Source organism: Taudactylus pleione, unplaced genomic scaffold (genome assembly GCF_031769625.1).
Source record: "Taudactylus pleione unplaced genomic scaffold, aTauple2 ptg000043l, whole genome shotgun sequence".
Classification (NCBI taxonomy): domain Eukaryota; kingdom Metazoa; phylum Chordata; class Amphibia; order Anura; family Myobatrachidae; genus Taudactylus; species Taudactylus pleione.
In genome coordinates, this window is record NW_028284445.1 from 16,258,158 (window position 1) to 16,330,246 (window position 72,089).

General features: G+C 44.3%; 1 protein-coding gene across 1 annotated transcript; it reads right to left on the minus strand.

The window, feature by feature from the left end:
- Positions 1-7,268: 7,268 nt before the first annotated feature.
- GTF3A (general transcription factor IIIA) lies at positions 7,269-27,820 on the minus strand. Its single transcript, XM_088460274.1, has 9 exons — positions 27,610-27,820; positions 22,527-22,627; positions 14,529-14,625; positions 13,399-13,487; positions 12,285-12,358; positions 11,949-12,035; positions 11,303-11,532; positions 8,481-8,531; positions 7,269-7,984 (listed from the first exon to the last, which is right to left on the minus strand). Exons 1-9 carry the CDS (start codon positions 27,802-27,804, stop codon positions 7,814-7,816), a joined length of 1,095 nt encoding a protein of 364 aa, XP_088316400.1. The 5' UTR covers positions 27,805-27,820; the 3' UTR covers positions 7,269-7,813.
- Positions 27,821-72,089: the final 44,269 nt, after the last annotated feature.

Consider the following 72,089-nt stretch of genomic DNA (forward strand, 5'->3'; position numbering starts at 1 on the left):
GATTTGGAGTCGGTATAGAAAAGGACGTACTGCCGATTTTCACCCGACTGATCATGTTCCTGAATCCCAAAACATGATGTGCTGTGCGCAATGCTCCACATGATGCAAGCAGGTGCGTTAGTGTTGTATCTTATGTGAACGGAGTCTAACGTGAAATAGGCATTTCTGTGCGGCGAGTATCAAAACGCACGGAGCAGTTGTTTCTGCAGGGAGTGCTTTGGGAATTTCATCAGCGTGCTTCTGTTAAGTATTTGGACGCAGTTAGGCCGCATATTTCATAAAGATCTACTCACCCAGCATGGGGCTGGTGTAAGCCCAGATACTAATGACAGATGAAGCATGGACGCAACCAACAGTGGGCGTGGTGTCTCGGTATGCACATTGACTGACAGAGAGCTATATAGCATATCTTAGTCCATAAACTGCGGATGCAAATTCAGATGGGACCATAAGTAAAAACAAGGATTCAAATAGACAATAATTGTGCATTAATATAAACACAACACCATCCAAAATAAATCTAGGCCACCCCTCTGAGATCCCTAAATCCTGATCAAGATAAAACCTTCTCCTTAGGAGGGAATATTAGTGTAAACAGCCTCAACATCAATGTTGAAAAATCTGCATCCCTCAGTCAGTCATAACCATTGTTTTTGAAGTATATGACTGGTATCTTAATATGTGCTGCACCTTTTGTTATGGACCAGTAGTGCTTGACGTGGCCAAGCAGTGGGCTGTTGGGCAAAGGGGGGGTGGGCAGATTCCAGTGCACAAAGCTACAATGGTGATAATTTGCCTCATAGTAGGCATTATTGGTGTATTACATGTAGAGCAAATAAGCTTCTACAAAAGAAGAAACAGTTTTGATTTTAAGTATTTTCTGAAAACTGGCAAAAGTGCTTTGGGGCGGCCATGTAGTAGTGCACCTGATGCTGCCGATACAATTGGTCCTAGTATAGTCCCATAGGACCAATGTTGTGATGCAGGGTGACACCAGAGCCATAACTAGGGTGGTACGGTACAGCCACCGATTCCCAACCCAGGTGTTACCAGCACACCTCGAGTACCTTTGCCGGTGAGATCAGCTGCCGGCGCAGTGTACTGTACATACAAGGACCTCCTCACTGCTGTTGCATAGACACTACAACTAGCGGCTGTTCAGATGGACAAATCCTGCTGCAGGAGCAGCTTCACCAGCGCTCTCCTACCTCTAGAGCTAGTGTGTTATACTGCATAATCATTGTGTATCATCACTGCAGCCATTGGATTCACACTGTATTTGACAGTGACACCTGGATAACAGTGGTACAAAGGGAACGGTACCCCTTCATCATCCTACAGGACAAATTAGATTCGTCATTGCCCTTACCCATGAGGCCACAACCCTTTTTTGGGCCACACCCATATGTCCCTATTTTAAAAATGTATGGGGGGGGTGGGGGAGGAGAGGCGCCAATGCTCTTTCTGACCCAGGGCACCAAAGAGTCTAGTTACGGCTCTGGATGACACAGCCACATAGACAGTACGAACCAGCCGCCTGATGCCTGTCCAAAACAATGAATTAAATCTACCAACTGTGAATTCCGCCCTCCTTACAGAAGGGAATGATGGATGTGAAAAGGTTGCACACATGCCACCTGAAGATCACATTACCAAGAGTGTCTGTAGTAGGTTATAGCAGGACCCCATATGCGGTTTCCCAAAATGATCACAGCAAAGGTGTACTTTTTATAGCCCTGGGCAACTTTGAAGAAATCTATATAGGTCCTGAATGCGAGATACCGGCGGTTTTCATGAAAGAATTATTGCTAAATATTTGTCCTTTGCCCCTGGGTGCTGAGAACACAAAACCAATATTAAATGCCCGTCTAGCCGAGCTCCAGGAGTGGATGAATGCCCGTTGGCTGTGATTCAATCCTGATAAGACAGATGTTCTTATGATCGATTACTGGCAAAGATTAAAACTACAGCTTAGCCAACCAACTGGAATTATATTTAGGGGTCCAGATTTGCAATATACTGAACAAAGCAGCATCTTGGTGTTTTCCGGGGATTATGGCTTGTCACTTATACATCAGGCATCATCTATGCTCAAATCTTCAATGAAAAAACATAGCCAGTATCCTGTACAGAAAACCAGCCTACTCTCATACACACTTTTGTATCATTACACTTGGACTACTGCAATGCTCTCTCCCAGCAAAAGAATTGCATCGCTTGCAGCAGATACTTATTGCAGCAGCCAGGTTGTTAACCCCCATTCTCTACACTGGCTGCCTATATCAATTTGGCTTCTGACATTCAAAGCCCTACATCACCAGAGTCCATGGTTCCCAAAGCAGCTTCTGGTTCCTTACACCACCGTCACCACTCACTTACTTCGCTCTGCAGTATCTAGAATGTCCCTTCATTAGTGACTAGCTTTGCAGATCTGACTCACTTCCTTGCAGTTAAGAGAAATTTCCACTCTAGAACCTTTCCAATACAGACTTAACATTTGCCTGTTTACTCAAGCATTTCATTAATGCCCTATTAGTTAAAAAAAAAAAACTTGGGTGCCCTACTGGGTTAAATGTGTTATATAAAAAGAACGTTCAAATTACTAGAAAAAAAAAAAGTAATGTACATACTGTATAAATTCTATATTAGTGGTGCTTCTATATTTTCCTCATCAGTTACCACCCTAATACTAGGGAACGTATATACGTATGTAAGCTATATATTTACACAGTATTACTAAGTGTGGAAGCTTAGCAAGTGTAAGGAATGGAATTGAATAGTTCTAATATATATTTTCCCTGTCATATCTGTGCATATGCAGTCACATCCTCCCCACATGCCTGCTTGTGTGTTGTATGTGATCCACCTTTACCGTCCTACTATATTCCCCAAAAACCTGTTATGTTAACCCTGATGACTTCACCTCTGCACCCATTTCTTTGATGCAGATATTTATCTGGAAAGCAAAAAAAAAATAAAATATATTTTAGGGTGCTGCCATGATATGCAAATTTTACATAGTTCTGCCTTAAACATGGATAAAAGGATAGGATTATAACTAACCAATCTCAATTAGTCAGGGACTCTACCAATTCCCTACACCAATTGTGAAATAGTTATTTCTCCACAACACAATCTATGATATACAGAGGTTCCTCTGGACCAGGGATGGGGAACCTCCGGCCCAGGGGCCGTATAAGGCCCCCGGACTCATTTGGTCTGGCCCTTGAAGCTTTTTTTCTGCTAGCCTCATCTGGCTAGAAGGGTGCCTGGAATGGCACCCTGCAGCTAGAATCTATGCTGCAGTGCAGCCTGATGCATCCTTAGGATGCTTCAGACGGTCAAACAGCTGCCCTTACAGCTCCCTGGAACATCCTCAGCATGCTCCGAGCATTGCTGTAATCACCGGTGATTGTGGCCCTGTCTCCATGTGACATCATTCGGAGGGGCATATTGGCTCTCAGCAGAAAAAAGGTTCCCCACCCCTGCTATGAACCTTTAAGAATGGTTGTTCGGATGGTAGCTCCAGCTGCATGTTCATTCCATTCCTACACCAGGCTGAATCGGACAGTACATGCACCTGGCATACCTGAGAACCCATATCCTGCCTTATTTCTATTTATGAAGAAGCTTTAATACGATGACCTCAATTTTATTTCAGTCTTCAGAAATTACAAGACATACCTTTAAAAAAATACAAATTTACCTTGCACTTAATGGGACACCTGTATTTGATTAAATCAAGTATCTCTAGCAGCCGACCAGCACTAACACGTGGAGAATGCCTATCTCCACAATAGATAAAAACAATTGAAAAGTAGTGTAATGCTATGTGGCGCTCAAGATACTATAAGTACATGGTTCCAAATGATGTCAAAATAGTAATTTATGAATGTTTTAATTTAGTAATAAGAAATATTACACAATATAAATAATCAACTCCCGGGTGTATAAAAATAAATAAAAGCATTAATGCACATATCAATAAAAAATGAAAAACACAGACAGATCTTTCACATAAGAGATACACTGTTGAAAGATGAATGTTGATACTTTGAGAGGTATTCAATTAGATACGAAAAGTCGGAACAACTTCTCCTGTCCGACTTTTCACCTTATTCGCCTGTTTCAGAGGCGAAATCATTCCATGCGCGTCGCCGCTTTTCGCCTAATTTAATTGCAAAACAGGCGAAAACGGAATTAGGCGAATACGGAACAGGCAAAAAGTACTATAAGAATTGGGGAAATCAGTCTGTACCCCAGAAAAAGATGCACTAACATAGGAAATCAATATAGATGTGTACTAATAGCCCTAATAAAACTATTTTGCGTACTTAAGTTGTGTAAAATTGCTTGCTATTAGCATCTTTGTAAAAGTGGTGAAGAATGGCATAAAGCTGTATTTTTTGGTGAAAATAAGTAGTCCCATCAAATTTGGGGTACTTGAAAATGGGTGCTAGCATATTTTTCTGTCTCTAAAGTGAACTTTTCTGCAATTGACAAAACACCTGACCCATACTTGCAGCCCCCCCAAGAAGCCTATTTTGCTAGTTTTTATGCTTGTCCCCCCACTTTTTGCATTTTTACCCCAAAATTGACAATGTATTTTTTGGGGTGTTCTTAGGGGTTTTTTTTTTTTTTTTTTGCAGATTTGTCTTTTGGGGGGCTGTCCCAAGGGTTCTGAGTAGTTTCCCCACATTTGCACCCCAAAATAAAGATTTTGCACTTCTTTTCACCTGCTATTGATTGGAGAATCTTTTTTGGAGAATTCAATGCATCGAGTTTTCCCTTAGGCAAAATTGTCCTGGAACTGAATTTGGTGACATTTTTTTAGGAGCAATTTTCGCAAAAAAAAAAAAAAAAAAAAAAAAACAGGCAAAAAAGGCTTTTCACCTCTAATTGAATATGGCCCTTTGTTACTTTTGTTTATTTTTGCGATTCCCTACAATTTAGGGAATACTTATACTCACTATATGCATCTGCTTCTTGAAAAAGCCGTGGTAATACAGAGAAACGCATTTAAGGTACAGGTGCCGCTTCGTTGCACTGTGGACATTCAATCTCACTGCCCAGGACTGAGACCACGTGAACCGGTGTCTTTCAGAATTGGCAATTTCTTTCTGGAGCCGGATGCCGGCAGGAGTGCCGCTGCTGGGTGCCAGGGTCACTCACCTTTGGTCGGTCTGGACACCGGTCTTTACTACAGCGTGGATACTGGTCGGGGTTGCTGCCGGCCCTAACATCACGGGTGTGCTGCCCGGGGACACAAGACTGTTACTGCAGCAGCCTGGCCCACTGACCTATCACTGGATGTCAGATTGCTTTTCCAGTGAGACTACACGGTAGTAGGGGTCCCAGGACACATTCCTGCCTGCCACCAGTCTTACGCTCCCCACCCGGGTCCTGAGGATAGTGAGTATAATATATGTGCATTAATGCTTTTATTTTTATACTCCCAGGAGTTGATTTATATTGTGTAATATTTTTTATTAAAACTTAATAAATTATTTTGACATAATTTGGAACCATGTACTTCTAGTATTATGAGCACCACATAGCATTACACTACTTTTCAAATGACATACCTTTACTCTGATTCACTGCATCACTGACCTAGCTCTGCGAATGTAGAGAGCCAGCTCCAAATACAGAGAAGGGGACAGCAGCCAATTTGGGCACTTAATGAGTACCAGCAGTAGAGGGCACACAGTACTCACTCTGTGTTGTGAAGGGTTGGGGACCAGGGGAGTAGCTACCAGCATTGGAATGGTTAGTCCCAGCCAGCTAACATGCTGGAAACTTATTTATATTTAAAATGTGTCACTATACTTAAAAGTAAAAATTACACTTAGCTTTCCCTGGAGGTCTAGGAGAATCTGGAGCCCTCCATGGGTTGCATGTTTGCCCCAGTATCCCTCCCAGGGAACCAGAATGCATTCCTTGGCAGCCTCCTGCATCAGCATGATATGAAGAGATGCAGGGAGAGCTGGTCAGCACAGCCAACTAATTGTTTCACTGGGGCTGCAAAGAGCTCACACTCTGGACTGTTGGCTGGGGATCTCATCTACCTGCCTCTTCAGTCCAAATTCAGTAAGAGAAGGTGATAATGTACCCCAGCAGAATCCCGGCTATAAGTTCTTGGAGGAAACCATTCGCTACTCAAGACTTTCCAGCATCTGGTGTGTGGTTACCTGTCCAGGTGGTCTCAGGGACAACAGGATGACCACTCCCCATTAAGGAGATTAAATTTGCACATGTACATCGCTCAATTGCTTTAGAGACCCAAGGTGGACATTCCCCTTGTGGTATTGTGTGTAGGAACTGTATAAAAGGGGACCTGCAAGCCTTGTATGTATATTCTCTGATCAAGAAAGATTCTACATTCGTATGCTGTGATTGTCCCAAGCTCCTTCAGGAAGGGGGCCTTACCCATTTTAAAGACCTTAAGTAATAAGCATCTTGACTCAAACCACCCACATGTGCTTGTATCCTGTGACCACAAGAATAACACAAAATGCATTCCATTCAATGGCTGTTCTGGATTGGGCTCAATGTCTCTAAGCTGAAACCCTCTGCCTGGCTACTCTGTACAGACTGGTCCATAACAAGGGACCAGAGGGAATTAGCCAACACTACCCAGAAAGTGATTCAGCAACATGTCCATTCATACCCAGAAGTAGGCAGTTCCAGGAGCCTGGGAGGTATTGTTCTAGGTGCCAGTGTAGGAGCCTGGGTGGAACAAGCAATGCCAGGTGCCGGTGTAAGAACAAGTTACTTGCACACTATGCAGTGAGAGGGGGTCAGGAACAAGCAGTTACTAACAGAGGTAATCCCTAGAAGCCATGAAGTAAGCCCACGCACATTACTCAGATGAGTAACCACCCTCTAGTCGATCAGTAAATCTTAGCTGGCAGAGCAAGGTCATCTGGTCACAAAATGGCAGCACTTCGTGGAAATGAACAGCTAGACGAACACATTCGTACATCCATAATTGGAAGACACAGCCAGTCTGCAGTGTTAAAGCTTCTATGCCCCTTCAATACCACACTGGTATATTTGTACATGCCTAATACACCTCAGACTTCTCTTCATAAAAGTTTGTCCAGGGGCAGAGGGAACACGGACACTGAGTGATGCTTTATCTTCACCTTTCTTTCTCTGAAAGATGTCCCAGTCGAGTGGTCTACTTTGTAGAAAAGCTCAGCTGGAACCATCACCTATTGTCAAGGGTTGACATCAAAAGGTCTTGGGATAAAATTAGTCTAGCGTCTCAGAATGGCAGCTCTTTATTCCAAATAAAATACTGTAGTTATTACAACTTGTTTAGGATTTTGGATCACTAGTACACCCTTCACATCAGCTTGATATGCTTTTTAAACACTCCTGTGGGTGCAAAAAATCATTAGCAAAAAGGTTCATTACTGCAAACTAAAAAACTATAGTTTGCAGATAAATAAATTTTAACTATGCCAAGCCTAAACAAAAATTGTCAGAGAGCTTAGTGTCTGCTTTACCTCTTTAATACAGAATGTAGAAAAGGTATTTTGTCCAGTAACTCTGTGTGGCTGAATTACTCCTGAGTGAGCACACTGCTAGCAGGTGAAAAGAACCAAAAGGCAAAACAATTAAACAAAACGATTGAAAGCCAAAATAAAAAAACCTTACTCAGGAACAAAAACAAATAAAAACAAATAAAAAAAAGGCCCAAAACATATTGGAAGCCTCCATTACTAGACACCCACAGAAATGGGTTAATTCATTTGAGGCAGTTTTAACATAAAATATATAACTCTGCTTTACTATTGTAGTATAGTTATTTCAGGCTCAGCTTTTGCAGTATTAGAGCTTCATCTGAATTTGTGGCCTCTGGTGGCTTTTCAGTTACTGAATCGGGAAGAGATTTTTTGGAGGACCTCTTCTTTTTCTTAGGCTTGTACCCAGAAAGGCGAGAAGCCAGAGTTCTCTTCGGACGTGGCGGCTTTTCCTAGTAAAGGGGTAAGAATGTTAGTTTGACAGTAAAATTATGTTGAGTGTTGTGTACGTCAAAGACTCCTTTGAAGTCTACATAAAGATGTACTGCCTCCTAGGATTATATAAACACAGCCCTTCAGGAAGTGAACTAGCCATCCCAATTAGATTTCAAACCAATGTAGTTTTGCCATTGGTAATTAGATTAATAAATTGGTTTAGGCCCATTGCTAGCTTCCCTGGCCCTGACAAATCCAACACTCCCCCCACCCCTCAACCTCACCAGGGCATTAACTGAAACCAGCATTCCATTGGAGGTCAAATACAGACATGATTTGCTACTAAAGCAGATAAGGATGGTTATCCTTCGTAATTCATGTTACACAAGAGCAATTTAAAAGCTAATCTAAATAATTAACACGGAAAGAACTTTAAAGACACAAGAACATCCTCAAGTACTATACATATACTGTTTGACTGCGATCATATCAAATGCTTTGTACAATACGCACCATCTTTTTCTTCTCTGGGTCATGGGTATTCGCATGTCGCTCCAGACTTTGCTGCAACAGAATGGATATTCTTCAAGGACAGTTCCTGCACCTCCGAGACAGGTTTTGTAAACAAACTAAATCTCATAGGGCAGAGGTTCCCAAACTCCACCATTACAGTCCAGGTTTTAAGGCTATCCATGCTTGAGCACAGGTGACTTAATTAGTGCTTCAGTCAAATTGATTTAATCACCTGGACTCAAGCATGGATTTCTATAAAACATGGACTGTAATGTCAGAGTTTGGTAAACTGTCTAAGGGGGCAATGTAATAAGTTTGAGATAACTGAACCAGTGCGATTTCAGCAAGTTTGATGCTATATTTAAAGCTGCAGCCAGTTACAAGGCTGGTTATGTCTTATTTGCAGCTATAAATTTAGCACCAAACTTGCAAAAATGTCACCAGTTCCATAATCTTGGAACCCATTACAAATCCTACCATGGTGTTCTAAAATACACCGCCTGCTCATTGACCAGGTCCACACTATAATCTGTTTGAAGCAAAAAACCTACAATGATTAGATTCCACAACAGAATTGAGAACCTAGTATTTAGTTAAGCTTCATTACCCATCTCTACAGAGAATAGCAGTCAACAGGCGCTTTGCTACTGTACATTACAATTATTCATGAACAGCCAAATAAACTAATTCAGAAGAAATACCTGGCCTGGAACATTGAAGAACTAGGACTTCACTTGCATGTGCAAGTTACGCTCTAGAGCAGACGTTCCCAAACTGTCCTCAAGACAACAATCCAAGTTTCAGGCATACATGATTGAACACAGACTGACTAAATCATACCTCAAGTCATTTTGATTTTACCATCTGTGTTCAACTATGGATGTAGTCAAAACCAAGAGCTTTAGGTGTATATTTACTAATGTGTGGGTTTTTAGAAGAGGGGATGTTGACTATAGCAACCAGATTCTACTTAACATCTATCTAGCACCTTATAGACTACAGGTTCTCAAACTCGGTCCTCAGGACCCCACACAGTGCATGTTTTCCAGGTCTCTTCACAGAATCAAAAGTGAAATTATAACCACATGTGGATCTTTTAAAATGTGTCAGTGAGTAATGAATAAACCTGTGCACCTGCTGGGTGACTTGGAAAACATGAACTGTGTGGGGTCCTGAGGACAGTTTTGAGAATCACTGTTATAGACTATAGCTATACTCTGGTTGCTATGAGCAACATCTCCACTACTAAAAACCTGCACTTTAGTAAATTTACTCCTTAGGGTTCCTTTGAGGACAGTTTGTGATCAACCCAGCTGGTCACGTGTTGAGGATTTCTGTCTGAACATAGGCATGCTGCTTGTGCCATCTATTCGCAGCGCTGTGAATAAGTTGCACAAAGACGCTCGGCGCTACAGAGTCAAGCCACAGCATGGCGCAATTAGAAGGGCTGTTTAACACTCAAGGAGGCTAGAAGTATGAGGACACATCTGTAGACCATACACTTTTTTTGTACAACAGTACATACTTCCTTCCCATAAAGTGTTTTGGTACTGTATATCCCTGCATCACATTGGGACCCAACTAGCTTGGGCATTATTTGAATATATTATGTGTGTTCCTGAAGGGGTCACCGTAGCCCGAAACATTGAACACGCTGGTGGTTAACTAATCTTGCAAAGTCTCCTGGAGTGCCACCTGATTAGGATAGAGATATATATATATATGTTAAACACAGCCCGCAAAATGTAAGTTAGAAGCTGATTGGTTGGTGATCTATAACTCAATTTTATCTCACATCAAGCTTTGATACATATGCCCCTAAATTGTATATTGTGCATATTTGAGAAACAACCTTGTTGAACCAAAGTTACTTCCAGTAGGTCTAACAAACCTCTTACTGATAAGACTATTGTAAGTGTATGCTATAACTGATTATTGCAATTGTGATTGACTTAGGCCTTCTACCAGATTGCGGAACAAACAGAGTTACTCTTGTGCATCATATCTGTCACTATCTGCAGGGTACAGCAGGAAAAGGTCTTCCAGGAGAAGACCATCCCACATCAAGGTACCTCCATCTCTATATGAATAGCACCCGCTCACCAAACCAGAGTTATCACAGGTTCATGGATATGGCACTGTACAAGGTGCAGTTTGCACTTCTTGAGTTTCACAGTTAAAAACAGATTAATCGATAAACCGCTGTGCTGGATCGTGGTACCAAAGTTACATAATGTTTATATTTGTTAATCTTCGTTTATACCTGTTATTACCAAGCACATAAAACAGCTTGTTCCACCAACAATGTTAATCTATATTACGTGGTGGGAAACCGGTTATTGTCCTATATTAAACAAATCCAAGATACCCTTCACAACAAATCAGGGACAGAGGTCAGTGCTACTGGTGGGATGGTATAGGATGGCAGCAGTCAAAATTCAGACGCTGGCATCCAGTCAGGGTTAGGATACAGACATTTGTCGGTAGGTATCCTAATGCTCCCCGGTGCTGGGAAGCTAACCTCACCCTCCCCCATTAGTGCAAAACCCCCAATACTTATCTTCGGTAGCCCGGCACTGGGATTCTGACAGTTGTCGGGATTCCAGCACCAGTATTCTAAGCACCGGCATACCCTGTGCCGGGTTACTGAACATATTCCCCAAAACTGGTGATTCTCATTGGGTTGCTGGCTGCCCATCTTGTATGTCAGTGTTCACTGAGTGACCAATGATTAATAGCATGTTATATTTTTTTTCTAGCCTGGTTTTAAATATACAACTTTTTTTAGGACCAGCCAGTAAGACATATTGCTCAATACTTACCTTCATTGCAAATGTTTTACCACAGCCAGCATGCTCACAAGTAAAAGACCGTATATTTTCGTGGAAAGTAACAATGTGGCTTTGAAGATTGAATTTTGTAGTATAAGTCCGGGTACAGCCTTCTCGTGGACAGCGAAAGAACTCCCTCTCCTCTTCATGGCTTTTCTTGTGATCTTTCAGGTATGACTTGTTCTTAAACTTGCGGTTACACACGTCACAGATAGCTGGCTCTGAGGAACAAGAAAGCCTCAAAGAATAGGAATTCATTTCTAAATCACTAAAAACACCAAATAGTTCAGTTAACATGAACAGCCCCATCACCTTCTATAATTCCCATAGACATTCATTTGACTATGGTAATAAATAAAAGCCTGGCCAAGAAAAGACACTCCAAGAAACATTGTTGCTGATGAAGGAGAAACCGTGAGAAGAATGATGCGACATCCTGAGGTTAAAATTTGACCCTAACCACAGGCAAGAGGTGAAGCCTCTGAATCTAGAAAGTCTGCGGCATTGGAAACTTTTACAGAATCTTTAGTAGAGATCAATAAGGCAACTAGCTACAAAGTCATACAATTAGTGTACATTTTATTGTATTCATTGTCACCAGGACACCTTATGCCGATGGCTAAACCACAGAACTTACCCGAATGACTAACCACAACATGTTTCATGTAGTCTGTCCAGGTCTTTCCCACAAATGAACATGTCTCATCTTTTTGGCATGGGTAACCTACAAAACAAATTGTGTATTTAATTTTTTAATCCCTAGTTTATAGACTAAAGTGAGTGTGCTCAGAACAGATTAAAGTCAGCAGAAACCTTATGCTTTTGAGAGTTTACATTGATATAAGACAGGTTTATAGGCCTGCTATTCTCACCGCCCATACTGTAGATTTACCATTGCAATGTGTATGTTGTGCCACAAACCAGAAATTGGATAACAAGTTTCCTGAACCGATCATTGGAATAATTTAAGTACCTGCATGAACTTTTTCATGGCGTGCAAGTTTAGACGGTGTAGGGAAGTTTTGCTCACATCCTTCATGAGTGCATCTAGGAGCAATAAGAGTTATGATAAAAGTTCTATTAAAACGCAGAATATTCCAAAGTTAGACCAGAGCACTCAGTTTGTGTACATTGTTTTGTATTACAATTACCGATCTATTGCAAAACTGTTACTTTAGGGCCCTTAAACTAAAACTGCTGCATAGATTGCAAATATCCCATGTGTCTTGTGTAAAGATGGGTACACTGGCCAAATCGTAACAACTAATCGGGCATATCGTGCAGTGTGTATGCCCAATTTGCGAGCTTCTGTTGCATGCGATATGGTGTGGTTGGCCTGCTGCACGTTCAATCACACAATATTGCATGCGGCAATACACAATATTGTGTAGTGGCAATCATGCGATGTCCAGGGTGAAGGCAAGTCGCCCTGAATATCGGACAGATTGCCAGTTGTTCCAGTGTGTACCGGACTTGAGAAAATATCAGGCTACACCCCACTGTACATTAGACTTTCCTCTAGACTCCAAACCATCAAGCATTCCCTAAAAACACTCTTCAGGTATGCTTATCCATTTCCAGAACCACCCAGTTAACTTCTACAAGGTACTATACTGAATTATATCCCCTCTATCCAGTGCACACAACTTTACATATGTTCCCAGGCCAACACTGCTGTGTGACCGGATCACACAGCTGTACCAATATGCAATATGTAACACTTATTGTTAATCAAACGCCCTATAGATTGTTAGCGGGGACCCCTCAATCTCATTTTATTACAGTTTTCTTGCCAATTTTAAATCTAATCAGCAATATGCTGGCACTATAATAAAATGTTAAACAGAGGTGAGCAGCTCTTAAGAAACAATGAACTCCAGGTAATCTGTGCTATTGTACAAGGAAAAGTACTTTACAATATACTGTATAAAGATGGCCTAGTTTATACTATAAAACCATTAGCAGCTTTGGTTGTTGCATTTTACAGTCTAGTAAAAAAAAAAAGTAACCTCATGCTTTCTTCTACTTGGGATAATTCTACTTTTGTGACAATAGTTGGCTCACTGGTAAGGTAAAAGCAAACCTACTTGAAAGGATGCTGGTTTGTATGTATATACTGATGAACCTTTAATTGGTTATGTTTCTTGAACTCTCTGCCACAGTCTGCGAAATAACACTGAAGATGAAAGACAAAGTAATGGAAGTCATAAAAACCAGAATTTATAACAGAATGGCTATACTGGCAATGAGATATATGGGTCAGGTTTAGAGAAGCAAGGGGAGATATCACTGCCCTACAATATCCCCGCTTTACTGTTCAGGTGTTACTATGCTTCACACATTGCCCATACATGGTTTCAAGGTCACATCTTTGAAAGTAATTTGCCCATGCCATTAAAGAGTCAACTCTTGAAGTATAGGTGAAGTAGTTACATTTACCCAATGCTTCACATTGTATGCAGAAGCTACGGACTCTGGCAGAAGCCTTAACATTGGCAGGTGTGGTGCTGACCCAATATAGCTATGTGCTTAAGTCCCATATTTACATATATGGTAACTTATTTATTCAGCCATTTGATGTAGAACAGCAATTGGACGGTAAAGGGAACAGCATGGCTTCCCAGAAGATGAAAGCACTGGTAAAGCACCCATCAGGCTGACCGCTAGTTACTTAAAATAAATGGCTACTTTATTATAAGTAACTTAAAGTCAAGTTGGTACTATCAACTAAAAGGAGCTAGAGACAGTCAAGCACTTGACACAATGGGCAAATGACCTAATCCATATCTACACTCAATTATTACCAAGTACACAAGTTATAGGCAGGAAACCTTCGCCTGTGTATTTTGGTATCAAACCAGGCTGTAACTTGTGCCTACATAAAGCTACCACATAGTTGTATGGGTACACAGGTGCAATGCCATGGGCTCTGCATTACGTGCCACCTGTAAGTACATTAAGATAAAATGCTTACTGTACATTCTTTAAGGTACCAATCAAGCCGGCTCATGGCACTTCTGCTGCCTACACCATGAAGTTATTATGTGGGCTGAAAATTCAGAAGGCAGAAGCCGATCCATTGACTAGGAACCCATGCCATCACTGATGCATGGTATCACCGGCTCCTAAGGTACAGATGGGCTGGGTCCTCCGCACACAACAAATACAGTTCTGTTAGGTAGATTCATACAGCTGCCTGGCTGAACACGTTACATACCACATAGATCTGCTGTGGCATAGCATGAGCCCTCTTAAAGTGTTTCTTCATATTAGCAGGTGTAGTAAATCTTAAGTCACAGTCTTCTGACTCACACCTGAAATGCAAACAAAAATATGAGATATGGTAAGAACTTACCCTTGTTATCTCTATTTCTACGAAGTCCATAGGGTTCCACAGGATACCTTGGGTATAGGTGATGACGTCAGTCTTCAGGCACCACAGAGTTAAAGTTTTCAGCCTCCCAGGATGCATCTGGGTCCCTCTCCTATACCCCGCCCCCGGGCCAAGGCATCTCAGTTACGTCACAAGCCATAGGCCGGAGGAGGAGAAGAAAGAGAGAGAGAAGAAAAAAATCTGGACACTCACAAGAATCACATTCTCACCATAGGGAGACGGAAAAAACGGTGACCAGAATAAAGCCCATCTGCAGTACAGGTGCGACAGGGCGGGAGTCCTGTGGAACCCTATGGACTTCGTAGAAATAGAGATAACAAGGGTAAGTTCTTACCATATCTCATATTTTCTACTTCAGGGTCCATAGGGTATCCACAGGATACCTTGGGGATGTCCCAAAGCAGCATCCTTTAAGGGTGGGGACGCTCCTGTGCTGAGAGGAGAATCCGCCGCCCGAAGGAAGCATCCTGAGAGGCAAAGATGTCAAAAGCGTAATACCTCACAAAGGTATTGACAGAAGACTACGTAGCAGCCTTGCAGATCTGAACTGCAGAGGCACCACGTCTAGCTGCAAACGAAGGACCCACAGACCTAGTGGAATGAGCCCTCACCAAGGAGGGAACTGGAAGACCTTCATGAAGATAAGCTTCTGAAATTGCCATACGAATCCAGCCTGCCAAAGTCTACTTTGAAGCAGGCCAACCCTTTTTACGGAAGCCATAGAGGACAAACAAGGCGTCCGACTTCCTAAAAGAAGAAGTGCGATCAACATAAATTCTCAATGCCCGCACAACATCCCAAGTGGCGTCACCCACTGAAAGTCCAGGTGAATTGAAAGCCGGCACAACAATTTCTTCATTGATGTGAAAACTGGATACCACTTCGGGAAGGAATCCCGGACGAGTGCGAAGCACCGCCCTATTCCTATGAAAATTCAGAAAAGGGGGTCTACAAGAGAGAACCCCTAAATCCGACATCCGTCTGGCCGAGGCAATGGCCAGAAGGAATATGGTTTCAGCTGTAAGCCATTTAAAGTCCACTGAGTCCAGTGGTTCAAACGGCGGTCCCTAGAGAACTCTCAGGACCACAGCCCAATTCCAAGGCGCCACCGGTGGAACAAAAGGTGGCTGAATGCGAAGAACACCTCGCATAAAGGTGTGCACATCAGAGAGCGCAGCAATCCTACGATGAAACCAGACTGACAGGGCAGACACCTGCACTTTCAGAGAAGCCAGGCGAAGCCCATGATCCAGTCCAGCCTGTAGGAAAGCCAACACCCTAGACAGGCGGAACTCCCTAAGGGAATAACCTCTAGGTCTACATCACCGGAAGAAAGTATGCCACACACGATGGTAGATTCTTGCCGAGGAAGGTTTACAAGCTCTTAGTATGGTTTGCACCACGGAGCTAGAAAAACCCTCTGGACCTTAGCATGACCGTTTCAACAGCCACACCGAGTCAGGTCCGGGTGAAGACAAGGACCCTATGACAGCAGATTCGGTCGTAATGGTAACCTCAGAGGAACGTCTACTGACAGACTCTGGAGGTCGGAGAACCAGTGCCGTCTGGGCCACTCGGAAGCTATCAACAGTAGCGTACCTCCTTCTTGATTTGAATTTCCGTAATACCCGCGGAAGAAGGGAAAACGGAGGGAAAAGGTAGGCAAACTGGAACATCTACTAGACGGACAGGGCATACACCAGAGACGCCTTTTCGTCTCATGTTCGAGACCCGTACACCGGCAACTTGTTGTTGTGCCGGGACGCCATGAGGTCTATCTCTGGAAGACCCCACTTGTCCACCAGACTCCGAAAGACGTCCTGGTATAAAGACCACTCTCCCGGTTCCTCCTTGCTGGTTTAAATAGGCCACCGTGGTGGCGTTGTCCGACGGGACCTGCACAGGGTGACCCTGGAGAACCGGCTGTGCCCGCTGGAGAGCTCTTGACACCGCATGGAGCTCCAGAATGTTTATTGGAAGCTCCGCTACCGCCCGAGTCCACCTGCCCTGAAACAAGTGTGGACCCGTGACAGCTCCCCAGCACCGGAGACTGGCGTCCGTTGTTAACAGGACCCAGTTCGCCACCCAGAACGGGCGTCTGCAAACACCAGGTTAGAGACAGGCGAACATCCGGAGTGAGCCCCATCGTCTGGGACTTGAGACACTGAGGCAATCCATTCCATCTGGACCGGATCAATAGCAGCAGAGGTTTGGAGTGAAATTGGGCGTACTCCACCATGTCGAATACCGACACCATTGAGCCCAATAATCTCTTTGCCAAGTGTGTCGACACTCGACGACACTGCAGACAACTGCGCACCCTCAACTACAAAGCAAGGATCTTTTCCTCCGTCACAAAGATCCACTGCTGCCTGGAGTCCAATAAGGCCCCGAGGTGCAGGATCCTCTGAGACGGGGTGAGAGTGGACCTCTGCCAGTTTGTCAACCAGCCGTGACGTTGCAGTACCGCAATCGTCAGATCCAGATGGTGTAAAAGAAACTCTGGAGACCCCGCTATCAACAGGAGGTCGTCCAGATAAGGCAACAGTCGGACTCCCTGCGTCCGCAGGAGAGCCGCCATAACCGCCATGACCTTGGTGAATACCCGTGGAGCAGTCACCAGGCCAAAAGGCAGTGCCCGGAACTGGAAATGTTCGTTGCAGATTGCCAATCTGAGGAACTGCTGATGGCGCAAAAAAATAGGGACATGCAGGTAAGCGTCCTGGATGTCCAATGACACCATGTAGTCCCCAGAATAATGGACCGCAGGGTCTCCATCCGAAACAGAGACACCCTCAAGGACTTGCTGAGGGCCTTTAGGTTTAGTATTGAACGGTAAGACCCATTGGGTTTCTGCACCAAAAATAGAATGGAATAGAAACCCAGGCCCCTCTGGGAAATTGGAACATGCACTGCGACCAGCACCGGGCGAACTGAAGCAGGCGCCCCCCACTTTGGGGTCCCCCAAAAGGAGGCCTGGACCGTCAGGCCGCAGGTTTGTTATCTGACCTAGGAGCCGGACATCTGGTACTCCAGACCTGATTCTTGGGCTTGGACAATTTCTTGGCCCCAGCCTGCCGTGGACAGGACTGTACTTTAGGCCTACCTTGGGCCCTGTGAGGCCAAAAGGACGACCCACCAGCACTAGAAAGAATCGTAGCAGACAGAAGACATGCAGATTTTGCTGCTGCCAACGTAACTACAATTTTGTCCAGATCTGGACCAAATAGTACCTGTCCAGACCTTCTAATCCCTTTTTGGAATCCGCGTCCGCTTTCCAAGAACGCAACCATAAGGTGCGACGAGCAGCCACGGCTGCAGAGGAGATCCTAGAGGTGAGCATACAAATAGCTAAGGCCGCTTCATTAATGTAAGTGGCCGAGTCTCGGAGATTGCCCACCAACCTGGTCTGTTCAGCCGAACAGTCAGAGTCCAAAGACGCCTCCAAATTATCCGCCCAGCGCTCCATAGCTCTGGCTACCCAACACACGGCCAGAGCCGGTCTGGATGCTTCCCTGCAAGGGAATAAACGGCTTTGAGGCAGATCTCCACCTTGCGGTCAGTGACATCCTTCAAGGATGACATCGAAGGCATAGGCAATGTGGCACTTTTGACTAGGCGTGTGACATGTGAATCCACTTGCGTAGGGGATTCCCGCTTAGAAAAATAATTGACCGCAAACGGATAAGCCACGGCTAAGCGTCTCTGGGGCTGAACCGTTTACCTGGATTTTTCCACGCCTCCTCTAAATGATCCACTAATTGATCAGAAAGAGGGAACACCGTAGCCTCACCCTTAATATCCTTAAAAAGGCATATATGAATGTGGCCACCAAAGGATCAATATCCTCAATAACTAAAGCCGAGCGGACCGCTCGAATAAGACCAGGGATATACACCTTGGACTTAGCGTCCGGCTCTTTGGTACGGAGAGGTTCTTGGTCAGATAGATCCAGAATCTCCCCATTATCTGACGTCTCATCGTCATCCCCATAAGGAGCAGATAAAGACGCCACCGGCCGTTATGAGGCCGCAACACAGACTCCCCCTGTAAAACATCGGACAAATGCTGAACCGATGTAGTTAAGAGTATTAACCCACGCAGGCTCTGGAGAAACCTGGGAAGGGACAGGGAGACTGTGGGGTACCATCAATTGTCTCGGGAACTCCCGCATGGGTGACGACACCACTGACTGCTGGGACAAACCCGTCTGGGTAAACGCAGGTGGCGGAGCTAGCTGGCCCACAAGGGTTGTAAGCGCCTTAGCGAAACAAGCCCAGGGAGGTTCCTGTACTGGGACCGTGACCATAATCGGCCGTGACAGTGCCAGGCACTGGGGGCATAACCCCTCCGCGTTACCCTCTCCCTCCGCTATTGGTACCTTACATTTAGTACACATGAGCTGGAGAGGAAAATCAGTCTCAGACATGATGGTAAGTATGTGACACTCACACCTATACGTATTGGTATAGTGTGAATAACACCCTGCACACCGCAAGGGCTTTGAGCAGAGCAAGATCAGGGACAGTAATAAAGCTGACAGTAGAAAGTGAAAGTACAGACAGCAGGCTAGCAGTTCAGTCACATACAATGCAGAAGAAACAAATCCCTGCACTATTAGCGGTGATTCTCAACTACTCAGACCCTCAGGCTGGTAGGACTCAGCGCTGCATACACTGACCTGTGACAAACAGAGGAGAGGTATGCTGGGGGACCCAGACCGCAATGCCACCGCTCACAGGCTTCCAGCAGTGTTCACCATGCTTTAAAGATGGCCACCGAGGAGCAGAAGATGAAGGAGGCCGGCCTGGGGAGGACAGCTGACACACTGTGGCCAATCAGGCAGAGCAGAGAGGCTGTGTGCAGCAGGGGAGGCGCCGGTTGTGAGACAGGGAAAGCGCGCTCCCCTGGCATGCATTTAACCCCTGGGACGCCGCAGCGCATGCCGCTCAGCAGCGGCCCGCTGTCCCAGGGGGTAGTGGAAGCGCAGGTTGGTCGCCTGGCTCCACGCTGCAGCCAGTCCCCAGGGAGCCCCCTGCCTGGGGACTCAGGACCATGTGACCAGCAGGGACCCACCGCGGGACCCCGCTGCTTACCTGCATCCCCTTGGATCCGGCCATGGTCCAAAACATCTGGGGACACCGCTAGCCGTGACCCCATATGTCTACCAGCATCCCCGGATCAGTACCGGCGTTCTGGTACCGGCGGGGTGTAGGGGAGACGGCATGGACGTCAGTACTGACTGTCCATGCTGTACTCCCAGATGTGCAGCCAGCGCTGCCTTTAAAAGAAACTTCAGGGGCTCTTCATAGCCCCCCTCTGCACAGTGCCTCCGACTCCGGCCAGGCACCGACGAAACTGAGATGCCTTGGCCCGGGGGCGGGGTATAGGAGAGGGACCCAGATGCATCCTGGGAGGCTGAAAACTTTAACTCTGTGGTGCCTGAAGACTGACGTCATCACCTATACCCAAGGTATCCTGTGGATACCCTATGGACCCTGAAGTAGAAAATATGTTAAGTTTGGTAGCATCAGCTTTTTAAAGTTAATCAGGAATTAATATTGTAAGACCTTGTGTACCCCTCATATAACCAAACCCAAGCTCATAGTGTTCAACCAGGATGAGGAGCGGCAGAGGCTAGATCATTACAGCAAGGAGACGCAGCAAATAAATCACTGTCAGAAAACTTTGTATTTTGTGCTATAAAAAGCAAATTTAAAGCACCTTGAGTCCTTTAGGAGAAAAGTGCTATATTATATTCTGGCATAGACCAGATCACTGTCCTCAAATTAATGAGATGAATCCTTAAAAATAGGTCTTTAAACTCTTATTTGCTTTTTCCAGTCTAAAATGCATGTACTGTAATAAGATGTTAGTACATCGTAATTAAATAAAGTTAGTCACCAAGTTTCGTAGAGAGTCAACATTTGCCAGGATACAATAACCATTTATGGTACTAAAGCTGCATACACACTGTACGATCTGTACCCAACAATTTGAAAGATTAGATAGTTATACATGCGGGATTGCACATAGTTTGTTGTTCACTGCATAAAAGTGAACTATGAACGATACATCGTTGAACTATATAGTTATCCTTCATAGATATCGTACAGTGTGTATGCATCTTTAGGAAATAAACACAATTATATCATCCCAAGATGGAGGGGGGATACTCAAGATCGCATGTTCCCACATTTAAATACCAGCTTGTCTAAACTGATCTGCAAAGGGTAGTACATAGAACTCATAAGGGCCCAAGTATAGAGAGCAAGCAAACATTTTCCGTTTGTTCACCAAGCGTGAATGCCTCGGTCACATGTGACATACGTGTATTACTATATATTGCTGTAATCAGGGCAGTTTCTAGGGTCTGAGGATCCCAGTGCGAGCAGTCAAAATGCACCCCCCCCCCCTTCCCTCAAGAAGCAGTAATATTGTGAGCGTGGCCTCATCATGGGGGGTGTGGTACCACAGTAAGGGAGCGTTGTCTTGAAAGACCACAGAATGTCAGCTGCTGTGACTACTGAGCCCAGGGGTGACTAACCTGTCAGAGGCAAAGTGGTGAAAAATATATGTAGTTAAAAGACAAAAATTGGGGTGTGGCCTAGCTGTCACAAACCCACGTCGCACTTGTGTGTGCATGCCTTTGGTGTGACATTTGCAGAAGTATGACCTTGTATCACACCCTTTTTAGTAAGGTTGGGGGTTGAGCCCAGCACATTGAAGATACAAGATCCACGTAAAATATACTGTAATAAGCCAGGTCCACATAAAATACACTGAAAAGGCCACTTAGGGATTACACTGCAACAAACCACTTCCACATAAAATATATTGGAAAAGCCAGAACCACAAACTGTTTTAAAACCACACGTGCCCCCTGTATTTATGCCCCTTATGCAGTGCCCACAGTGGTAGTGCAGTGCACCCAGTAGTAGTGCCCCCCGGAGTGGTGCCCCCTATGCCATGACCCCATTAGTAGTGCCCCCTATAGTCTTGTGCCCCCTGTAGTCATGTCCACATCAGTAATGTCCCCAACAGTGATGGTCCCTGTTGTAGTGCCCCAGTAGTAGCGTCCCCAGTTGTATTGCCCCCAATAGTAATGCCCCCTGTAGTAGTTTCCCCTGTATAAATTCCCCAGTATTTATGCCCCCAATAGTAATACTCCCTCTGTAGTAGTGCCCCAAGTAGTAAAGCCCCAAGTAGTAGTGCCCCTGGGCCCTGAGTAATTCCCCCAGTAGTGGTGCCTCCTAAGCAATTACCCCAGTAGAAGTGCCCCCATTGTAATGTCCCTAGTAGCAGTGCCCGGGTGCCCCCAGTGGTAGTGTCTCCCCCAGCAGAAGTGCCCCCAGAGTAATGTCCCCAGTAGTAGTGCCCAGGTGCCCCCAGTAGTAGTGCCTCCCCCAGCAGACATGCCCCCCCCCCTCCAAGTATTGTCCCTAGTAAAAGCCGCGTGTACACACAAAAAAACCAAAACACTAATACTTACCATACTTACCATGAGTCATGACGTCTTTCCCATAGTGCACACTGGGGGAGCCGGAAGCCGGAGCTTCCGTCTCCGGCTGCTCTGCTCTGCCCTGCCGGGCGCCCGCTGGTAACTGAATCTCAGCAGGCGCCCGGCAGTTCACAGGCTGTTTCTACAGCAGGGGTCGGAGGAGGCGCGCCCCGTGCGATTGCACGGGTCGCCCGGCCCTAGAAACGGCCCTGGCTGTAATGCTGTATGTTCACACATACATACAGTACTCCTCTCTGAGAAAACCTTCTGATATAGGAAGAGTAGGAGCAATATTACAAGGAATAGTGGTGTATACCTACTTGCAGGGCTTCTCACCGCTGTGTGTCATAGCATGACGAGTCAGGTGATACAAACTTGTGAAGCCTTTATCACATCCTTCGTATTTGCATGGAAAAGGTTTCTGGAAGAAGAAAAACACAAAACCCCTTATTGCTGAAAGTATAACTGGTTACCCATCACATTTAGTTCTAGCCAAGTGAGTTATTAATGCATCTGCCAAATATTTTTCACCTTTTTGAAGTGTCTGGAAAATAACCTGCAAGTTTTCAGTATGCAGAGTAACATACAGTATGGGAAACCCTACCTGGAAGACTTAGTGAATCAAATTAGAGTGTTTGATTATGGAATATCTTGAGATGGATCATAAGATGAACAGTGGAATATAATGGGAACCACCAGTATCCCCCAACTCTGCTGATACTAAAGATCTCACAGGCAGCATTCCTGAGCTCTGTGCAGAGATAATGATTGTGGTCCTCCCACAGCATCTAGTCCCAACTCCTGGCTGGCATTGAGGAATGGCCGGGTGAGGGAAGTGGTAGTGCAGCTAAAGTGGGAGGAGAAGGGAGCATTCTAGCACCCTGTCTTAATTATGGCATAGTTCGGAGTTCATTACTACACAATTGCTAATGCTTTTTAGCATGTGGAAGGTTATCTGCAAGTAATTCCGGTTATGGTAAAATTACTTCAAAAGCCTACAGACTGTTTAAATTTGCAAAAGGCTGTAGTCATCTAAAGTGTCTGTGCCTTCTCCTATATGTAAATCTTATAGGGGCCTAGGATCTAGTATAGGAACTGTAGATAATCCAGTCACCTAAATTATATGGCACCCTACATATGCGGTGCCCTCCAAAGACAAAGACCAAGGACCTAATCCAGGTCATTCTCTTTATAAAGGAACAAATGGGCAAAGCAAATATTTCTTATAATCCATATCCAAAAGGACCGCTGGGTATACTCATAATCAGGAGAATGAGCCAGTTCAAAGAGACCCAATATTAGCCTGCTAGGGAACATCTTGAATTAACCTAAAATACACTTATATTTGATAATGCTGTCTTATAATCAAGTGTATGGAAAACAAGTTTTTAGAGGAAACATTTCATTTCTAAAATGTCCATAGTAGAGATGTATTTTGTAAGTCAACCTTCTGTCTTTACTTCTCGCCTGAATTTAGCTTCCACCCTGCTTCCCTTTATTTCATTTTATTTGGACTTTCCGTTGTACTTCATACATAACCTGAAGCTAGGTACACAATGGTGCGACCAAGCGATGTGGCGACTGATGTAATACATTGCATGACCGGGCATACGACGGCATAATGTATCATTACATGTTGCATGTAACAGCACCAAGTCATTTATTGCATCTACCCGTGTGGCGTGCAGGACAGCAGACGGGACGATGCAATGAAAGACACGGATCAGGCGTACACCATCATTCCAATCCGCGTCGGAATGCTATATCGTACGATACATTGTATAGTGTGTACCCAGCTTTACATTCATCTCCATCTCTTAGTTTTTGCATGGTTCATAACAGCACCCATCACCACAATACAAGTCTTCTTCCTCAAAGACCAAGCCATTACACTGCTGGATCACCATCGCAGGCATTTACAGGTCATAAAAGGCACTCCATGGCCTCATAAGAGGTTTATAGGTAATTCCCATAACACCTGCATAGCCCGCTAAACACAAGTTTGACTTGTTGTCAAACCACAAAGCCACAATCTTTCAAATGAAGCTGCAAAAATGCAAATGCAATTTCAAGACTTTAGCATATTATATATTTCATTTAATATTGCAACACTTCTGCAGAGCTGTATGTGGAATGTTTAAAGTCTAAGAGGTAAATAGTTGTACCAAGCCCTGGAGAGTGAAAGCGGAGAGAAAAAGTACCAATCAACTCGTCATTTTTTAAACAGCCTGTAAAGTGACAGTTAGGAGCTGATTGGTTGGTACTTTATGTCTAAGGTTTAGTACATCTGCCACTGGTCCAAGACAAACACAAAACCTCCTGTGGTTTATAATAACCAAATAGATGCCATATGTAATCAAAGCTTAGTCTTCAAGTGATTGCAGCACTATGGAGAGAGTTATGTTCACTCAGTCCATTGTGTTAAGGTGCCCCATACACAGTGCGATAAATCAACCGATCCGATAGATTAGTGCGATTTGGCTGCTCTATCGTACCATGTATGGGCAGGATATCGGATAGTGCGCACACCCGTGATCGACTGATCCTGCAGTAAGATCCGGGGACACGATGTGCGATTCCATGCAGCGCTATGCGGGCGGAGCCAGCATATCAGGTGGTCGGCCACCCGATCGCACAGTGTGTGGGGACCGCCCGATATGTTAGACGTCTGATGCCCCGTCACGTGGTGCATATCGCACAGTGTATGGCCAGCATTACACTAATGCTGGCCATACACCTACACGACCAGCATAAGATCCGATTCATCATAAGATTTCCCTTTGACTCCACGGAGCTCCCCGACAGTCCCAGCAGCATGTTTGTTGTTTTTCTTAGCACACGATCTGTTGGAAGATCGATCCTGTGTCTCACAGGCTCATCAGGGAAACAGTCACTGAAATGACTTGAATTGCTGCACGATGGATCGCATTAACCAAATAAACGGCACGATCTTCACACGATACAATGGAACATATGTGCTGCACATCTGATCATAAGATCCGATTATAGGAGCTGCAGGAGCGCACATCGGATCTTATCTTACTAAAATACATGATTTTCACAAGATCCATCTTATGACTCATTGAAAATCGGGCAATTTGCCCAAAATCATGCAGGTGTATGCCCAGCATAACTACATTCCATGTTGAAGAGTCCATTTTAGACCTGGTCATGGACAAAACCTCAGGGAAAACCACATCCACCACTACAATAACTTTATACTTAAGCCCAGAGCCAAAATCAAAAGCTTTGCATTGAGTGCGCTGGGATTAAAGCGGTGGAGAAAAATGCCGATTGGGAAAAGCAAATGTCGGTCACTAGGGTCTTCAAATATGTAGAGATTGAAGGATGTTCCTATTGGTCTGGTGCAAAAATGGATAATACCCCTTGCAGACAGAGAAAATGACTTAGCTGGGTCAACCCAGGTAATTTTTCTCTAGTGCTCTTGCTAGACTGTGGGCAGGGTATATGGGATGCTCTCAAGGAGTCTCACGCTCCCGAAAAGGGACAGTGGCTGGTGGGGGAGAGTGTTTCTCACACTCGCTCTCCCCTCAAGGTGAATACAGCACCTATTCACCCACAGTAATCGGTCACCAGAACTTTACCCATCCAGGGTGGGGAAGGCACAGGGCAGGCTCTTTTAGCAAGGCAAAACTAAAATGGCAGAGTGCATTTTACCCCTTCAAAAAAAAAAAAAAAAAAAAAGAGCAGTGTGTGGTGCCCCACTAAAACAGACTAGCAGGAACACTATTCTGTGTAAAGGAACCAAACAGGGTCAAAATTGCCAGGGCTTTGACACTAGTCGCTACCAGTGTTGTTCCCGGGTCAGACCAAGGTTGCCCGCTTTGTGAAAAGAATGACCAGGGTCATGCCTAAAAGGAGCTGAATGAAAGGCACAGTGGGCGCAAACTGAGACAAAAGACAGGTCGCCGGTAGACCCTGGTCCGCTGTGAATAGTGATGACCCAGGAGTAACCCAAGTCCATGTGTTGGTGTGAGGGGGTAGAGTAGTGAAACCCCGGCTTCAACCGGTGTTCAGTGTCCCAGGTCCAATTCATGTTAAAGCCGGGGTTTCTGTCTGAGGGTGGCATCATTAATACATTGTAAAATGCCAAGCAGGGTTTATAGTGTGAAATGCAAATCTAGGTTTTTAAAATATTCTGCTCAATAGATTAATTTACTAAAGTTATACGCCAGGGAATCTGATGGCAGACTTTCCCATTAAGCTCAGTTCTGTGGCGCTGCCATAGTTTACAAACAAGTTTTGACAGAAAAAAAGAAATTTACCTGTCAGTTACTACACTGGTGTCTGCAGGATAAGTGATTAGGAATACATTTTTACCCTACCAGTAATGCAGCTTTGATTTAACAGTATAAAAACAGATTTAAATCTGTACTTTGCTACTGAAAATTGTATCAGTGTTAACTTGCTGAAGAGAATTATAGACCACCAATGACCCAAACAACTGTTGTAGTAGGGTCCATGTAAGGCGCACAACATACATCACACAGTACTACATTTTAAGAGTTAAGTTATGTAGCCTATCCACAAGCATCAACTAAGGTGCCATTTGGATGCTCCAGAGTAAGGAGTGAAGAGGGTAATAATTGATTCAGACTGAATGCAGCAGTATAGAAACCAGCTACAGCCACATAACATTCTAATTAAAAAAAAAAAAAACGATTGTTCACACTGCACACAGAACTTAGCTAAAATACATGTCTGGACAAGCCCCACATAACTCTCCCTCCCCAACACTTTCAGGAAACCCATTCACCCCCTCCTATTTCACCGTATATAGTTATTTATGTTTAGCCAGCAGTGCACCTAAGGGGTCCTGTAATAACAGCTGTATTCCTATAATGCACAGAAAGGAGAAAGCAAAGTGCCCATTAATTACAAACTAAAAAAGCATGCCATTACCTGTCATAACTCACCCTATGTCAATATTAACCAGCCTTAGAAGGCATGCCAGGCATAGCGTACCACTCAGGGGTTTATTTATTAAGCCTTGGATGGAGATAAAGTGAACGGTTATAAAGTACCACCCAACCAGCTCCTAATTGTCATTTTTCAAACACCCTGTAACATGGCAGTAAGGAGTTGGTTGCTTGGTACTTCGTCTCAGTTCACTCCATCTCCATTCAAGGCTTAGTAAATAGACCCCCCCTCAATCACTACTAGCATTACTGGCACGCGTATACAGTAGGTTACAGAAGGGGCAGCGCCAGGCACAATGGGAGCTGTCAGCTACAGCACTCGGTCTAAGCTGATGTGCCTATAACAGGAAGATACAGTTGCGGAGAGAAGGGGCTGCAATGACGGGGTGAAGGGGGTACAGTACCCACCACATCAGTAGCATGTACCCAACCCGGACACAGAGCGGCCCCCCAGTGTCCTCACCTCCCCCGTGTGCTTGCACAGATGAGCCTGCAGCTTCCATTGCTTGTTATAGTTGGCGCTACAGTCGGGAAAGGAGCAGATATAGCGCTTAAACCGCGCTGCCGGCTCCTTCTCCCCCATTGTACCGCAGCTGTCACACTCAGCACTCTCCCGGAATGCTACCTGGCTGCACCAGGAGGACACGCACGCCGCCATGGCCCGGCTTTCAGCAGCTGGGCGGAACCACTGGTGCACACCAGGCAGGGGTGAGCTGACCCATTTTACTCGCATAGTCCGCGTGTAGCCTGACTGAACAATGTAACGCTATCATCCCTTTAGTTATTACCGATGTTTTACCGAGACGTTTCGCGTTTGCGGTACAATGCACTGTTTACTTTACTTTCTAATGGTGAAAGTATTACAGACCCCACCCCCCACAAAACCTCCCATGGTACTGGCCTGCTTCGGTCACGTGGGTAACTTTGAAGTGAAAGCGGGCGCGCCATGTTTGTCATGGGATAACGGAACTCTCCTGATAAATGTAGTGTAAGAAGTAGCTAGCAGATTGTAGACAGTAGGTAGTTAGGGCCTGATTCAGCAAGGATCGCAATTGCGCAGATCAGCCGATTGTTCCGTACTGTGCGGAAATCCCACTGCTATTACGGACACATTGCATTGCATGCATAAATTAGCCACTGCGATTGGCTACGCACCTTGAGCACTCACTGCGTGCGACGAGACTTGCAAACAATGAGACAGGTCAGACCGTTCTCCGATGTTACCGATGTATACGCAGGACTGCGCGGTATTACAGATGTGAGTAGGCAGCAGCGGGAGTCTATGCTGGCTGAGCGGTGGCAGACATTAGAATATTTTAGCAGATTCATTGCATGCGATTACGCAGCTGCGATCCGTGCTGAATCAGGACCTTAGTTTGTCGATATCCACAATGTTGACAGTCAGAATGTTAACAGTGTAATGTCGACACGGTAGTAATGTTATTTTAACTGTGCTGGCATTGTAGAAAAGAAGTAACCTGCGCTGTGCCAACTTGAAAATATAAAAATGTAACAAAACTCTAAAAGTATACTTTAGACAAATATATTAAATATAACAATAAATAAAATGCAAATAAAAATACATAGCCATATTATTCCTTCTACTCATTCTAAATTCCATATATCCGCATTTGTGTCCCAGTTGGTGCGTTGACAAATAACCCCTATTTCTCCAAAGTGCAGGTGTGTGTAAATCTGTTTTTGTCAGTTTAGGATCAAGTCAATGTAAATTAATGTTAAGCGGTCCAATATGTCTGACAAACTCATGTCGGCTGGTAACGGCCTCCCGTAGGTTTCTGAGTCCTAGCTGTTGATAGTAGGCTTATAAGCAAGGTCCTTGACTTCTCAATCCAAAATGTAGTTGCAACTGCAGTTATTAAATAGTTAAATCCCTGTCAGTAGGAGATTTAAGATGGCCGTCACTGGAATTCCAAATGCTGGGCGTATTTTAGTGGACAATATGAGGGGCAGGATTCCATGCTGTAGGCTCCTGTGTCAGAGTTGCTGTGTCAGAGATGCTTTTATCAAAGCATCAATATTGCTGATCATGGCTTGCTGATCCTTTGAGAAAGGTGTCTTTGATCTCTTGATCATAAGCTCTCACAAGTAGGACCCTCGCGTCTGTACCTTCTACAACCTCATCTGTACTTGTCCGATATGTAATTTGTGCGATCAGTAAAAATTATGTCTGTCTGGCACTGTGTAACTTTGTATATAGGTAGGTTTTGACAAGTGAGCAAAACAAGAAAGAAAAAAACTCTTTTTGGCGGCACTCTTATATAATTTTAGTTTAAAAATATTTATATTTATTAGATATACATTAAAAATGTATACATGGACACATAAAAGACACACAGAAAAAAACCTCAGAAAAAACGTCTTTTGTTGTCCTTAATTGATCAGTAAAAATTCTGTCTGTCTGGCACTATGTAACTTTGATCAACTCCACTGTCTCTGCTGCCATAAAATATTTTTCACTTGCTTCCTTCTCTCTCCTAGGATAACGGCAGAATGCCGGTCTAGGGATGTATGATAGGCTTCAAGATACCGACGCCTATCATAATCCCGACGCCGGAATCTGGAACGACGCGGGCCCGAAGAGGTGAATCCGGGGCATCTTCTTAGCCGTGTTTGGTTAGGGGTCTCTCGGGGGGACTTAGTGTTAGGCACCCCCCTGAGGGTTAGGGTTAGGCTAGGAGAAGGGGGGGATAGGGTTAGGCACCTCCAGGGGGAGGTTAGGGTTAGGCACCCCCCCCAGGAGAGTAAGTTTTAGGGAGCGGGGAGGGAGGGTTAGGTTTAGGCACCCCTGGGGAGAGGTTAGGGTTAGGCACTTGGGGTGGAGGTTAGGGTTAGGCACCCCTAAGGGAGGGTTAGAGGGGGGAGAGGGGAGGGTTAGCTTTACTTACCTCCGCTGTCGGCATTTCATCCTTTCGGGCTCACGTTGTCAGGATTAACGAGAATCCCATTCCTCTCTCCCAATGGACTACATCTCCCTTCCACTTTGATGGACAATCACTCGACATTATATTTTTCTACTTCTAATTCATCTTCTTGCTTTATGACCACAACCTCATTACCTTACGCTTCTCCCTCTGAGCCCAAATTCAATGTACCACTACTAGCCAATCAGAGCGGCGTTCTCAAACTCTTGACCAATCGGAACAAAGATGCTCTGTATTTGTTAGTTTGCATCAAGCCTCCCAGTTTGTCATTCGCGATTGAACGCCACAAGGACAACTACAAATTGTCTACATGTCGGTTTCAGTTTTCTTATAGCCTGATGGACAACTGGAAGACAGAAGAAGATACCCACCATGGGTTTATGTTTAAATGTATTCATTTTAACTTTTCTTTTTTTATTTAAACAAAAATTCCAATAATGATCAAGTTGGTGATGAAGAATGGCATCTTGAATATCGCATCATCATCATCATCATCACCCGATGGTTTGCATACATCTCTGATCGCCGGGGGACTGCGAAAAGCATCGGACCCGTTCTGCGCATATGCAAAGTAGGTCCTTCAAGAACGCTCACAGTGCCCCCTAAGCAACAGCCTGATTGACTGACTGTGGCCATTAGGGGGCGGGAAGGGGCGGCGCTGGGGACCGTTCTCAAAGGGAACATGTCTTCCCTTATTTCCAGAAGAGCCAAAGCCAGTGTCTGAGTCTTCCAACGCAGATTTACTGGCCTCGACAGCACAGATGAGGCAGCCATTTTGAGTAAGCTTAAGTTTACTCAGATGGCCGAAGCTACGAATATCGCAACCGATGGTCACGATGTTGATTCAATCTTGCATCTTCGGACGCAGGCATCGGATCTAAGAAGATGGCTCGAGGCTTGTTTTTCCTTTACACGCCTCTTGCAGTACTAGCATTTGTGCCAGCTGCGTTCAAAGACAGTGATTCCTGCCGCAAGCTGACTCAGCTGAATAAACTAGGTGACTGTCTCCCAGTGACACGAACCTTGGAACACGTGCTGGCGCCGAAGAGTCTGAAGAGTGTGGCGCCTCTTCCCAGCATTCCCCAGTGTATTCAGCCGAGTCAGCTTGCTGCAGAAATCGCTGTTAATAACCTGCTACAGTTGGGCTCCAGCAAGTGGAAGTACTTCTAGCATGGGTAATATAACCAATAAGAATGAGCTACTGTATACATATTCAGTGAACTTCTGAATCACTGTCTTTCTCTCTGGAATAAGGGAGACAGAAGGAGTAATTATTGGTCTGCCTCGGCAGTGTTAAGATGCATTCCATCAGTTAAATGCGGCTGCTGAATTTGTGGCACCCCACCAAGACCCTGTGTGCCTACCTATTCTGAGGTGCCCCAACAAATATTTACAGTAATAATGTGCAATTCTGCCACCCAGGGGAGAAGGGTGCGAGATGAGCTACCGTTGCTGGCATTTAAATGGCAATCTGCACCCTTCTCCAGGAATTGAATGTTTAATATATAGCTTTGGGCTAAGAACCCAGACATTATACCCAAAAGCTTCAACAGCTTTAGAGAGTGCACCAATGAGAAATATTCAGCTGAATTATACACTACACTATATGGGGCCCCAAGGTTAACGCAATTTATATGTTACTGTATTGATCTTTGTGGAATACTGTGGAAATAGTAATCTGTTATTGCATTTTGCTTTTAATTGTTCATAACATATAAATGGTTCTGTTATAGTTTTATGTTATCAAAAGGAAAGTGCAAGTGCATCGGCGTATTAGTACCAATAATTCATTGAAATGGGCAATTATCTATGCTGATTAACGAGAAGTTCTTACCGTGGTAAGAACTTCTTGGCTTCAGGTTTGAAAGCAGGAATGGCTAGACGTTTCCGGTCTGCAAATTTCTTGTAGCTGGAAGAGACTTTTTTGAGTGAAGAATGTACATTGCACCTGATTTTTGAAAAGGACTGAAGAGTATTGGCAGCTGCCGGAATGTCTACATCAGGTAGTGATTGGAATTCCGGGACACGAGGATAAGAGCCAAAGACTGTGAAGAATGCTGTAAAATTGAGCTGTATGATAAGTGGAGTTGTGGGCAAACTCTGCCCAAAGCAGCAAATCTACCCAGTTGACCTGGGAAGAAGGTTTCCAGGTCTTGGTTTACCCTTTCTATTTGAGGATGATAGGAAGAAGAACATTTTAATTTGACTTGAATAGGGAAACACTGTGCTATCCAAAATCTGGCCATGAACTGCACGCCTCTATCCGAGATTATTTCCTTTGGGAGGCCATAAAGTCGAAAGATCTCACGTATGAAAATAAGCGCCAGTTAAGGTGCAGATGGAAGACCCAACAGAGGTATGAAATGAGCCATTTTTGATAAGAGATCAACTACCACTCAGACTGTATTGCATCCTTTGGAAACAGATCTGTGATAATGTCCATTGACAAATGGGTCCACGGTTGCTTTGGAATAGACAAGGGCTGGAGAGGACCAAAAGATTTTTGATGCGGATTCTTGTGCTGCGCACATTTAGTACATGAGGCAATAAAGTCCCATCATCATATTTCATGGAAGGCCAATAGGAGTGAGAGAGAAATTCAAGGGTTTTATTCCAGCATGTCCAGCGAACAAAGATGTATGAGCCCAAGTTAATAATTTTTGTTGACGTTTCAGATGCACAAACATCTCACCTGGTGGTGGTATAGGAGCTAATTGAGTATTAGCAAAGGAAAGAGGATTAATTATAGAACAAGACTCTTGATGGGTAACCTCTTCTTCAGTAGACCAGGTACGGGATAAGGCATCTGCCTTCCAACTCTGAGCCCCAGGGCGGAAGGTGATTTTGTAGTTGAACCTTGAGAAGAATAATGCCCAACGAGTTTGCCGAGGGTTAATGCATTGTGTGGACTTTAAATACAGCAGATATTTATGGTCAGACAAAATAGTCACAGCATGTTTAGCCCCTTCTAAGAGGTATCACCACTCTTCCAGAGCTAATTTGATAGTTCCTGGTCACCAATATCATAATTTTTCTTGGCAGGAAAGAATCTTCAAGAGAATAATCTGCAGGGATCAAGTTTTCATCTTCCATGATCTGGGATAAAACAGCCCCCACACCCTTAGATGAGGCATCAACTTCAGGAAAAAAAGGTTTCTCTAAGTCAGGTTGTCTGGGGATTGAAGCCAAAATAAAGGCTTTTTTCATGTCATAAAAAGCAGAGATGGCTTCAAGTGACCAGTGTGAGGGATTAGTGTCCTTCTTGGTTAGAGCTATGATTGGAGCAACAACAGTGGAAATTGTTTTTATACATATTCTGTAATAACTCGCAAATCCCAGAAATCGCTGGACTGTCTTCAGTGTGGATGGTTGAGGCCAATAGCACTTAATTTTTCAGGATCCTTCTGAAATTTGTTCCCAGAGATATTGTAACCAAGAATTGGTACTTCAGGTACTTCAGTTCAAATATACATTTGGATAATTTACCATATAGGTGATTGACACAAAGTCGCTGCAAAACTTTCTTTACATGCTGCCAATGGGAATGTAAATCTTGAGAGAATATGAGAATGTTGTCTAAATAGACCACCACGTAGGTATTCAAAATGTCTCGAAAAATGTAATTTACAAAGTGGTGGAACACTGCGGGCGCGTTGCACAGACCAAACAGCATAACTAAATATTCATAATGTCCATATCAGGTATTAAAAGCCATCTTCCACTCATCACCTTCTTTTATTCTGATCAAGTTACACGCTCCTTTTATATCAAGCTTGGTGAAAACAAAAGTTCCCTTTACTCTGTCAAAGATATCAGTGATAAGAGGCAAAGGATATCGATTTTTGATGGTTAAGTCCACGATGAAGTTCAGGCACTGAATGCTACAGTATGAGGAGCGAGACTTTATACCCTGTGCATCACCAATATTGGTTGTTACCGTTAGGTGGCTGCTAACCTGGATACCCATTGGAGACTTAGCGGTCAGCTGACAAGAATCAACATGGTGGCGCCCAGTGAGTTGAGTATATGATCTTTTTTCCAGGTACTCCCATTGGATTTCTAGTTGGAGAAGCGGACCGATCATCGGGCAGCAGGTAAGTATGTGTGAGTGGTATAGGTAGGGGTATGTGATAAAGTTATACTTGACACGGTGTGAGTGTTGTGGTTATTTTACTATTTATTTTATAGTGGGGGAACGGGTGCCAGCCGCCTGCTGGCACTTGTAGTTTCACAAGTGCAAAGGGCAGGCATGCTGACATCTGTAGTTCCACTATAAAATACAATAGTTTCTCTATTTTTACACTACTATTATCCCCGTACCCACAGCTCATGGGTGCGGGGAAGAACCCTGGGCTTCAGACTAAGCCTGATGTACTCGGGAGAGGGGGACCCCTTTATTGGGTGGGTCCCCACCTCCCCTGAGATCCCTGGCTTGGGCTGACTGGTGATAGGGTCCCCTGGCTGTGCCATTACACCCCGGTCATTTTTTGGTCGAGTGCAGGTTTTAAATATAGGGGGACCCTTACACGTTTTTTTCCCTGTATTTTTAGGAACCAGGACTGGGTGAGCAGCCCGGGGCTGGTTATGTCTTTTGGGGGGGGGAATCCTACGTCTTTTTTATTTTTATTTTTAACCATTACATTACACTAACACACACAAGCAGCCTGCACATATTTCTCTTATATGTGCAGGCTGCTTGTTCGGGAGGGGAACTCGAGGATTAAACACGGACAAGAACAATCAAATACACCATCGGACGACACGATCCTGTCAGACACGGGAGCTTGGTAAATTCACGTTTTGTTTTTTTTGTAAAAAACACATCCGTTTTTGATGGATACTATCCGTGTTTAAAAACTGATCAAATCGGGACCAACACGAATCTTAGTAAATTTACCCCTCAATGTGAAAGGAATTTGGGCTATTGATGCTTGCTACACAGCTGACATTTATTCCATCAATGTGGGTATGTTCCACAGACAGAGATTGTGAAATTGCTGTGAATTTCAAGCTCATATATTAGGCTAGCGTTCCCGCTAGGCTGTTTTAGATGGGCGCTGCGCCCTGCCCTCTTTCTGGAGGGCAAAAAGCTCCCTGCCCTCACCGCACAGCGCACCGCTAAGATAGCCTGCGGGTGCCGCCTTCACCCACGGGTCGCAGTGTCCTGCGGGTGGAGAAATGTGCGGTGACCCGGACACTGCCGGTGTCATCATAGGTAACTGAAGTTGACTGTGACTGCAAAGTATTTCACCTCCTGTGCCTCCTTTATTAATTATAATCATAGGTAACTAGCTTATTCTTTACTGAATCCTTATGCTATAGTTTCTAATGCCTTATGATTTGAAATAGTTAAATTGTATTAAGGATTCTCTCGGTCTATTGACTAAATTGAATGCTTGATGTATTTGTAGCCTTAGATGTATGGTATGTGGTCATTGTTGACTTAAGCCATTTTTATTGCTAGCTTTCTCTGGCTGGCCAATTGGGGGTTTTCATTAATTAGTGTCCAGACTTGCTTGCATCCCTGTTTAAGTGTCAGTAGTTTGGCTGGTATAGCCTTGGCTGGGTGCAGCTTTTTTCTAAGTGCAGTGTTTTTAAGTGCATAACTAGCGTTAGACCTGCGTTAAACCGAGGAAAAACAGAAGGAGAAAAGGTCCATCAAGCAACAAACCTCAACAATCTAAAGACTGAGACTATAACTGGACTCCGTGTACATTCACGACAAGAACACTTCTATTGCTATTAATAATGCTGGCCTTCTGATTCTCACTTACAATTCAATGCTTATCGTACTTTTTCCCATGTCAGTTTACATCTATCTACTTTGAAACACTGTCCTTTATCCCAGCTCTCTTGCCTAGCCTCACATCCTCTATCTGCTTACAATCTACATTATTTTTAAAATTCTGCACACATTAGAAACCCACTTTTAATACTCCCTATAACAGTCTTGTTAATCTGCGCACATATTGATACACTGTTTTTTTCACTTGCATTCATACAAATCTCTTGCACTCATATCTCATTTACAATTCCAAATTTCATTCCTCTTGTTTACTTATAAACACCATGACAAGGTTTTCGTCAACTCCCTCCTTCACTCAGTCTCTACCTAATCCTCTATTCTGCCCCCTGCTTCCACCTTTATCCTTTCCCCCTTATCTCTTCCACCTCCTTCTCCCCTCTCCTCTGTCTGCCTGCCTACTCTTCCCTCCTCTCCCATTACTCCACTTTCTTCCTGTTCTACCCCCCCTCTGTCCTACTACCCCACCACCAAACCCTCCTCCTACACTCCTCTCCCTGTCACTTCACCCCACTGCCATCCACATCTCCCTCCCTGCCCACCTCCTATAGGTTTCCTTGCTAGCTCAGGTGCCCGCACCATCACTAAACTCGCTTCATATCGGTCCCCCAAATTAAGCTTACCTCCACGTTACAGCAACCCGGATAATCTTATTCACATCTCCCCCACAAATGCTATCTGTCTATCCTGTGCCCTCTGGAATGCCAGGTCAGTCTGTAATAAACTGGTCCCCACCCATGACCTTTTTATCTCCAACTCTCTGAATCTTCTAGCCATCACTGAAACTTGGATCTCACCCTCTGACACCACTTCTCCTGCTGCTCTATCCTCTGGGGGCCTCACCTTCTCCCACACCCCCCGGCCTGGGGGTTGCCATGGTGGTGGTGTTGGGGTCCTTCTATCCACCAGTTACTCCTACCAGCTAATACCCTCTGAACCATCCCTTACATTCCCCACATTTGAGGTTCATGCTATACGCCTCTTCCAACCAGTAAACCTCAGAGTAGCTGTCATTTACCGTCCCCCTGGCTCTCCCTCCAAATTCCTTGACAACTTCGCTTCCTGGCTCCCTCACTTTCTCTCCTCAGATCTTCCCTCCATTATCCTAGGTGATTTTAACATTCCTATTGACATTCCCATAGAATCCTCTGCAGGTAAACTCCATACCCTCACCTCTTCATTTGGTCTCGCCCAATGGACCTCCTCACCCTCCCATGTGAGTGGGCACTCACTTGACCTGGTCTTTACGCACCGTTGTGATATTTCTGATTACTCCAATTGCCCATTCCCCCTCTCTGACCATCACCTTCTCTCTTTTAACCTATCCCTCTCTCCTTCCCCTCCTCTAACTCCTAAGGCTACCATTACTAAGCGTAATATTGAGGCTATTGACACTGTTGCTTTTTCCTCCCTGCTGGACTCTCTTCTCTCCCCTATCATTTCTCTCTCCTGTCCTGAACAAGCTACTTCCCTGTACAATTCCTCCCTTGCTTCTGCTCTTGATTCTGTTGCTCCAGCAATAACCACTCACCCTCGCAGATCCACACCACAACCCTGGCATTCCAAATGCACCAGATACCTACAAAAGTGTTCAAGAATTGCAGAGCGTCAGTGGAGAAAGTCACGCTCTAAGGCTGACTTCCTCCATTTCAAATTTATTCTCTCTTCCTACAGTGCTGCCCTGTCTCTCTCCAAACAAACATATTTCAAGAACCTCATCTCCTCCCAGTCCTCAAACCCCCGGCGTCTCTTTGCCACTTTCAACTCCCTACTCTGCCCTTCCCCTCCTTCCCTTCCCTCCTCGCTCTCTGCCCTTGACTTTGCCACCTACTTTACATCTAAAATTGACTCCATACGTGAGGACATCATATCCCATCAGACCCTCAGCACTCCTCCCCCTCCTCGCCCTTACCACCCCTCCCCTTCTGTCTCACCAACTCTGACATCCTTCTCACCTGCTTCTGGAGAGGAAGTCATGGCCCTCATCCGGTCCTCCACTCCTTCCACCTCCCCTCTTGACACTATCCCTTCCCGTCTCCTCTCCCACCTGTCTCCTTCTGCCTGTTCCCATCTGGCTCACCTCATTAATCTCTCCCTATCATCTGGCACTGTCCCTTCTGCATTCAAACATGCTCTTGTCTCCCCCATTCTTAAAAAACCTACTCTTGATCCTAACATACTTTCCAACTATCGACCCATCTCTCTTCTCCCTTTTGCTTCCAAACTCCTTGAGCGTATTGTCTACAACCGCCTTACCACCTTTCTTTCCTCCCACTCCCTCCTTGACTCATTTCAATCTGGCTTCCGATCTCTCCACTCTACTGAAACTGCCCTCACGAAAGTCAGCAACGACCTCCTTGCTGCCAAATCCAAGGGCCACTACTCTCTGCTCATTCTCCTTGACCTCTCTGCTGCATTTGACACTGTAGACCACCCTCTCCTCCTGCAAATCCTTTACTCTCTCGGTCTATGTGACACTGCCCTCTCCTGGCTTTCCTCCTACCTCTCTGATCGTTCCTTCGCTGTGTCCTCTCATGACTCCTCTTCCCCTCCACTTCCACTAAAGGTAGGAGTTCCCCAAGGTTCTGTTCTTGGACCTCTCCTTTTCTCCCTATATACATCCTCTTTAGGTGAACTCATTAACTCCTTTGACCTCCAATATCATCTCTATGCAGATGATACTCAAATTTACCTTTCTACCCCTGAGCTCACCCCTGAGCTCCTTACCCGCATCTCCAACTGTCTCTCGGCTGTCTCTTCGTGGATGTCCCAGCGCTTTCTTAAACTTAACATGTCTAAGACTGAGCTGATCATCTTCCCACCCTGTTCCACTACATCAATTTCCACAATTTCATTATCTATTGATGGCACAACTATCTCCTCTAGCCCCAAAGTGCGCTGTCTTGGAGTTATCTTAGACTCCTCCCTCTCCTTTAAACCGCACATTCAGCACCTCTCGCAGTCCTGCCATTTTCACCTAAAAAATATCTCCAGGATTAGACCTTTCCTCACCCAGAATGCCACTAAAACCCTCATCCACTCACTGGTCATATCCAGATTGGACTACTGTAACCTTCTCCTAGCTGGCCTCCCAGTCTCTCACCTCTCTCCACTACAATCTGTTCTTAATGCTGCTGCTCGGCTCATCTTCCTCTCCAGACGTTCTACATCTGCTTCCCCTCTCCTTCAAGCCTTACACTGGCTCCCCTTCCCCTTCAGATGCCAATTCAAGGTTCTTACATTCGCCTACAAAGCCCTCACCAAATCCTCTCCCGCATACATTTCTGACCTTCTCTCCCTTCACACTCCCGCCCGCCCACTTCGCTCAACTAATGCATGCCGCCTCTCTTGCCAACTGATTACTTCCTCCCACTCCCGCATCCGAGATTTTGCCCATGCTGCTCCCTACTTTTGGAATGCTCTCCCTCTCCCCATCAGACTCTCCACCTCTCTACAAATCTTCAAATGGGCTCTCAAGACCCACTACTTCATCAAGGCCTTCCAGCACTCATCCTAACCCACCTCATGCTCTTTCCTTCCTATCTTCCCCTTCTGTGTCACGCCTGTCTGTCTGCCCCTCCCCTTAGAATGTAAGCTCTCATGAGCAGGGACCTCTTCCCTCATGTGCTTCTTTTTACAGTTTCTTCTACTCTCTACTCCCCATAGGGCACCTAACACGTGACTGCCAACTCCCGGCAGCTTATTGTGAGTGCTTTAATCACTCTTTCTGCAATGTATATAAGTTGTGTCCTTGTCCTGCACTGTAATGTACTGTAAGTTACTTGTTTCTTGTTCACCTATTAGGTCTATGTACTATGTAAGGCGCTGCGGAACACTTGTGGCACCATATAAATAAAGGATAATAATAATAATAATAGATGCAGGGCACATGCGGCTGGCATCTATTGTACCTGTTAGCAGCGCTTGGGGGCTGCCCGGCGTGTTTGTAAGTGCCGGGCATGCCCCAAAAAGTGACGAAAAGGTGACGCATCTTATAGACATGCCCCCTTTTCAATGGCCATTCCCCCTTTTCGGGTGCACGTGCGCAGAGGTGCCTTCTCTAGCTCCGGCACCCTGCCTGCCGCCAGAGGTAGAGTGAACACTATATTAGTCTGATTAGCTAGACTGTTTTTAAATACGCTTTTTGCAATTGGGGAGTAATTATTTATATAAAGAATATTTTTATTGACTCTAAAGCCCATATTCAATTAAAGGCGAAAATGCACGTTTTTCGACAGTTTCCAAAATATTGCCCTATTCAATTCCAGGACGTTTTCGTCTGAACGAAAACTACATAGGCAAAAACAGGCGGAAAAGTTTCTCCACCCCAAGGCAGGAGAAAAGATGTGCAATAGCCCTATTTTTGAGTAAAAATGTGGGACTTGGGGCTCGATTCAGACCCGCTCGCTAGATGCGTACGCTCGCTATATGTGTATGCAAATTTGGCTATGTGAAAGCAAGGCAGGCGATCGTATGGCAAGGCATAAGCACGCCCACTATGTCTTGACGTGTGATTGCTCTGTGTATGCAGACGCCCACTGACCTGTCTTAAGACGCCCACTTGCACAAATCATCTCCAGGATGTGTATACAACCATCGGTACCATCGGGTACCATCGGAAGCGAACGTAGCGCTTGTGGTTGAGCATACACTACCTCAAGCACTGCGAGCACTTCTGTGTAAAATCCAGCCAGGTGACGTGTACTATGACACTGCGTCTTAATTATACCCGCCTCTGAAATGGTGTTGACACGCTCAGGCACACCTGCATTCGCACCTCCACTCCCCCGTTTTCATAGACCAACCCCTGTCACCACCCACAAACGGCTTCTCCTGTCACTCACTCGGCTGGGCTGTCTATGCGCAGCGAGCGTACGCTTCCCATTCGCAATCGGCAGTTTGCATGCGAACGCTTCTGAATTGAGCCCTTGGTTCAGAACCCTTTGGGCACCCCCCTAATGACTAACTAGGCAAAAAAAATATAAAGTGTATCTTAATACCCCCTAAAAAGCATGTAATATTTGGGGTGAAAATTTAAAAAGTGTTTGAAAATGGGTTTTAAGTATTGGGTCAGGTATTTTGGGGTGCTGTATGGATGGGACATGTGTTTAGGATTGCAGGGGGCTGCAGCAGCTGTTTTTTATAATGTTTTTAAAATGCACTTTATTAACTCCAAAATATACTAGTACCCATTTACATGTACCCAAAATTTAACTACAGCAATTATTTTTCACCAAACAAATTGCTTTATATAATTTTTTCACACTAATTCAAAAGTGCATATAACAGGCAGTTGACTTAATTCAGGAACCCAAAATACTTTTATTACAACTTTTAATACTCTTTCTATATTGATTACCAGGGTCACTTACTCATTTGGGGTACAGACTGATTTCCCCCAAAAAAGAAGTCCTATTCACTAGTTTCGCCATTCGCGGCATTCGCACGTCCGCGTATTCGCCTGTTTTACAATTGAATAGGGCAAAAAGCAGTAGTGCGAATTGTGAAAGTACGCGATAACTTTGCCTCCAAACAGCTGAATGAGGAAAAAACATGGCGCATTTCGCAAATAATTGAATCCGGCCCTAAGACTTTGGCCAAAATTTACTAAGCGGTGGTTTGACTGCGGTTTCTATTCTATTCTAAACCCCGGGTGTTTGGTGGCGGTTTCTATTCAGTTCTAAACCCCGGGGGGTTTGGTGGCGGTTTCTATTCAGTTCTAAACCCTGGGGGTTTGGTGGCGGTTTTGTAGCAGTTTCTAAATGACAGCCCTGTTCTATTCTATTCTAAAATGTGTTTTGACTGTGGTTTGGCGGCGGTTTTGCTATCTGCAGATTTACTAAGGCCAAAACCGCTGCAAAACTGCCATCAAAACACATTTTAGAATAGAATAGTACAGGGCTGTCATTTAGAAACCACTGCAAAAACCGCCACCAAACCCCCGGGGTTTAGAACAGAATAGAACCCACCACCAAACTGCCGGGGTTTAGAATAGAATAGAAACCGCCATCAAACCGCCGCTTAGTAAATTTTGCCCTTTATCTTAAGTAGAAACCAGCTATGATCTGGAATTGTAAATTATTATTATTATTATTATTAACAGTTGCTTATATAGCGCAGCATATTCCGTTGCGCTTTACAATTGGAAACATTTATAGAACAAAACAGGGTAATAACAGACAGACATAGAGGTAAGAGGGCCCTGCTTGCAAGCTTACAATCTATAGGGAAATAGGCATTGATACACAAGGATAGGTGCTATATATTGCAATTTGGTCCGGCCAGAATGCAGAGTTTCTTGGTGGGCTGCATGATCCAGTCACACAGGAATGTCGGCCAAATGTCAGGAGTATGTGAAGGAAAGACAATATGTGAGGTTATGTGTGGACTGTGAGAGGGGATGTAATAAGACATGGAAGCTATGAAGGTTATGTGGTCGGTTCTGGAATCTGATAAGCTTGTCTGAAGAGGTGAGTTTTCAGGGAACGCTTGAAGGATTGAAGACTAGAGGTAAGTCTTATTGTGCATGGTAAGGCATTCCATTGAGTGGGTGCAGCCCAAAGAAAGTCCTGTAACTGTAAATGGGAGCAAGTAATTCGCGGGGATGAGAGACGCAGATCTTGTGCTGAGCGGAGAGGTCGGGTTATTTAAGACGCCACATATGCCTACTCCAACCCAGGGCTGGTGCAAGGTTTCTCAGCACCTTAGGCATATCTTCAGCGTAGCACCCCAACCCCCTTTCCCGTCCTTTCACCCCCCCTACTGCCAAACACGCACACTCCCACCTCTTTAGTCGTAAGGGTCCAAAGTGCCATGAACTGTGCACTGACGCTTTTGGGCATGCTCATTTTCTGGGCATACACAGTGTAAATTCTTACAACATATACTAGATAAACAGGTGTATATTCAACACTGCATCAGCACCATAGTTCATACTGAATATTAGATGGATCATGAAGTTATGACTGTAGTTTGAGCTAAATACCACAAATGTTTAAAATATACATCAGGTCATCTGTGTACTTTCAAAGAGAGGGAGAGGGGAAGAGGACGGACACGGCTACCGGCCTGCAATGCTGAACCAGCCAGGCACGTTATACATGAATAGAAGAGCAGGGGGAAAGTACAGGGGCAACAACTGTCTATATAATCCGCTTCTGCTGTCAGTACTAAGTAGCAAAAGGATGTCTCAGTCATCACAATGGCGCCTATCTGGAGTCGGCGCCTTTAGACCTAAGCTGCCTAAAGCTGCCTAATGGTAGTGCCAGCCCTGCTCCAACCCATTATACCAACATAGCCGAATATTATACATTTTATGTGCATGAGCTAACTATGGGCCTGATTCATTATGGATCGCAGCTGTGATTGCAATAGCGATTACACATGCAGTCTCACTGCAATATTAGTATGCTAATCCATTATGATCGCTTTACCTTACACACATCCGTAATCCTTAGGTAGGCTGCAAAACCATCGGTAACATCGAGTACCATCACAGCCTCATGCACACTTGCACAAGCTGTGACCTTACTCTGGAATTGCTAACTTCATCGAACACTATTATGAGTACTCAGGCTGTGTATGGCATCGCAGTGGATAATTTATGTACACCCATGTAACGGCGTTCAAATGCACTGGCACTCCTGCGTTCCGCCGACCACTGCCCGTCACTCCCACAAACGGCACTTACTGTCAATCACTCTGCAATGTGTCTGTGTGGTTATTGCGATCGCAGTGGCCGGTTAGCGCACGTACACTGCGATGCATAAGCATGCGCAGAACGCAACAATCGGCCGGATGTGTGCATAATCACAGTTGCGATCAGTAGTGAATCAGGCCCTATATTGTCTGTGGTAACAGAATTTATGTTACTAACCTGTGCTTGTTGATTATATCAGTAAGCCGGCTTCAGTGGCGTAACTTCATCCCAGTTGCCCGGAGGCAAGATAAATGTTGGTGCCCAAATGCCGACTCTTGGACTTTGTAAACCTGACATATGGTTATGCAAAAGGACTACTTGGTCCATCTAGTCTGCCCTGATATATATATACGGAGCCGTAGCTAGACTTTTTGGTGCCCTGTGCCAGAAAGCGCATTGGCGCCCCCTCATTTTTCAAAGAGAAATAATGCACCCAAAAACGGGCCATGGCTTCATGGGGAAGGGCCAGGGAAGAGACAACGCCCCCTGACCTGTGGTGCCCTGTGCGATGACACCGGCCGCACTACCCTAGCTACGGCCCTGTATACATACATATATATATATATATAATATTCCAAGGATGGCACTCCAAGTATAGGATATAATGGTGCTGGTGCCCTCCGTATTAGGACCTCAGCCGAGACCCAACAATGCAGTAACAGAGACGGCGGCACTCAGAAAATAATACAGATTACCAGCAGTTAAGCTTACCTGCTGGTAATCTGTATTATTTTCTGAGTGCCGCCGTCTCTGTTACTATATATATATATATATATATATATATATACACACACATATATATATATATATATATATATATGGTAGCACTGGAGGTGTATCTAATCTATATTAAATACATTAATGCACCATAATTACACTATCTTGCTCTTTAAATGTATAATGATGAGAGAGTGATATACCTTGCTCATTAACTATATCACTCTTCAAAAGTCTCTGCCCAGCCCACTGCTACTTATCTGCTGATCTTCCGCTGCACACCATGACAGCTGCGCCGTCCACCTCTCTGTATGCCCGCACGCACAGTCTCCTGGCACCTCCTTTCCACATAGTGACAGCCGCACTGTCCTCCCTGCACACTCGCCCAGTCTCCTGTGGTCCATTCCACACAGACTGTCAGTGACAGCCGCGCTGTCTTCCCTGCATGCCCACACTGTCTCCCGGCTCCCACGGGCCATTCCACTTTGTGATAGCAGCGCCATCCTACTCCCTGCACACCCACACCTCCCGGCTAAGTCAGGCTCAGGGTCGCAGACAGATTTTACGTGACGTCCCACGAGCAGAGCACAGAGCAGGGGAGGAGGTAAGCTTTGATACATCCCGCCCCTGGACTCCTTGGTTACACAGCAGGGAGGACACGGAACGAGACAATGGAGGAGGTGCCCCCTTCAGGGCTGGAGCCCGGTGGCAGCTGCCTCCATTGTCTCCCACAGTTCCGCCACTGGCCGGCTTCTGTAAGATATATATATATATATATAGTCAGGTGCATAAATATTGGGACATTGACAGAATTTTCATATTTTGGCCTCTATTCACCACCACAAAGGCTTTGAAATGAAACAAACAAGATGTGCTTTAACTGCAGATTTTCAGATTTCATTTGAGGGTAATTACATCCAAATCAGGTGAAAGATGTAGGAATTACAACGGTTTCTATGGGCCAAATGTAATAGGGTGAGAGTTTAGAAAAGTGAGAGTTTCTGATACTTTTTAAACTTTGCCAATGTAATAGAGTCCAAAAACAAAGTAACAGAGCGAACTTGCATGTTTTTTTAGACTTAGAAAACTCTCACGATTTAAAATCTCATCCAGATGTTTTCCCATTTTGAAGATAAATCTCGACCAATGTGAGAGTTTACTGCTAAACTCTCACATTTTCTAAACTCTCACCCTATTACATTTGGCCCTATATGTTCCTCCCACTTTTTAAGGGGCCAAAAGTAATGGGACAAACTAAACAATCCTAAATCTAACTTTCACTTTTTAATACTTTGTTGCAAATCCTGTGCAGGCAATTACAGCCTGAAGTCTGGAACGCATAGACATCACCAGATGCTGGGTTTCATCCCTGGTGATGCTCTGCCAGGCCTCTACTGCAAAAGTCTTCAGTTCCTGCTTGTTCTTGGGGCATTTTCCCTTCAGTTTTGTCTTCATCAAGTGAAATGCATGCTCAATCGGATTCAGGTTAGGGGATTGACTTGGCCATTGCATAACATTCCACTTTTTAGCCTTAAAAAACTCTTTGGTTGCTTTTGCAGTATGCTTCGGGTCATTGTCCATCTGCACTGTGAAGCGCCGTCCAATGAGTTCTGAAGCATTTGGCTGAATATGAGCATATAATATTGCCCGAAACACTTCAGAATTCATTCTGCTGCTTTTATCAGCAGTCACATCATCAATAAATACAAGGGAACCAGTTCCATTGGCAGCCATACATGCCCACACCATGACACTACCACCACCATGCTTCACTGATGAGGTGGTATGTTTTGGATCATGAGCAGTTCCTTTCCTTCTCCATACTCTTCTCTTCCCATCACTCTGGTACAAGTTGATCTTTGTCTCATCTGTCCATAGGATGTTGTTCCAGAACTGTAATGGCTTTTTTAGATGTTGTTTGGCAAACTCTAATCTGGTCTTCCTGTTTTTGTGGCTCACCAATGGTTTACATCTTGTGGTGAACCCTCTATATTCACTCTTGTGAAGTCTTCTCTTGATTGTTGACTTTGACACATATACATCTACCTCCTGGAGAGTGTTCTTGATTTGGCCAACTGCTGTGAAGGGGTTTTTCTTCACCAGGGAAATAATTCTTCTGTCATCCACCACAGTTGTTTTCCATGGTCTTCCGGGTCTTTTGGTGTTGCTGAGCTCTCCGGTGTGTTCTTTCTTTTTAAGAATGTTCCAAACAGTTGATTTGCCCACACCTAATGTTTTTGCTTTCTCTCTGATGGGTTTGTTTTGATTTTTCAGCCTAGTGATGGCTTGCTTCACTGATAGTGACAGCTCTTTGGATCTCATATTGAGAGTCGACAGCAACTGATTCCAAATGCAAATGTCACACCTAGAATCAACTCCAGACCTTTTACCTGCTTAATTGATAATGAAATAACAAGGGAATAGCCCACACCTGTCCATGAAATAGCTTTTGAGTTGATAGTCCCATTACTATTGGCCCCTTAAAAAGTGGGAGGCACATATAGAAATCGTTGTAATTCCTACACCGTTCACCTGATTTGGATGTAATTACCCTGAAATTAAATCTGAAAGTCTGCAGTTAAAGCACATTAAGCCATAGTGGTGGTGAATAGAGGTCAAAATATGAAAATTGTGTCAATGTCCCAATATTTATGCACCTGACTGTATATATATATATATATTTATATATATATTGTTGAATCATAAATAAACCTTTAGTACATTCCTGCCTATAAACCTCTAAGATTCACCTGCCTAGAACCTCTAAGACAAAACCTGCATATACCTTCTAAAACCACTAGATGTCGCTAATTTGTGTTTTTTAATTATACCATTAATAAAACTCTAAGACAGTTGAATAGCGGTCCAACGCGCTAAAGATTATTATTCAGGTAAAAGTACAGATGTTACCACGCTATGATCTAACAATGAGCGCAAAATAAATTGTACAAATATTAGGTCATAAGGTACAGTCAATACATACGCGTGCGCTCTGGGACCAGATACCGGCATCAATAATGAGACCTTCGTCGAACAGCATAACAGGAACACCGCAGACTGGCATCTTGTTTCAGAGCACTCACATATATACCCGTACTGGGATAAGCAATACAATAGAATACGTTGGCAGGTTCTCATTGGTTCCTCTTCTTGCTTCTTCCGTTACTGTACAATTCATAGGTCAGTGCAAAGACTCAACCCAGCCTCTAACAGCCTGATTGTGTTCACCTTCCCGCTGCATAATAAATCTAATCTAACTATGGCATACAACATTTCAAGAAGTTATTCTCTCTAACATTCATATTTCATAGCCGCATGTTCTGATCTTCTCACCGGTGCTACCGGAATGCTGTGGGAACAGAGTAGATCAGTATGGCACCAAGCAAAGTCCAATTGTCATTTACTAAGCCATAGTTACAGAAAACATTCATTTCGTTATATGCTGACATTGCGATTAAACCAAGTAATAATCATTCCTTTCGTGCTGCGGGACCATTGCTTTTAAATGTGTATGCGGGGAGAAATGACTCAAAATTGTTATGTATTTGAGGCTCTGTGGGGCACTTAGCGACCTGCACTAAGTTGGAAAGGCTTCTGTGTATGTGTGTGAGCATGCCTGTATGGGTTTGGGAAAGGTCACTAAAAAGCTGGCTGTGCGTCTAAATAGCTATTTTGCGTTGTCCTATGTTTAACATGAAGTGCAGGGAAAACACCACTAATTTGCTACTTTTTGCTACATTGCGTATGTGTTAATGTGAATGCAGGGGAAAACACCACTACTTTGCTACTGCTCAAATATGTCTGTGGTGATTTTAATGTGTTGCAAAGTTATTTTATGTCTGCTAAACACCATCGGTAGGTGTTAGGGGAAGATTGCTAAAAAGCTGTTCGTGCTACTTTTTAGCAACTTTGCGTTGTGAGTAGCAAAATTGCTACTTTTATCAATTTTGCACTGTGGATTGTGTACTATGCATTTTTGACAAAATGGCGCTTGTGTAAGCTTTCTTTTCTAAAATGGAGTCTTGCTGACATTCACAAGATGGCGTCGTGCATGTTTTCCTGATTGGCAAACAGATTCTGTCTTACCCAATTATTCGGTTTCGACAATATATATATATATATATATATATATATCTATATATATATCTATTTATATATATATATAAAACATTTTAATATTATTATTTTGCACACAGCAATTCATTAGCAGTGCTCTTATTTTTTCCATAGAGCTGCTGTTTTTTAGCAGGATTCCAGGTCCTACTATGTAAGTGCTGATTTATTGATAAACAATTATTTTTACATATAGTCCACGTTTCTATTCTCTTATAGCATGGTTTGAGTTTAGACTGCCAATATTGGAGCAAGAAACCATTGCAGTGTTGGTGGGAGTTAAGTTCTTCTATACTGTAGGATTCCTTAGCATAGCAGTGCCTTGGCCACTGGCATCACTAGTGGGGTGCGGGAGGTACGGGCTGCACTGGGTGACACCATACGAGTGGGTGAAACTAAAATAGCAGAGCTGCTCTGCTATTTAAGTGTTACCTTGTCAGATGGTGCCACCGAGTAGCTGCAACTCAGAGAGGCAGGGGAGAGGCTGTGGGCTGCCCCAGCAGCTGTTGGAGCAGTGGGTAAGCCCATTGTGTGCCGAGAACGAGAGGTGTGACATTCGGTCACACCCCCAAGATAGGCACACATAAGGTGGTGGGTTGACGCCTCACTCCCTTGTGCGTGCACGCACCTTTGGCATGCGAAAGAAGTGCTGCCTGTCGCACTAGTTGTTACCCAAGTAAGTGACGCCACTGCCCTTGGTTATGCCATTTCATTGCATGCGGTTACATTTTAATTTTGGGCACAGTCAGTATTTTATTAGTATCCACGCTGATCATTTGTAATTAAAATGAACATCTGTGCCATGCCATGAAAAATAGAAAAATGAAGGCTTTAATGGCGTTTTCAGCTAAAAGCAAAAGTGATTCCTCCAAGAAATTAGAGAGCCTATGGAGGAGGTGATTGACCAGGTTCCTGAGTGTGGCCGTTTTTTTCTTACTTTGTTTGGGTGGCATCTTCTATTTTCACCTTCATCCACTAGGGAACACTGGAGTCTCAGTACAGTGGGGTATAGATGTGGGATAACCGGGAGCTGGCACTTGAATAAATTTGAGTAGTAGCTTTCTCCTCCCCTTCTATATCCCCCTACAGGTCAGTCTAAATTTTGTGCCAAGGGAGCTTGTCACATACAAGAGCTCTCTGGTAAAAATCAATGGATCCTTGATCAGCATGAGGATCAGACAGGCAGCTCACTGCCCCTACCTGTCTGCTTCGTTGGTGCTGCCGAGAGACCTCACCACCGCTGGTTGCAGCGCGTGCTAGAGACCTTCGGCTGAGACCCCTGCATCTCCCCTTGTGCTTTTGTCATCACGGCTTGCTGAGTTGCCGGCCGCCTCTGTCAGTGGAATCCAGAGATGGGCCTATGCCTGAAGGTGGTTGCCTGCATCCCCGCTGTTTGCTAGGTGTCCCAGCCGCACTTCCTTGTACTTCCTGCACTTCAGCGTGTCAGACCTCCGGATCATGGGCGCGGCCATCTTGGATCAAGTCAGGTGGTCCTGACCCATCCAGTCAGCAGCGCTCTCCTGTTGTTGCAGCCAATCACCATCCGACCAGCGATATAAAAGCCCTTCCCTGACTCTGTCTCATTGCCAGTACAATAGTGCACTTTGCCACAGCAAGACCTATGTTCCTGTGCTCCGCTGTTCCTGCTCCAGCTTGTTTGTTCCTAGTTCCTGTATACTCCAGTCGGGAGAACTCCTGCTCCCAATCCAGCACACTCCATCCCGGAGTCCTATTCAAAGTGCTTCACCCAATCCAGCCACTCCATCCCGGAGTGCTTCACCATCCAGTATACTCCATCCCAGAGTCTGACTCACGTTCATTTCCCAGTCCTGCATACTCCATCCAGGAGTCATATTCAATTACCCTCCAGTGTTCAACGTATCTTTAAGTTCTACAGCATTCAACCTTACAGTTCTTCTCCGCAGTACCCCCTGAACCTCAGAGACTTTTTACCTTTTGTTTTACAGTGTCTACAGATGTGCATCCCTGCACTAAGGACTATATTTACCATCTCTCATTAGTTCTCATTTAACTGTATGCAACTAAATTATATTAAACCATCTAAATTCCAACTCTCTCCTGGTCCTGGTGTCTCTGTACCACAGCCCAGTTCGGGTCCACCCCTTCCAATACCTCGAGCCGTGACAGGGGTCTTCAGCTACAGAGACCACTGTCTCTGGGGGGTAGCCAGACACACTGCTTGCGGCGTTTGTCGTGCTCCCCCATTAGTAAGCCCACCGCCGGCAGCATTTGGCAGCAAAAGGTTAGTGACTTCTGGCACTCTGAGTAGCAGGGTGACCAGGAGGAAATGACAGGCGGGCAATAAAAACACTAAGCAGCAAGAATGGAGGGAGCGGAGCCTAACACACAGTTCTGCTTCTGCCTCCCAGCAGCCCCAGTGCTTCCAGAGGAGGCTGGTGGCACACAGAGAAAAAGATCTGTCTGCCCAGATTGTGCCTGCACAGTGGGGGTAGACTTGTGAAGATCAGGTTGGACTGTGTTTACACAGTGATTACAGCATTATATTGTGTTAACAGCACTGGTCTCTGAAGCAGAGCTGGTTGGGTGGGGTTGATAGCATAATCTCCCTCTATGCCCCTATCTCTTCTTCAAACAGTCTCTGTGTGTGTGCGGGCTACGAAGCTCGCTGAGGGCCTTAATACTGGGGCTCCGACAGAGGATCTGGTTGCTCTAGCAGAACAGATTGCAGAGTCTGCTGCTTTTCTTGGAGAGACTTCTAAGGATATTTGTAGTCTTCCCTCTAGATCCTCGGCCTTGGCTGTCTCAGCCCGCAAAACCCTGTGGCTGCGACAAGGGCAGACAGATGCAGAATCCAAGAGAACCGTGGAAGCGCTTCCATTCACAGGAGAAGCTCTGTTTGGAATGGAACTGGATAAGTGGATATCTCAAGCCACAGGTGGTAAGTCCACTTATCTCACATCTGCTGCTCCTCCCCCCTGGAAGCCCTTTGCCGGTCTGTCCTTTCGGTCCTTTCGTATTCCAGGGAGATTCAGGGGCCGTGGCAGAGGTGCTCCTGCTATCTCCTGTGGTCCAAGAGGCAGGTGTAGAGCCACTGCATCCTCCTCCCAGCAGGATAAGGCTTCAGATAAGCCTCCAGCATGACGTGCTCCCTTCTTTCCTGGGGGACCCCAGGGTGGGAGCTCGCCTTGGCAACTTCAAGGAAGTTTGGATCAAGTCTTGCCCGGACGCATGGGTCTGGGACATCATTATTCAGGGGTTGAAGCTGGATTTTCAGATCCAACCTCCTCCTTGTTTTTTCACAACTGGTTTGCTGGCATCTGCGGACAAACGGGTTGTTATACAGGAGGCTATACCAAAGCTACTGTTTTCTCGAGTAATAGTGCATGTCCCTATCCACCAGCAGGGTCAAGGTTTTTATTCCAGCTTGTTTGTGGTTCCCAAGCCAGACGGCTCGATGAGACCCATTCTGAACTTGTACATTTCAATCCTTATTTGCAGACTTTCAAGTTCAAGATGGAATCCCTGCAATCTGTCATTGCAGGTCTAGAGAGGGGTGAGTTTCTCATATCCTTAGACATAAAGGATGCTTATCTCCACATTCCCATTTGGCCTCCTCATCAGGCCTCTCATTTTCAATTCCAGGCCTTACCTTTCGGACTTTCATCAGCACCAAGAGTGTTCACGAAGGTCATGGCAATAATGATGGCCCTTCTTCGGATACAAGGGGTTACTATTGTCCCTTACTTTGATTGATGACCTACTCCTCAAGGCTCCATCAGTCTCTCAATTACTGCAGGACATCCGGGTAACACAGTCTGCTGTTGCAACACGGATGGATCCTGAATTACCAAAAATCAAAAAATCTCATCTGCAGCCTACACAGCATCTGCCTTTCCTAAGGACGATTTTGGACACAGTGGAGCAGAAGGTATTTCTTCCACAGGAAAAAGTCACCTCCATCCAACACATGGTGTGATTGATACTGCGTCATCACAGGGTGTCAGTGCACCTGTGTATTCACCTTCTGGGAAAGATGGTTGCGTCTTTTGATTCCATCCAATACGGGAGGTTCCATGCCCATCCATTCCAACTGGACCTCCTCTGTCAGGGGTCAGGGTCCCACCTCTTCCTTCCCCAGCAAGTTCAACTGTCACCCAGGACTCGGACATCTCTCCTTTGGTGGCTGAATTCTTCTCACCTATTGGCAGGCAAGAGGTTTGCATTGTGGGAATGGATTCTCCTCACCACAGAGAGGATGGGGGGCAGTGACTCAGGGAAGACACTTTCAAGGCCGCTGGGCTAGGCTGGAGGCAGTACTGCCCATAAACATTCTGGAGCTAAGGACCGTGTTCTATGCTCTTCAGGTGGCACATCCTCTGTTGGCCAGGCCATCAGAGTGCAATCCAACAATGCCACGGTTGTGGCGTACATCAACAAACACGGTGGTACCAAGAGTCGGTCCGCCATGAGGGAGGTAAGCCGCATTCTTCTCTGGCCGATTACCTCAGTCGACAGGACATTCATCCGGGAGAGTGGATGCTCAATCCACAGGTCTTCCAACAACTGATTCAGTGGTGGGGTCTTCCTCAGGTAGATATTATGGTGTCAAGACTGAACCATCAACTGCCACGTTACTGCTCCAGGACAAGAGATCCACAGGCAGTGGTGGTGGATGCTCTAACAGCTCCTTGGCAGTTTCCATTTGTCTACCTGTTTCCACCACTCCAACTCCTTCCTCTGCTGCAAAGAATCAAACGAGAAGGGGTAAAGGTTCTGTTGGTGGCTCCAGACTGGCCCAGAAGGGTGTGGTATTTCAACATACATCTTCTACTGATAGACGACCCGTGGCCTCTTCCTCTGCAAGAAGATCTACTGCAACAGGGTCCGTTTATTTATCAAGACTTGAAGCGGCTTCGTTTGACAGTGTGGCTGTTGAAAGGGCTATCTTAAGAAAGAAGGGTATCCCTTCCAGGGTGATTCCTACTATTTTAAGGGCTAGAAAGGAAGTTACCTCTAAGCACTATCATCGCATATGGAAGGCATATGTGGCTTGGTGTGAATGCAAGGGTGTGCCAAGTCAGAATTCAACTTATCCAGGCTGCTTGTTTTTCTTCGGGCTGGTTTATCAGCAGGTCTTTGTCTGGTATCTTTAAATGTTCAAGTACCGGCTTTGTCAATTTTCTTTCAAAAGCGACAAGCATTATTACCGGATGTCCAGACTTTTCTACAAGGGGTTGTCAGATTACAACCTCCATTTGTACCTCCTATGGCCCCATGGGATTTGGATTTGGTCCTCTCTTTTCTCCAATCTTCCTTATTTGAACCTTTACAAACAGTGGAATTAAAATTTTTATCATGGAAAGTGGTTCTCCTGTTGGCGCTCGCCTCTGCTAGGCATGTGTCTGAGCTAGGGGTGCTTTCTTGTCATCTGCCTTACCTCATTTTTCAAGAGGATAGGGCTGAGCTACGTATGCAGTTATCCTTTTTGGCTAAGGTAGTGTCTGCGTTTCACATCAACCAACCGATCGTAGTTCCGGTGTTTAAAGAGGATTCTTCGGCTTCCAGATCCCTAGATGTTGTCCGGGCGCTTCGGATTTATGTTGATAGGACAGCATCCCTCTGGAAGTCGGATACGCTGTTTGATCTATATGATATGGCGCGGCCAGGCTGGCTGGCTTCTAAGGCTACTATGTCTAGATGGATTCGTCTGACAATTACACAAGCCTATCTGGCTGCATCAAAGCAACCACCTACTTCAATCACAGTGCATTCTACGTGCTCGGTGGGTCATTCATGGGCGGCTGCCCGCGGGGTTTCCCTGACCCAGCTTTGTCGAGCGGCCACCTGGTCGGGCCTGCATACTTTTACAAAGTTTTACTGTTTTGACATATTTGCGGCTTCTGCTTCATAGTATGGCCATGCTGTTTTGCAGGGTTCTCAATGTTCTCCCGCCCAGGATGTGAGCTCTGGGACGTCCCCACTGTACTGAGAGTCCTGTGTCCCCTAGTGGATGAAGGAGAAAAAAGGTTTTTGGTACTTACCTTTAAATCCCTTTCTCCGACTCCACAGGAGACACTGGATGCCCACCCGGTGCTGTTCCACCTGCATTTGTTATTTTTCTGCCAGGTTTGGACAGTCAAGTTATTCTTCAAGGTCTGCTTGATTTTTTGGGATATTTGCTTGTTGTTTTTGTATGTTCTAGCTTCTCTTCTCCTCTGTTATTTTATTTCCAGCTCTCCTCGGGCACAGTTTATTTAGACTGACCTGTAGGGGGGTATAGAGGGGGAGGAGCTAGCTACTATTCAAATTTATTAAAGTGCCAGCTCCCGGTTATCCCTCATCTATACCCCACTGTACTGAGACTCCAGTGTCCCCTGTGGAATCGGAGAAAGGGATTTAACAATAAGTACCAACATCCTGTTTTTGGGAATGTAGTGCTGGGATGTTACATCATACTACATTACCAGGCCATTTTAAAAATGGGGGAACAGCAGTCAGCAGCTTTAGAGGTAAGAAGCTGTCAGCTGCTGACCCACCTTGTCAGCATCGGGCATTCACGGTGGGGGCTCCGCAGTGACAATCAAGACCTGGAATTATTCATCCTGTGTTCTAGGCTCTCCTATACTGTGGCACTCTAACCAATTCCCTAGGTTCCCTAGTTGCAGCCTTGGTCTTGGGAAGATCAGCACAGGAACTATTTAGTAGTATTTATAGGGAGTGTAAAGCAGTGTGCCGTCATTCCTATGCCATCTGCCGCTCCCACAGGGAGCAGAAACTAAAGATTAAAGTGACACAGAAAGTCCAAATTTACTATGGCAGACAGAGATTTACTGGTGCTACATTTTTTTACCCTCCCCATCCTCTGAAACCATGCCTCTGCCATTGATGTGCAGTTAGGGGAGGCAGAGCCTCACCTGTCATACTCCAGAGTTTTGACTATAAAAATGAACAGAATAATACAAAGAAGATATCTATAACTTATAAAGGTGTGCTTGGTGACTGTCTCACATTTAAAAGCAAAGTTGCTGTGAGCTTTAAACCTTGATAGCATACCCTGAGTTTAACACTAATGTGATGGCTATGTCCATGTTATGGTTCTGAGCAATAGAGTAGTGACTTGCAGTAAAGTGGGGTCCCGTGACGATGGGCTGCAAGCTTAAATGCATTGATCAATTCATGAACCAAAACCCCACTGTTTATTATGTTTATTATTATTATTAGTTATTATGGTGAGTGCAGAGCCCCTGTGATTTCTATTTAAACAATGTGGTCACATACCATGTTGCACCCCAAAACTAGGAATGGTGAGTGCCGTGGATTATTGCTTTTTGTTTATTATGATTAATTTTTATAATTAATCATTTTTGTGATCACATTTTCTCATGCACCCCTATTAACTAGTTATCTAACTTGTGTCAGCTGTTTTCCTAGGTGCTTTGCAACAGGTGTGCTTGGTGACTGTCTCACATTTAAAAGCAAAGTTTCTGTGAGCTTTAAACCTTGATAGCATACCCTGAGTTTAACACTAATGTGATGGCTATGTCCATGTTATGGTTCTGAGCAATAGAGTAGGGACTTGCAGTAAAGTGGGGTCCCGTGACGATGGGCTGCAAGCTTAAATGCATTGATCAATTCATGAACCAAAACCCCACTGTTTATTATGTTTATTATTATTAGTTATTATGGTGAGTGCAGAGCCCCTGTGATTTCGATTTATAACTTATAAAGAGATACGGTCATAATACTGACAGTCGAGATGCCAGTGCTTAGAATGCCGACACCTGTCAGAACCTTGGTGCTGGCATCCCAACTGCCGGCATCCCAATGGTAATTACTGGGGTTAGGGGGAGGGTTAGGTTTAGGCACTAGGGGGACGATTAGGGTTAGGCATTAAAGTGGGAGAGTTAGGGTACAGGGGGGAGTTAGGTTTGGGTAGGGAGAGGGGGAGGGTTAGGATACTAACCTAACCCTGTCTGGATGCTAGCATTGGGTTTCTGACCCCCGGGATCCTGAGTGTCGGCATCCCATCCCCAACACCTTATACATATTGTTTTTATATTAGTTGAATCATTTTTATAGTCAAAACTTGCTGTATTTGCAGCTCTCCACTATAAATACAGGGAGAGATGACAAGTGAGGTAGCGATGAGCTCAGACTCCTCTGATGGTCAGAAACTGCATGGCTGGAGTGCGGGCCCATGCCACGCTGCAGCCAATAATACTGCAGAGAAAAAGGAGCAGGGGAGGCAGCTATAACATCTGCCTCACTGAGGAGGGCATACTGTACCTTGAGCAAGCGCTGATCAGAAGCCAGCCCTGGAGCACATGTCAAGTAAAGAGATGGACTGAGGCTCTGCCTCCAGTTCTCACAACTCTCACTGATGGTGGCTGGCTGAGCACAACAACACCAGTCTCCTCCCACCGACCGAGTCGCACTGCACAAGGGTCCCAACCCACCTTGCTCCTGAGGGCTTCCCAGGCAGTGATCGCTGGCAGCCACCTCTTCCGGACACACCAGATCTCAGCAGCAGCAGTAAAAGCAGAGAAATAGAGATTGAGGGGCTGCTCAGGAGGCATGCTGTCTACTTGAACAGCAGCAACACCAGGTCAGGGTTCCCATCCCCCCTCTCCCCACAGCAGAGTGCCCCCCATCTTACTTACCTTCCCCAGTGTCTCCCCCTTCTCCAGCCCATTGTCCCCTACTATCTCACTGACCCCCCATTCTAGTGTCTCCCACCCAGGCTGTCCAGTGTCTCCCCCCTTTCCATCCTAACCAGCCCACTACCCCATCTTCCTGCCCGTACATCCCCCATCTAGAACTCCCCAACCAGCTTAGTCACAATGTTCCCCTTTTTCCAGCCTAGTGTCCCTCCTTCCCATCCAGCCCAGTGCCTCCACAGCCATTGCCTCACCACACGTCACTGGCCTCTGCCCTCTTGTCTTCTTATACCCTTTCCATTTGAGCCCTCTCTCCTGGGTTCCTGTCCCATGGCCCCTCTCATACTGTGTCTCCACTGGCACCTTTCCTCACTTCACTGGTTTCATTAAAATATAAACAAGATAAACACATAATAATGGAGTTTTAAATGTTATGGTATATTTATTTCACTAACACTGATTTTTTTTTGTATAAAAAAAACGTATACATATTAAACGTAGGATAAACACTGAAAATTGGAAACCCTAATTATGGTATACCGCACGAAGCTTCAAATTATTTCAATTCGGTACACAATTTCATTTTTCTACTATTTTATTATGATGAATAAAGTAAAAGTACAACGTTAAATTGCATCTTTCTGAGCTGTTGAAATGAGAAATGTTATACCGTATGATCATTTTATACTGTGTCTGGCGGCAGTAATGAAAGTTTAACAATCTGTTCAGCTTCACTGTATGCCTCAGTACCTCACTCAAGGCCAAAAGTCACCTTCATCTTTGTACCTGCCTGTGAAATATACTTGTTCCATTACAGCAGAGCTTTTCATTTAGGTAACAGCAAAGACAATCAAAGAACCATAAAGTAATCTCTTTAGGCAGAGTTCCCAGAACAATTCTTCAACTTTGTGTCAGAATACAGGAACAAGCTCACTATTCTGTAAAGAGAGACACTGTATATGCCATTAATTCTGGACTAAGAAGAGACATGGAAGACCATCAATAGTATCTCAGATGTCCTATATCCTAGTAGAAGTGTATGAATGTCTGGAGGAAACAGAATAAGATACTGGCAGAAATTTATTAAGACAACTAACATTTTTGTAGATCAGAGAAGATGATATATAGATGTTTAGTGATTTAGAGAACATTGCTTTACTCTACAACAGGACTTTGCATTAGAGCAGTTTTGGTTTCTCCAAGTTTTAGTCTTGTTAACGTTGTGCCTCATTTAAAACCCTGTTACCCAGTCAGTGCTTTGGGGCTAAAAGTCACCTTGAATGGACTGTACTTTGGGCCTGATTCAGAGATGGACGTTAATACGATCGCAGCTGCGATTTCGTACGGAATGCAACTGTAAAATATGTGCTAATAGTTGCAAAGATCACCTGAGCATAGGGACGCCCACTGCTGCCTTCTCATGTGTGAACAGGGGCGTATCTATAATGGGTGCAGGGTGTGCGGTGCACACGGGCCCCTGCACCCAGGGGGGCCCACACGCAACACAACTGCACCCATTAACTCTTTATACTTACCTGTCAGTTGTCTCCAGTAGTGCTGCTCCACACCGCCGGTCCGGCGCTGCAGAGCAGCAAAAGTTACTGGGAAAATGGCAGCGGCCATTTTCCCGGTGACTCGCGCATGCACAGTACTGCTGTCCCTGGGAAAATGGCACCCGTGCATGTGTAGTAGATTCTTGCACTAAGCCAGAATTTACTGCCGCACCACCCGCTGTGGCACCACAAGAAAGAGGAGGGGGCTTGCACTGAGTCTGCACACGGGCCCCCTCCTCTCTTAAAATGCCCCTGTGTGTGAACTATGGCCCTCATTCAGACCCACTCGCAAGCGGGCGCACGTACGTTAGGCGTACGTACAAAATTATTTAAATTCAATGGCTCGCTCGTATTTTCGTTCGCATCTAAAATTCCTCCCTAAACTCAGGCGACCCCTCCTCTAACTAACGAGCGTGCGAAATAGCGAGCGTACATCCCCGAAATGGCTTGAAGGGAACGCATGCACAAGTGAAACCGGAAGTGGCCTTGTCAGATGTCGATTACCTGCTCCTTTATTCTGCCTACCTCCCTCAATCGTATCATGCCAATCAATGTATCAAACTATCAATTAGCTCATTTTTTTTTTTTTTCAACACAATGCAAGAAACTTTACTCTTGTCCGTGTTTGTGTTTACCCGCAGAATACGTACGGATGGAACATTCGCTTTTATTGTTCAAAAAACATGTGAACCACAATTAAACAATTGTTCTATTGCTGTGGATCCCCGCATATTTTCCGGGGTTCATTTCTTTATTTAAATTTGCAAACGCATGTCACTGCATCAAGCCTATCATAACTCTCCAGAGATTTCTGGCCCTGTTGAACACATGACTCATACACTAACCAATAAAATTGCTCCTGTTAATTTACAAAATACATTAGCCAATCAGAAATTTGGGCCACACTTTATCAAAATTGTTTTGTATGAAAAACTCCATTGCCATCATGAGAGCCTCCGCATTCACCAGGCGCGAGCTGCTGGTGCTTACGGAGGTGATGGATAGGCGGATCACCAGCCAGCCTCCACCCATCACCAACCGGCAGAAGCGCTCCGCGTATGCGGAGGCACGGTCCCGCCTGCGGTCGATGGGTTCACGCCGCAACATCGGGCAGCTTGAGCGCAGGTGGTCAGACCTGCAACGGCGAACGCCCCGCTTGCTGGCATGCTTTCGCATGCAGATCCTGGAAAGTAAGTGTTATGTATTGTGGTTTTCATGTTTGTGTTTGTGGGGCAAACTGCGTGTGCATGTTTTCCTGTCTGTCCTATTAATTATTTGTCCTCATATCTGCGTGTGCATGTTTTCCTGTCTGTCCTATTAATTATTTGTCCTCATATCTGCGTGTGCATGTTTTCCTGTCTGTCCTATTAATTATTTGTCCTCATATCTGCGTGTGCATGTTTTCCTGTCTGTCCTATTAATTATTTGTCCTCATATCTGCGTGTGCATGTTTTCCTGTCTGTCCTATTAATTATTTGTCCTCATATCTGCGTGTGCATGTTTTCCTGTCTGTCCTATTAATTATTTGTCCACATATCTGCGTGTGCATGTTTTCCTGTCTGTCCTATTAATTATTTGTCCTCATATCTGCGTGTGCATGTTTTCCTGTCTGTCCTATTAATTATTTGTCCTCATATCTGCGTGTGCATGTTTTCCCTCTATTTCTGTCTTTTTCATTCTACTCCTTTTTGCATGTTTTTTGTTGCTGGTTTTTTTTTTTAAATTTGGGCCCCGGATTTGCCCAGAAACTAACCTCAATTTGTATTACATATTTTAGGAGGACAGCCAAGACTACGCCATCACCGTCCGGCCAGACGGCGTTCCCGGCCACTATCCCCAACCCCCAGCCAACACTCCACCCCAAATATTTCCCCTATACCCCACTCCTCCACAGCCTTCCCAGACCCTCTCCCGGAACTGTCGGGCCTCCTTCCCCTCCGTCCCACTTCCCCCTCTCCTCCACCCACCCCTCTTCCAATTACCCCCTCCCCGGAGTCCATCATTACCCCTCCCCGTTCTTTGTGGAATGAAGGCTCCTCCGAGGAGGAACATGGATGGACTTCCGGAGCTCACGTTTTGGCTCCCGGTATGTTTTTCTTTCTCATTTTTTTTAACCACAAACTGTTTGTATGTAATCATGTGTCGTGCCTTTATTCGTGCTTGTTTGGTTTACTTTTGTTGATTTAGCAGTTTGCCTTTACCTCTTCCTGCTGATTTCAACATACACATATCACACCTGTGTGAATTTGTACATAGGCCTTGTATTTTTGCCAGCACCCCCTTTTTGTTTTGGATTTTATTTTTTCGGTTTAGGAGTGATTTCGTTGTGTTTTTGTTTTGTTAATGTGGATTCCCTATTGTTTTATTAATCCACACACTTTTCTCACCCACAGAGGAACAGAGGCGTCGTCAAGAGGTGGAGGCTTGTGTTGGCCAGATGCGGCAACATGTAATTGGCCTTCTTGTGGCCCTTGACCGGCTGTCTGGCATCCTTCGCCAGTAGTTTTTTTTTTTTGGATTCGTTTTGTAAATAAATTTTGTAGTTCTAATATACGTTCTGGCTCATTCTTTTTTTCGAAAACCCAAATAGTTTTCCCTGACATAAGTAGACTGTTCCTGCACGGATTTCCATTTTTTAAAAGTTAGATTGTATTTTGTATTTGTATGTTAAACAGCCACAAGAAACACATAACAGTAACAATGTCATTTCCCTTTTTGGGTGTAGTGTCAATTAGATCTTTCGACATTTTACAGGTTCCTAGTTGGTGTGCAAGCTGCTTAGGCCAATCTTCAAAATCCAAAGGTTTGGACAGGCTTCCTTTTGGTGTGGGTTGGGAACCTGCAAACATATTTCAGTTTACATCAACTGGTGTCAGTACTGGATTACCCCTTAGTCAATTGTAAGGTGTGTTAACCTGGTTACACTTGCTGTTAACGTCCAAAAAAAGGAAGACCATTTCACTCTCCAAACATTTATTCACAACTTAAATGAGAAATCAAAGTGGTCAGTCCCAAAACAAAAAAACAGTGATAATCTCAAATCCAACACATACAAATAAAATATTTAATTTAAAAAAACAATCAAGAACTGGTTGACGAAGGACCATGCCAACATGATTCCACAAACATGGCGTTGCGATATGGGTTCCAGAATATATGGCCAAAATCACCAGATCCAGGTTTGGTAAGGGTAGCAGGAAGTAGTGAGCATTGGAGTGGCAAAGATTATGTGAACAAACAGAAGATGGTGCAAAAATAAAAATAAATTAGATGTTCGCAAACAAACACAAACACATTAGGTATAAACACTGTAGTTTGGGTCAAACTTACCTAAAAAATCTGGCCACCACATCATCGCGTATGGCCCCCCCACATACTGACCTCCGACCAACCTCGGGGGGGCCATCCTCAGGTAAGGCATCCTCTGGCTGCATTGGGACACCACTCCTTATGGCGATGTTGTGAAATATCCCACACAGGACCACAATTTTCGACACCATATCCGGCAAATACATGAGCTCGCCACCAGAGCGGTGGAGGCATCTGAATCGGCCTTTTAAAAGGCCGATACAGCGCTCCACCACTTGCCTGGTGGCTGTAAGTGCGGAATTATACTCACTTTGTGGGCCTGGTGTGGGAGCCAAATAAGGAGTGAGCAGCCAGGACATGCAAGGGTATCCACTGTCTCCTGTGAAAAATAAGAGACAACATCAGGAACACTGTGTATCAAGCTTAACATTGTTATGTACTAAAGGTCTCCACTTACCCAGAAGCCACGCATCACCAGCTTGTAGGTTGGTTAATTTCTGCCATATCCCTGATTGCCGGATGACGAAGGAGTCATGTGCACTTCCTGGTAACTTAGCATTCAGGGACAGGATCTGGAGGGAGGCATCACATACCACCATTACATTCAGGGAGTGATAGTGTTTCCTGTTTCTAAATATTGCCTCCAGCCGTGCTGGAGGCTGAAGTGGTATGTGAGTACCATCCACAACCCCTATGATGTGTGGGAAGCCAGCTATTTGGTAAAAATTGGCCTTGGCCACACTAAGGGCACCCATATCCAAAGGCATTTGAATAAAATGATGGAGGTGCTTGAAAAGTGCCTCCATCACTGCCCTCAGGATCCGGGAAAAGGAGGATTGGGAGATGCCCGCCACTATTCCAACCGTTGTTTGAAACGATCCTGAGGCACAGAAATGTAACACCGCCATAAATTGCGTCAGTGGTGGTATTGCTGTTGGACTGTCAATTTGCCGCTCAAGATCACTTTCTATTAATGAGAGAGTGTCTATGATGATTTTGGGAGGTAGACGGTAGCGTCTTAAAACCTCATCATCGGGCATTCCAAAAAGGGTGACACGTGTTCGAAATATCTGGGGCCTTGCATGCCTACGATACCTACGCCTGGGATGAGATTGAGGTTGGTCGGCTTCCGGGAGCATGGCCAGAACAATCCTCCCCAGATCAACCTGAAAAGCCAAAATTTTAAAGTAAGGCTTTTGACCCACCCCAAAACTATATTAAAACAACTTAGCTTGATGATAGCATCCATTGCTGCTTACATGCCGGGGTATTGTCATGATACGTCCAAACTGAAAATAAACAACAAAATTACTTGACACATTTCACTCTGTGCATTTTTGTGGATACATTTTGTGCTAGACCAAAGTTCAAATATGCCAAACACCCATTTAGCAAAACCGCAAAGCGACATTTAACACAGTACATCAAAACGGGTCGAAATGTTGGCTTAAAAATGAGAAAGCTAAACCATCAAAAGTTAGAATGATTATTAAGCTGTTTAAAATGTGCTAATTAGTTCGCTAATACAAGTCCCAAGAGTAACTACTAAAAATGCGCAAATTAGTTCGCTAATACAAGTCCCAAGAGTAACTACTAAAAATGCGCTAATTAGTTCGCTAATACAAGTCCCAAGAGTAACTACTAAAAATGCGCTAATTAGTTCGCTAATACAAGTCCCAAGAGTAACTACTAAAAATGCGCTAATTAGTTCGCTAATACAAGTCCCAAGAGTAACTACTAAAAATGCGCTAATTAGTTCGCTAATACAAGATAAAAAATGGACTTACCAAGAGCAAATATCTAAGATGCAAAATCAAAAGGTCTTTGGGGTCGAAAAAAAACAAAATCTAAAATAGAATAAATTAGGTATCCAAAAATTACAAAATATACGAAACACAATGAAACAACAATTGAACAAAAGTTAGACTTCACAAAACTTACCAAATCAACAAACGAGGTCCCAAAAATATAAACCAACAAAGATAACGGGAAAAAAAACGCAAATCTAACCAACAAACGATTCAACAACCTCCAACTCCTTTCTACACAATCAATACACTCCAGCCAAGATAACCTCCAACAATCCAAAAACGCCACCTCGACTTGAGACACACCAAGCCATAAATAGTGTTTTATTTCCCGCACAAATTAAGGAGGGATCATAGGGCCGCACAATCAATGATACGGCCGCAAAATAAGGACGCATGTATAAATACGTCACGAAAACACATTCAAATTCTGTTGTATTTCTTGTTTGGACCGCAGACATGGCGACAGACCAGGGAAAAAATGCCCAAGAGTCAGGCGGTAAGTCTTTCATGCATTTTCTATCAACGATTAATTTGAACCATAAGATGAGGCAAGTTGTGATTTTGTGAATTCTGTAATTTTACACAAATAGGTGAGGAGGATGACATGGAAGAGGCTGCTGGGCCCAGTATTCCGGCCAAAGCGCCCCCCAAAAAAAGGCAGCCACATTTCACAAGAAAGGAGATGGAGGTTTTGATCCAGAAGTGTGTGGACATCCTGCCACAGGCAGACAGGAATATGAGTCTAAGCCAGAAGTGGAGAATGTGGGAAGAGGTAGCCGTTGCTGTCAATACGGTGGGTGATTATGTCCGTCTAGCCCGGGATGTCAAACGGCGGTAAGTAAACCCTTGCCCCCCCTAAAAACAAACCCCATTTTAAACCAAAGGATAATGGCTTCCATTTTTCCCCACAGATGGGGCGACTTCAAATATCGCCTAAAGCAAAAACTCGCGGACAGGGCTAGGCATGCAAGGGGGACAGGTGGGGGTCCCACCCCTGTGTCATTGGAGTTGACCGATTTAGAAGAGCTGGCACAGGGGTGTGTGCAGCCTGTGGAGGTGTTTGGCGTGTCCAACATGGATACGGATATGCCAGACTTTGCGGCTCCTCATGTTGGCCCAGGTAAGTATTGTGATGTCACCAACTCTGAAATGCTATTGTGCCAATATGTAGATTCTAATGTGACTCTTTTCTCATTTTTCAAACAGAGACACAGGCGGATGAGTCTGCTCCAGAGGGAAGCCTTGGCCGCAGAATTTCTGCTGGCTCTGCAGGGGAGGAACCAGTACATCCGGCTGAGGACCCTGCAGAAGCCAGTCCAGGGCGTGCCCCCTCGCAGGCAGTGGGCCTCCTCACAGAACTCAATTTCAAATCGGATTTCCATACGGAGATTCTGCAGAGGATGGACGCCAGTCTGCTACGGGTGGCTGAGGCCCTGGAGCAAAATGCTGCGGCCAACGTGACCATTGGTCAGGCCCTGGCGGAAAATACCAGGGCCAACATCCGCATCGCCGATGCCCTGGAGCAGCTCGTTCGCCAGCACATGGTGGAGCCGACCTCCCTTCCTGCCGAAACATCAGGATCCTCCACCTCTGGCACAACATCAGCCAATCCTCCAAATGTGCCTAGCCCTGTGCCTAGTCCAGAGGCCACAACATCTGCCAGCCCGATGGCATCCCGGACCCGGTCTGGCGCCCACCCTCCCCCATCCAAACGGGCGAAAAAACGGTGACAGCAATGGCGACTTTTCCCACACTCCTTCTGTGCTTGGCTCATATTCCTTTCTGGTCAAAACTTCCCTCTCCTTTCTTGTGAAATGTTTTTAAGTTATTTTTGTACGTTTATGTTATCAGTTATTGTTTTTTTTTTTTGGATAAAAAGTATCTTTGGCAGAAAAACTAAAAAAAAATATTATGCCAATTGGTTTGTGTTGAAACAATAAATTTATGCCAAAAATCAGACATTGTATTGTGACATTATTGGACAAATGGGTTACATTTAATCCTGGCCCTAAAGGCAAAAAAGGACACCAAAAACCATTTCATTTGTCTAAAAAAAAGGCCTCTTGAAGGAACGTTTAAAAAAACACATAACGATGCAAATTGCACATTAAAAAAAAAAAGGGGGAGCTAATTAAAACATGATGACATTATTGTCACAGTAGGCCATAAACAACAAATTGAGGCAAAAAAACCCCCCAAAAATGTACGCCAATTGATTGTGTAATCCTGACATTAGCAGGTATGATTTCCACCTGCGTACGGTTTTGTGCTATCCCAATAAACTGCTTTCCAAACACATACCAAGCCGGTTTTCAATACAACACTAATTGCTTTTGTGACCACCCGCGATTAATCGCTGCAACATCATGGAGTCCCGGGACGGAGGAGAAGGCCATCGCCAATGTGGTAGAGTAATCCAGACCCTAAACTGTGCGAGCATTTTGAAGGGAAAGAGGATGTTCCAGTGACGTATGTGATGGTCCGAACACATTTTACGCTCGCATCCGCTAATGTATGTACGCCCCAAAAACGCCACGCCACGCCTGCGTTTTTCCATCTCCACCCCCGTCAACACCCAAAAACGCCCTGTTCTGTCAATCACATTTGACATGTCACTTCCTGTACGCTATTTTAGGAACGACAGATAAAAAGCTCGCAATCGGCCGTACGCACATGCGCAGTGTAACACCGACGCATGCGTGGTTAGTCAACATCGGAACGCAACGAGCGTACTGCTGTTTGCGAGTGGGTCTGAATGAGGGCCTATGTCGCTTATGTGCATAAATATTGGTAATATTGTCTCACATTGACCAGCCATCTTGACCTTCTGGCATGGCTGACCAGCCCAAAGCACTGCAACTCTCCTCGCACGCTGAGAGCTCTCATGAATGCAATCGCAATGGTTAATTTATGCACATAAGTCTGCATGTCTCTGACCCCCCCGTTACCTCCTCTAAATGCAGACTACCTGTCGCCACTTTGCGAGTGAATTCTCTGTGCAAATGTGATCGTAAAACAATCGCGGAGCATGTGCACTGTGGCTTATACGCATGCACATTGGCAAACAATCGCTCGATCTGCGTAACTTGCATCAGGCCCTTTGTTTGCAGTCTAGGTCATCCGGTGTCACAGGTTAGTGACTACAGTAAAAAAACATGCTAAAATCTATTCCTTCTGTATCCTACATAATTAACAGGTGCTGTGACATCACGGTGCATGCTGACATTGGGTGGCGGACCCTGCACAGTGCCATAGAGGTTCCCAGCTCTGCTGGCCAGACATAGTAGATTTGAGTTGTAAAAACAACCAGGGGCACTTAACTGAAAGAGAAATAGTACTGGAACATTAAATATATCAAAAGCAATTAGTCATATTTAATCTACACAATTGCATGGTTGATAAAGTTGAAAAAAAAGTACACAACTGAATACATATATTAATATATCTTTTTTCAGGTGTACCTATACATATACATATATTTTTTAAATATATTGGCTTTAATTATATGTGTCTATATGCGGACACTGTACATGAGTACATGAGTATGTATGTTATTTATTCTTTTAATACATTTTATTTAATAAAACATTTTTTATGTATATATATATATATATATATATATATATATATATATATATATATATTATGCATATGTATGTTTACATGTCTATCTGGGTGGTTGTAGTATTATTAAAACTTACTCTCTAAACACAATGAATAAATTAATCATAATGATTAACATGGATCATACAAATAATAAATAATATAATAAATATTTCTATCTTTGTATAATCATAGGAGGCTTGGTGATTTTCATTGTTAATTTGTCATTTTTATTATGTATTTAATATTTAGTCTATATTTATTACAGAGTTCCTTTTGCTTATATCTGTTTTATTCATTTATTTATTTAAACAATTGAGTACTAGTAACGAATGTTAGTTTATTGTAGGAACAATATAATATATTTTAATACGTTTATTCAGTAGAATTGTGTGAAAGGTATGTACATGAAAAACTCTAAATAGAGGGCTAATGCAGAAAGAATAGGAATCAGGTGCGACAGATTAATTAGCTAATGAATGTGATTCAGGAAGAATATAAGGAGACACTATGGACTTGAGTCTCCAGTCTTGAGAAAGTCCCAGTATTTAACAGGACGAAACGCGTTGACTTTTACCCTCCAACTACGCTCTCTGCTCCAGACAAGCCTATCGGTCACTGAATACCCAAAGGTCCATTTTTCAGAGGCTGAGAACTACTATTATAGCGGACAACATTGCCGCTTCCACCGCTCCCCTTCACTGTTGCCGGCCACCTGTTCCTGCACGGACACTATCTCTGGCAAGCAGAAACACAAGCAGCAGCGGCTGATTATTACCGCACACAGCATCTCCTGCAGTCCACTAACAGAGACCCATCACATCGTACGGAGTAAGGCTCTCGGCTCTGGATATATCTGTGAGGCCACACCATATACCGTGAGTTGGGGATATTTAAAGGTGGCACTATACCTGCCTATTCGGACTGAGGTACTGACACACATAAATATAAGCAGCAAGACCATGTGAGTATTACTGGGAGGCCAGTATATCACTCAACACTGCGGAGTACACATTTTAGGCTGTTCTGTGAGAAGATCAATATTGCAACTATTTTCTACTTGCTTTCAACTATAAGGCTCAAAGATTCACTTGTAACAACTAGCACCAATGAGCTGGGAACACTGATTATTTCCACACTGAATGGTGATTTAACAGCTTTAGATGCATGCAAGACATTCTTATCCCATTTTAATTTTATATGGAAACTTCGCTACTAGAACCTACATTGTTTTCTTTTGAAGTATGCTGCAATATTAATTGTGATTTCATTTGTGGTTTTCTTATTATCTAGATTTATGTGATTAAAACTATTTTTGGTTAATTATATGCAAGCCTCCTGTGTTTAATTAGCAAGCAAACACCAATATATTTAACTATTTCAGTATTGAATGTGAGTACTTTAATACCACTAAGCGCAGTAAATAAAGATTCTCCAGTTTTTTCCGTTATTTCCAGGGTCCTAACTATACCCCTTACTTGCAGCTGGTGGCATTCAATTACAGGTTGAGTCTCCCATATCCAAAATGCTTGGGACCAGGGGTATTTTGGATAACGAAATATTCCGCATTTTGGAATATTTGCATATCATAATGAATTATCTTGGGAATGGGACCCTAATATACCCACACAATGCATTTATGTGTTATATACACCTTATACTCACAACCTGCAGGTAATTTTATACAATATTTCCAATAATTTTATGGCTCAAACAAAGTTTGTGTACAGAAATGTAATTAATTTATGTTTCATATACACCTTATACACACAGCCTGAAGGTCATTTTATACAATATTTGTAATAGTTTGTGTACATTGAACCATCAAAAATCAAAGGTTTTATTATCTCAGTCATGCCAAAAAAATTCCGTATTTCAGAATATTCCGTATTTTGAAATATTTGGATATGGGAGACTCAACCTGTATAACATTTACATAATATAAAAGCGCCAGGAAGTGTAGTGATACAACTGAATACAGTTGATTTAGACTTAAATAAAACAAAACCACCAGCAGCAGTGTTTGTGTTCTTGTGATGTTACCAGGAGCAGATTAGGGGCCAGGCCTTCCCTAGTCACAGGTTTATTGCTCCTCCCAATTCCAATTGTATTGTTCTCATTATTAGGCTGTGTAGGAAACTGGGCAAAATTTTTATAGAATATACTCAATGAGTTCTGTATAAATTAATATATTTTACAACAAAACAAAAAGGTGCCTACTAGTGCAATATATGCTACTGAACACCCATATTTTAATAAATGTTCCCCATATGATAGGTGGGGTCCCGTACCACAGTAATAATGACGTTTGTTTATCTGAGTAAAAAATTAAATATCCTCCAAATTTGTGGGAATATCAAAATCCAATAGAAAGTGTAGTCAATCTTTTATATCCACAGTCACTGAAAGGAAATAACAGTGTAGGATCGTAAGGCAATATGTAAAAATAATGCCTATGGGCTTATCATGAGCTGTAATTGAATAGCTCTGGGCATTTAACAAGGGAGCTTCAAGCCCATGGTAAGTTCCTCGGGTAATTGAATTTGGACCAAAACATCAGAAATGTTTTGGAAGTGCTGGGCGTTCCTGGGCAGTGACTGGGAAAAGCACGCATTTATGAAATGGGCAACAGTTCTTATTTTATGATGTGGACACCATTTAGAGAGCCATAAAATAAGAAATGTTGTCTCTGTCATAAATATATTTTTTTTAAACACCAGTTAAAAATGTATTAATAATATTGCATGTTTAATATCATTAATACATGATATTGCTCTCATAATTAAAATTAACATTGGTTTTGCACCCAATTACATTGATAGAATACTGTTAAGGGGACAATATTATTTTGTCAAAGTCAAATAATTAGTTATGATCGTTGTACAATTATTTTCGGACAACCTAATTGTCTATGGTCTGACGATGTGTTTCCACATGCTACTTTGTGTCACGCAATCCGATGCGCTAAACTATGTATTCACAACACACATACACTGATGCACATAACGCACACCATATAAATGTATATATACATATTGTCAAAGCTGGATAATTGGCTGAGACAAGATCAGTTTAAAATGAGACCGCAAGACGCCATTTTGCGAATGGCCGCCTAAGCGCCATTTTAGATAAACTCACACTTTAGTACATGTGGCGATATTACTATTAGCATCATGCGATTACATCTGTGACCATCGCCATAAGTTACAGCGATTCATCAAAAGCCCATTTCATGAATTTACGTAGTTTGGGTGCTCTGGATAAAGTGTGTATATTATTATAATTCCCCTAAAGGATATATTTCAGAAATGGCTGTACAGTATGTCAAAATTGGATTGCATTAGCTAAACAGAGCAAATGGCCACGTGATAACTAGCCTGTGAAGACAAGCTTCATGGATATAACGTCTGCTCTCACTCCAGGTGGCCCTGCTCGAATACAGCAAGAGGGTCGTTTGTAGCACCTTACATTAGCAGGCTTCCTACAATAAAATACCTTCAAAGCCAAGAGTGTTATCTGACGTTTGGGTCTTGTAGCTGTGCTAATTTGCATCCACACAGGCCCTGGGAGAACAAAGACCAGTATTTTGGAGCCTGAAAAGGGTGGGGGCTGCTGGGGCATGAGCAAGTCATGGAACTATAATGCTCAGCATTCCACACTGCTAGGTGTTCTCATACACACATTAATACGCACAATTGCGCTATTAACTAGTCGCATATTAGCGAATGCATAAGACCCTGTATGAAAACGCTGAATATTAGCTCCATGCACACGCATCTGCCCCAAGTTAACTAGTGTCTTTACATCAAACCCCACATACTCACACATTACATATTCACATACAAGGTTCCATAAGCTTTAAGGTATAAGATTCGAGTATGCACATTTATTATAATTGTTAGGAAATAAAGATTATTTCGTAACTAAGGTTTTATATGAGATAAGTAAGCCATGTTTTGTATTGTCCTGATGCGTACTCTCTCAACAGTATTCCGGTAATATCGATGGAGAGATCGCAACATGCATTCTCAACTTATGGACAACAGAGACTTCAAGCAACAAAATGTACATTATATGAACAACTGTTAGGATTTGCATGAGGTGGGAAACCAGAGACCTCCAGTTGTTAGAGGCTGGATTGTGTCTATTTGAACCAACCTGTTAAATGCCTTGCAACATATGCCCTCTCCTTTAGGACCAATGGTATTAGCAACAAACTTCTCTATTGTGTTGTTTATTCCTGGGGGGTATAAATATGTGTGCTCTGACCCTGGGTTCCTAGTCTTCGTGCTGAATGCTGATTGACGAGGGGTTTCTTGCTGATGCCTAACATCTGGACCAGAGAGCGCTGCGTATGTATAATTGTACTTGGGTCTGTATAATCTCTTTGCGCTAAGATTATATGAGGATCATAGCGTGTAACTGCTGTACTTTTACTTGAATAATACTTTGTGCTTTGAAACCACAGGTTCTAAGTCTGGCGTCTTTATTTACTGTATGACTGCGTACGCAAATTAGCGTCATCCTTAGAGGTTTATAGGAAGAATATTAGAAGGTATAGGCAGGGGTATATAGAGGTTCAAAGGCAGAATCCTTAATATATACACGAACGCTCATATGCGTACGCACATACTCACACATGGACGCTCATAAGTATATAGTTGCTATTTCAACACACAGACGCACATATGCGGACGCATATGTGCAAGATGGTTCCCACACATTATAGTTAATAACCAATATTATTAAAGGTA

Excerpts from the sequence above, each read along its gene's own strand:
- GTF3A (XM_088460274.1), bottom strand. The coding sequence starts at position 27,804 with ATGGCGGCGTGCGTGTCCTCCTGGTGCAGCCAGGTAGCATTCCGGGAG. Across the intron at positions 13,488-14,528 it reads TGCCACAGCAGATCTATGTG|TGTTATTTCGCAGACTGTGG; the intron begins GTATGTAACGTG and ends TTTCATCTTCAG. Across the intron at positions 7,985-8,480 it reads ACCCAGAGAAGAAAAAGATG|GAAAAGCCGCCACGTCCGAA; the intron begins GTGCGTATTGTA and ends CCCCTTTACTAG.